The sequence below is a fragment of the Saccostrea cucullata genome, unplaced genomic scaffold (assembly GCF_032062105.1).
Source record: "Saccostrea cucullata isolate Sc308-1 unplaced genomic scaffold, CSIRO_AGI_Scuc_v1 ctg2139, whole genome shotgun sequence".
Lineage (NCBI taxonomy): Eukaryota > Metazoa > Mollusca > Bivalvia > Ostreida > Ostreidae > Saccostrea > Saccostrea cuccullata.
This window is the reverse complement of record NW_026926647.1, coordinates 45,055-117,143: the sequence shown is the minus strand read 5'-3', so window position 1 is coordinate 117,143 and position 72,089 is coordinate 45,055. Positions and strand designations below refer to the sequence as shown.

At 33.2% G+C, this 72,089-nt stretch overlaps 3 protein-coding genes across 3 annotated transcripts; 1 reads left to right on the top strand and 2 right to left on the bottom strand.

Moving 5' to 3' along the window:
- The first annotated feature begins 22,087 nt into the window (after positions 1–22,087).
- On the top strand, positions 22,088–28,272 carry LOC134272299 (uncharacterized). Its single transcript, XM_062754545.1, has 7 exons — positions 22,088–22,109; positions 22,564–22,660; positions 24,121–24,611; positions 24,998–25,216; positions 26,130–26,244; positions 27,353–27,505; positions 27,942–28,272. The coding sequence occupies exons 2-7, from the start codon at positions 22,574–22,576 to the stop codon at positions 28,140–28,142; spliced, it is 1,266 nt and encodes a 421-aa protein (XP_062610529.1). The 5' UTR covers positions 22,088–22,109; positions 22,564–22,573; the 3' UTR covers positions 28,143–28,272.
- A 3,987-nt stretch (positions 28,273–32,259) lies between these two features.
- LOC134272308 (pyruvate kinase PKM-like) lies at positions 32,260–62,923 on the bottom strand. The gene is given in 16 exon segments (XM_062754556.1): positions 32,260–32,651; positions 35,973–36,176; positions 45,763–45,881; positions 46,427–46,593; positions 47,084–47,236; positions 47,631–47,781; positions 48,365–48,411; positions 48,414–48,482; positions 49,455–49,603; positions 50,087–50,273; positions 50,851–50,970; positions 51,303–51,394; positions 51,785–51,941; positions 55,689–55,727; positions 57,949–57,984; positions 62,839–62,923. Coding segments are annotated over 16 exon segments (1,869 nt in total). The 5' UTR covers positions 62,905–62,923; the 3' UTR covers positions 32,260–32,538.
- Positions 62,924–67,528: 4,605 nt separating this feature from the next.
- LOC134272298 (uncharacterized) lies at positions 67,529–70,285 on the bottom strand. The gene is made up of 3 exons (XM_062754543.1): positions 70,270–70,285; positions 69,130–69,243; positions 67,529–67,843 (listed from the first exon to the last, which is right to left on the bottom strand). Exons 2-3 carry the CDS (start codon positions 69,241–69,243, stop codon positions 67,625–67,627), a joined length of 333 nt encoding a protein of 110 aa, XP_062610527.1. The 5' UTR covers positions 70,270–70,285; the 3' UTR covers positions 67,529–67,624.
- Positions 70,286–72,089: the final 1,804 nt, after the last annotated feature.

Sequence of the window (72,089 nt, the reverse complement as noted above, 5' to 3'; positions counted from 1 at the left end):
CCCGGAAAAAATAAAGGAATCGGAATTTCCTGGTAATATGCAAATCTACACATTATTTCCTAAATATCTGCAAAGTTTGACGACTTGTGTGCAGCGGTTTTTGAATTAGAAGTAGCTCTAACAAAAAACCAGGACTGGCGGACTGATTGACTGACAGTCTGACCTACTGACTCACTGACGGACATTAAACCTTGTTGCTTTGGGTATAAATATTAAAATGTAGTAAACAAGTGATGTTTGTAAAACACTTACGCCCCCTCCCCCGAAATTGGAATTTTTCTAAGTCCAAGGGGCATAACTCTGTCAAAAATGGTGCGATCGTACCAAAAAAAGAACTTGACCTAGATATTCATCTGACAAATCTGTATACTATATTTCATTTCAGTATGTGCAACCTCTGTGAAGAAAATGAACGAAAACTGCAAATAATTGGAATTTTTCTAAGTCCAATGGGCATAACTCTGTCAAAATGGTGCGATCTTATCCAGAACAGAACTAAACTTGGATATTCATCTGACAAATCTGTATACTAAATTTCATTACAGTATGTGCAATCTTTGCGAAGAAAATGAACGAAAACTGTAAATAATTGGAATTTTTTCTAAGTCCAAGGGGCATAACTCTGTCAAAAATGGTGCGATCGTACTCAAAACAGAACTTGACCTAGATATTCATCTGACAAATCTGTATACTAAATTTCATTTCAGTATGTACAACCTCTGTGAAGAAAATGAACGAAAACTGAAAAAAATTGGAATTTTTCTGAGTCCATGGAGCTTAACTTTTTCAACAATGGTGCGATCTTATCCAAACCAGAACTAAACTTGGATATTCATCTGACAAATCTGTATATTCAATTTCATTACAGTATGTGCAACCTTTGCGAAGAAAATGAAGGGAAACTGTAAATAATTGGAATTTCTCTAAGTCCAAGGGGCATATCTCTGATATACCTGTACACCAAATTTCATTTCAGTATGTACAACGGTTGTGAAGAAAATGAACTGAAACTAAATGGACCGACTTTGTAATTAATTAATAAGTAAATCGTTTATAATAGTGATATCTGTTATACAGTACATTAGAAATATTTTATACATTAATTAAGGTGACTGTCTAGGAAAATTTGTCAAAAGGAAAATTACATTATCTTGATCCGATATATACTCTACATGGTTGGGTTGCATTTAACAGGTCGAGACCACTACCTTACATGGAAGGCAATTTTCAACACGTGACGATGTCTTCGTCACACCCGTTCTTCAATCAAGTAATTAAGCCCAAAGCTTGACAGTCTACTGCATGTTTACGATTCAATAGCGACACATGTTATTTGTCGGTTTACTGCACAATATTTACTTCGACACCAGAAAAACCGTAGAGCTTCTTTGCCACTTTACAAGTCCGAAATTGAAAGATTATATTCTGAAGATATTGCGACATGCTCACATTTAATATTGGAGTTGTTTTAGATGAATAATAGTTGCTTCGAATACCCTACAAACCCTTTGACGTAAATAAAAAAAATTCTGATAATTTTGAGGGATTAAATATAAACTGCGCATTTTGTACTGCTATGTAATGGATATATGCCGAATACTGTTCTATTTGTAAAATTATCAGACTGTTTGAGGCTCATACATATAGAATAGTATGAGGCATACATCTTACTTAAGGTGGAATGCCACACCATTTTTTTTTATTTTATAGATCTTTGAGACATCCGTTTTTAACAATGGTTTCAGCATTAAAAGCACAGGCACTTGTTTCGGGAATTAATTTTAACCGTAGTATAATATTATTATACAATGGGTCAAAAATTTATTACAGAAACCAGTGCCGGTGATTGAAAGGCCGATATCAGCTCTTAATTATTTTATATTAATTTTTTTGTATTTTTTCAAAGAAAATGAAAAAAAAAAATGTTTATTTCCAAATAAGTTGTTTTTGAGTTAAACTTTTGCTGTAAATGAATGCATCATATGAATATCTGATAAAATATGTAAAGAAAGGCTGGCTAGACTTTTTTATTATTATTTATGAAAATAAAACGCATATTTTGTGAATTTTTTTTAAACCTATGGTTAAAAACACCACAAAAAAACTAGTCACAACTGAGGAGAACATGTTTGTCAATCATATTTTAAAAAGAAATTGAAACGAAATTGAGAAATTTTATAGACATTAATTTTTTAAATATTTGGACCTAACCCGATCAAAATTAAACTGATCCCGATCAAAATTAACACAAAATGAATAAAATACTAATTTATTGCCTCTTCATGTATTTACAATGAAGAAATCTATTTTACATTTGTAATGTCAAGTTCAGACTAGTGTTCTTGGGGAAATGTTATTTATTTCCAATAATTGTACAATTATGATCGGTTTAATTTTGATCAGGATTGGCCAAAATTAAAAAATAATAATTTCTTTAAAATTTGGCTATTTCATTTCAATTTCTTTTATAAGTATGATCAACGAACATGTTCTCCCAAGTGTTGACTGGTTTCAAGAAGATTTTAACCACAACTTTAAAAAATATTCACAAATTATGTGTTTTATTTTCATAAATATTTTTATTTAAAAAAAAATTAATATCTATACGGATTTTCTTTACATATTTTATTAGGTATTCATGTGATGCATTCATTAACAGCAAAATTTTTACAAGAAAGCATATAATTTTGATGTGAATTTTTTTTTTTCATTTTCTTCGAAAAGATATTCATATAAAATAATTAAGAGCTAATGTCGGTTCAATGCTGAAACCATTGCTTAAAAAGGTTGACTCAGAGATCTATAAAATAAAAAGTTGGTCCTTTAAACATTGCCATTTAAATGTCTAAAAGTTACCTGGAGGAGTCTGATAATAACACAATGGGAGTTCAGACATCCGTTGTTTTCTAAACGTCTAATAAAAAGATAAATACTGTGGCTGGTACATGACATGGTATGAGATTTTTTGTATTAATTCGAATTCGTGGCTACGAAATAAAAATTCGTGGGAAGGAAATAAAATGAAATGGACGGTCGGACATAGCAGTTTTAACACTTATTTCATATAAATGCCAATGGCCCCAATTTTTGGTATCATTGCAGTCGCAGTTTGATTCCATCCCCACCGCTAACCCAATTCATCCGGTCGAAATTTAGAAAAACCCAATATCGTAATGTTGAACGACGGACTGAACATATTGTCTGCATGACCAAGGTATGACGATGATCAAACGCCGGCGGTAGACAGATTAATTTACAACGTCAAATAAAGGAATCGGTCATAACTGGGTCCGAAGCACATTAAAAAAATTGATTGACCTGCAAAAAGCGGGTCAAAATTGGACAAGACAATGTCCTATAAACTATCAAATTCAAAGAATCCGGTTTTTAGCCTCAATTTAAGTTGAGCAAATGGTTGTTTATGAAGATGTGACTGCGATATTAGAACAAGTTTTGAATCGAATTCTGTATTGGAAAGTAAATATATTTCACAATACAACATTAAAAAAAAAACGTTTTCTATACCTTTACATGTCAACTTATCATAGATTCAGATTTTTTTCGTAGTATTTTTTTTAAAAATATAAATATGCACCTTTACTTGATCAAGTTGGTGTTTTTATTTGAAGTGTCCCGGTCCGTATTTATAATACAGTGTATTATTGTTAAAGGCGTAGATTTCGTTTATACTGATGTTTCCGATGCGCTGTACCTTAAAATAAGAACAAAATTGTAAAATTAAAACAAGATCGGGTATGTGTAAAACACAAGAAACGCAAAACGAGCAACAATATAATAAAAGTCACCATTAAATAACATGATTTTAAAATGTGAACAAACAGGCCAGCTTGTGCTTTTGACTTAATTTTGTTATGCATAGATGACGTATGCAGAGGGAATAAAAACATCCAACTTAGGTCATATTCATCCGCGACCCGCACAACTATCTCACACACAAAAAAAATCATAAATTGTTGTTAGATTTAATTAATACAATATACTTTTACCTTAAAGCAATGTCAAATCATTTTATGTTTAAAATAATAAATGATAAATTTGCCAAATGGAATTTGTTTACGCTGGGAATAAAAACAAACTTCTATGTCTAGACCCCAAAAATTGATAAGAAATATTTCCTTTATCTTAAAAGTTACATGTAAAAAGGAGGTATGAACAAGATGTGTTTGTGAAACACTATGCGCCCGGCGGCAACAAAGTTCGGAAAAAGCTATTTTTAGCATTAAGGTCACAGTCAAGGTCACGAGGTCATTGATCTTGGTGTCATTTGGAAGAACCTGATAAGTGGAGTTTGCATACCAAATACGAGGCCTCTATCTCTCATGGTTCAAAAGTTATGGCGAAGGTTAAAGTTTGCAGAAAAAAGCTATTTTTAGCTTTGTCATTGACCTTGGTGTCATTTGAAAGAGCTTAATTAGTGGAGTATGCATACCAAATATGAAGTCTCTATCTTTCATGGTTCAAAAGGTATGGTGAAGGTTAAAGTTCGGGACAAACAAACAAACACACATCGATCCGGGCGCATAAGAAATAAACATAATTATGTTGTTTTTCTTAAACAAGTTTATAAGGAAATATTTAATATCGCAGCTAGTACATATGTGATACTCAAGGATGAGTGATTTTCCAAATTTGTATTACGTAAAAAATGAAGGTAACAAACAGTGATAAAATCTATTGGGAATGCAATGTTTTTACAGGGACCCGGAAAATGGGTCATGGGATCGGTGCATCTCGAGTCTACCTGTTACACAGCCCTCTCTAGATAGTTCTTTAATTGTATTAAATTGATTCTGAGGACAGCTTAATGATTCTAGAGAAGGAAAAAGGGAAATTATTCCTGGGTGGATGATGACTTGTTTGCATTTTTATTATTACACTAATACTATAGATTGCAGTTAAGTGTGAAGTTTTACTTTACGTCACGATCTAGCTTGACAGCTGTGCTCAAGGTAAATAGTACACGCCTCCTTCTAATAGCTGACTGGTTGCTCGTACAATAGACTATTTCTGTGTCACTGTTGATAATATGAGTTGACCAGTTGTTTACGCTGGATGCATCTGGCGAAAAAGATCGTGACGTAATGCAAAACTTCACACTGAACTGAAATTGATAGTATTTACATCTGTACATGATTTAGAATAATTGAATAAATAAATTGAAGAAATATCGTTTGTATTCGATTTATTGAAGCGTGTAACTCGATTTCCTTGAATTTAAAACTTTTAGAGACAAATAGTTTGCGTTTGTTTAAGATAATCCTCTGTCCCAGTCTATTTCAATATTTTTCTTTGCTACTTCTTCAAACATTAAACAATAGTTATAAAGAATCAACTATAAGTTCAATGGCTGCAGCTTAAAAAAATATAAAAACAGAGAAAATTTTTCAGCTGTGATTGTAATATTTTTATACCCTCACCCCCGCTTTAATTGCAGGGGGTATATAGTGATAATAATGCCTCTCCTTCCGTTACGCTGCATGGTACCAATCTTCGCAATACCTCTTATAACAAAAATTAAATTTAATGAGACTTTCACAGAAGCTGTGTTACATAATGTCATTGTACACGTTTTTTTTTTTTACTTTTTTATCGTGTACAATTGGCGCATTCAAAAAATTCGAATTTTCGGGGGTATATAGTTTTTGCCCTGTCCGTTTGTCTGTCTAGCTCTTTGTTTGTCCGCAAAAAGTTAAACCTTGCCAATAACTTCTGAGTGAGTGGGGCAAAAAATACCATACTTTTACTTTTTCCGTAACTTTTAAACAGCGGGTGCCATGACTTTTATACTTCTCATATGTATACCTTCTGACAAGACCTTTCATGAGATGTCAAGAATTTTGATCCATTGACCTTGACCTTGGTGGACTGACCTACTTAAAAAATCTTTAACCTTGGCCATAACGTTTTAACGGTAAGGTCTAGGGCTTTCATTTTTCAGGTATGTAATTCTTATGACAAAATCTTTCCTAGAATACCAATAATTTTGACCCTTTGACCTTTTCCCTGGAGTTTGACCTACTTTTAAAAATTTAAATCTTGGCCATAACGTTTGAACAGTTAAAGCTGGGGCTTTTATACTTCAAGTATGTAATCTTCGTTACAAGGCCTTTCTTTAGAAACCAACAACTTAGACCCCTTTACCTTGACTCAGGAGTTTGTCCTACTTTTAAGAAACTTTAAACTCTGGCTTAACCTTTAATTAAACAGGTGGTTCTGGGCCTTTCATAGTTCACAACTGTATTTCTTGTGAAAAGGCCTTACTTTGGGTAAAAACATATATATGTTACATTTTAGAAAGTTTAGCCTTCGCTGTGTTGTTATACGGGGCCTCACTAATTCAAAAACATATCTTGTTAGTTTCAATTATACACTTTGCTATTTTTAAGACTGAAAACTGATTGCTTCAATGAAATAACAAATATATGCATGATATAAATTGTAATATTTACATTCAGTGTAATTTTCTTTATGAAATCCATTAGAAATCCATGACGTTCAAATCTCTATAACACACGCGAAACCTTGTCACCGCGCGTTAGAATACACAGTAGGAACTATATGCATTTTCAATACTTTATGATCACCAAAATGAACAATGTTTGACACAATTTAATAAAAAAAATTAACCCAGTTGAATTAACAAAAAAATACAACAAATGTGCATTTAAAATTAGTTTGTCACTTTTTTTCCTCGCAATATTCGTTTGCGTTATTTAACTTTACGACGTCACAAACGGCTCTTACGTCTATAAAGCACACCAGTTTTGAAGGGCGCTAAATTCACATTAAAGATTACCGAAATAACAATTGTGTAGAGGAAAATTAAAGAATGTAAATATAAGCATTGAATTCATATTTTGGGATGTCTTCGGTCCTATAACACACCTGGCCGTGCCAACAAATTGAATACCGCGCGTTAGCGCGGTATGATAATTTGTCGGCACGGCAAGGTGTGTTATAGGACCGAAGACATCCCAAAACATGAATTCAATGCGCAAATTAATATTTGCATATCCACTGCTTTCTCCCACTATCAATATGCAGACATCAATTGCATTCAAATGACTATAGACGCAACTGCTTCTGCTATGAATGCAATTGCTATTCACACTCGTGTAGCATAAGCTCTACCACAATTATATAGTGTTGAGAAGTACATATATGGAATATTTTGCAAAAAGAATGAATATGTTTTTAATAATATTCTTTGGAAAAAAAATTCTGAATAATTTAAAATTAGTGATTTACATCTTTAAAAATTTTATTTTGATCAATGTTTTTAATTGTATAATAAAACTTATTACAAATTGAAGAGAACTGCCATAGCGTTATTTTTCCTTATCATATTTTCGCATATTTCTACAAAGAACGATAACTCTTCACACTTGGGCATTTAAAAAAGCAACATTTATTTAATAGTATTTCTATTTCAAGAAGGATTTCCGCTCTTAGATTAAATATAAGCATAATAAAATCCTATAAAGCATTCTGGAGTTATAATCTGTATTAAAGCTTTGCCTTTTTTCACCATAGTGTTAAATCATTGATTTTTGTCAGAGAGTTTAAATAACGTTGATCGATGACGTCACAACTGCATGAAAACAAAAATTAAGAGAATGTGACGACAGCGCAGCTTGTATCCAGATAAATGTGTTTAAAAGGCAAATACTTTATAAACTGTTTGTGATTTATAAGAAAAAATGTACAATGATCAGGTATACTGATTTTATAGCTGTGAGTTTTTATTTACTAAAGACAACAAGCCGCAACCTTATGTAAGCCAGGATTTCCTTTGATATTCTTAACAACATCAAAGAATGCAAATATAAGTAAGCGCGCATCATGGAATATGCCAGCAGAGCCATTGCTATTCATAACGCCATGTTCACTGGATAACGTTGTTTATTCCTTAATTATTAAAATAGTAATGCGATATACAATATATTTATAAGGAGCAAGGAAAAACACGAAATACGTATAGTTATAGCTACCTTTTAAGTTTGAACTATGTATCTCAAAAAGAAACTTTGCACCCTGAACTATAGACTATTTTACATAGATTCCTGCTGAATTACAAATTAACATCAACAATTACAGTTTCTTCTTTATGTGGTAGTAGCATGTCTTTTCTTTATTAGGGTCTGTAAAGGGTTGAAAGGCTATATATTTGTAGTGGGCTATAAATAGATTATATAGAGAAGGAAACTTGCAATTTGGTTGCTCGGCGGTTTGCCAAATATCCACCTAGTTACCCATTGTCATGTAGATGTTTATTTTTCAACTAATAAGCTTCCAGAAAGACGGCCAATGAGCGAAAATGATCATAACTCAGAATCTGACGCAGTGCCAAAGAAACATGTACTCTACAGAAATGCATACGTACTAGAGGGAATCAAAATTCTCCACACTACAATTTTAAATTATGCACATTTCTTATAATCCAGTTTATCATTAATTATCCCTTTAGACTAAACTTACAGTGTATAGTTCTCAGGGATGTAAGAACGTAAAATCTAGACCAATTACTGGTATTTGATTATGTTTTCAGGTAAATGATTTTGTATACTAGTATATCTTTGAGGAATGGATTTTAGTAAAATTGATATTTTTTGTACTTGTTAAAGACTAATAATATTCAAAATATAATTTGAGGTTATCCATTTTTCGAAAAACCTTTCCAAAACCACATAGAATTAATTAATCTAAAGTTGTAAGTTGTAAGTTACAACTATCCTTTCAATTTCATTGCTTTGTCTATATGATGTTTATGTCAAAATGTTTCCATCCAATGTACTCTCTTTATGTTAAGGACAGACGATACAAACAAACTTATGTCAAAAAAAATTAAAAATAACAACTTGGGTAATGTTTAAATGATTAAAATGAATAAGTTTCATCGCGTAGTTTTTAAATCTTTATTCAAAATGTCACAAAAATGGGATTTGAAGCGAAAAATATTTGTATAGATTAATAAGGGTGGGTTTAGAAGGGCAGACTTATGAACATCAGAGAAGGTTTAATTAAAAATGTCTTTATATTCTAGAAATTTGTTATTTGTATCATTTGCAATGAAATTAGGCCAAAACTATATACCTATCCAGGCATCCACTTTTTGTTTTTTTGTTTGCATCATCTGTCCTTAATGAGACACAGTTTACATACTTTCAACAATCCAAAAATATAAAGCTTTTACGACGCATTAAGGAGAAAAGATCTAGATCTAACACACGGTCAACCAAAACTCTTTACAAAGAGATACTTTTTACTGGATCCAAAGTTCACTTCCGTTGACTCGAAGATCAAGGAAAATCAATTAAACACCTTTACCTATAATTAAATCGATCGTTCATGGTATCCTAGTAGAATAGAGTTTTTGTAGTGTAAAGAAGTCCGATTTCACTTTTTCTTCGAAAACATATCACCCCATTCAGAAGATTTTTATTTAACAGGAACTAGTAAATGAACACGTGGTCGGATCTATCAGTCAGTTAGAAATGGTAATCAACTTATTTCAAAAAAATATAATCAGAGGAAAATGTTCACACAATTGTCCGAAATATTATGAAATAATTTTGAAAAGTGAAGTCGGACATGGCAGTTTTAAGACTTGTGTCATTTTTATGTCAGTTGCCCAAATTTTTGGTATCATCGCAATCGCATTTTGATTCCACCACTCCTAACCCCACAAACTCCGCCGAAATTTTTAAAACCCAAGGATTATTTAACGATAACGTCAGCTAAAGGAATCGGCCATAACGGGGTCCAAAAAATAAACAACTGGTCGGCCGGCAGAACAGGAGTAAAAATTAGACAGAACAAGGTCCTACATGTATAAACTACCAAATTCAAAGAATCCCATTTTTGTCTCAATTTAAGTTGAGCCAATGGTTTTTTTTAAATGTAACATTTTCTGTACCTTTACATGTCATCATATCATATTTTAGTAATATTATATTAAAATATATTATATAAATAAGCACCTTTACCTGATCAATTCCGTGTTTTTATTAGAAGTTTCCTGGTCCGTATTTATAATACAGTGAATTATTGTTCAAGGCGTATATGTCTTTTTATACTGATTTTTCCGATGTTCTGTACCTTAAATTTAGAACAATATTATAAAATTAAAACAAGACCGGATATGTGTAAAACATGAAACGAGCGAGAAACAAGAAATGCAAAACGAGCAACAATAAAATAAAATTCACCGTTAAATATCATGATTTTAAAATGTGAACAAAGGGGACAGCTTGTTCTTTTGACTTCATTTTGTTGGATGACGTATGAAGAGGGAACAAAAACATCCAACTTAGTTCATATTTATCAGCGAACCACAAAACTATCTCAAGAAAATCATAAATTGTTGACACGTTTAATTAATACAATACTGTTATCTTAAAGCAATATCAACTCATTTAATGTTAAAAATAATAAATGATAAATTTGTCAAATGGAATTTGTTTCCTCTAGTTATAATACCAATTCTATATTGGAACTTTTTTTTATTTAACAGCAACCATTTAATGAATATGTATAGCCGGATTGATCTATTAATGCCTAGGTCACATTTCCCGGCCGGTGGCCGTAGACCGGTTGCAATCGGTGGTAATCAGTGGTGTGAGCGTTGCCTAAACATCGGTCCACATTGGCCTAGTAGTCCTTAAAGTATCAGTCACACTATCCAGCGATGGGGTATACGATGGGCAACCAATGCGATTTTTGATAAAAATGGCGTGGTTTGCCGGCCGGACTTACAACTCGCAGCGATGCATTGCTAATCATAAAAAGATGTTCCAGGATCATCGGCCGATGTATATCAAATCGCTCATACATTGGTGAACATCGTTCGTACATCGGTCGACTACGGGCTAATGTTTGGTCGAACATCGACCGATGATCGGCCGTTGTCTGTTGCCCACCACTAAATTGGCCGATCCTTGAAAGATGTGTTAATGATGGGTTGCCTATGAGGAGCGATGTGAGGCATCGTTGGAGACATCTCTGAATTTTAACTACGAATTATTTCCTACCGATAACCCCACCGATTCGCAAAATGGCCTCAGTCACCGTCCGATCACTAGTGGTGTCCGGCTGGCAACCACGCCATTTTCATCAAAAAACGCATCGGTTTCTCATCGTATACCCCATCGCAGGATAATGTGACTGATACTTAACCAATAACAAATGGCAGTCAACTTTGAAAAAAGAACATAATAAGACAAAAATATTTCGTAATACTATGAAATAATTTTGCACGGTGGAATCCAACACACCACTTTTAACACTTATGTCATATTTATGCCAATGACCCAAATGTTTGGTTTCATTGCAGTCGCATTTTGATTCCACCACTACCCCTAACCAACCCACGCGGTCGAAATTTAGAAAAACCAAATATCGGAATGTTGAACGACCGACGACCGACTCATGCATGTCAAAGGTAGTACGATGAACAAAGGCCACGCGATAGACAGATTATTCAACTTAGGTATCAGTCACATAATCCAGCGATGGGGTATACGATGAGAAACCGATGCGTTTTTTTATGAAAATGGCGTATTTACCGGCACCACTAGTGATCGGACGGTGACTGAGGCCATTTTGCGAATCGGTGGGGTCATCGGTAGGAAATAATTCGTAGTTAAAATTCAGCGATGTCTTCAACGATGCCTCACATCGCTCCTCATCGGCAACCCATCATTAACACATCTTTCAAGGATCGGCCGATTTATGGCCGAGCATCGTCCAATATCGGTTGAATCTGAGGTCATCGGGGGGGTTGAATAGTGTTTCAACAGATAACGTCCGATCATCGGTCGATGTTCGACCAAACATTGACCAAACAGTCGACCCATGTACGAACGATGTTCACCATTGTATAAGCGATGTAATATACATCGGCCGATTATCCTGGAACATCGTTTTTTGATTAGTAATGCATCGCTGGACCTTTGAAAGTCCGACCGGCAACCACGCTATTTCTATCATAAAACACATTGGTTGCCCATCGTATACCCAGCACTGATAATGTAACTTTAAGGACTACTAGACCGATGTGTACCGATGTTAGGGCATCGTTGACACCACGGATTACCACCGATTACCACCGGTCTACGGCTACCGGCCGGGAAATGTAACCTAGGCATAAAGGAATCGGTCCGAAAGACACAAAATTGGTCGGCGGCAAAAAAGGGCAAAAATTGGACAGGACAATGTCCTATAAACTATCAAATTCAAAGAATTCCATTTTTTGACTCAATTTAAGTTGAGCCAATGACCATTTTTGAAAATAAGACTTCGATTTTACAACAAGTTTTGAATCGAATTTTGTATTGGATAGCAGGATTCTTTTACAATAAAATTTAAAAAGAAAAAGAAAAAAAGATATTTTGTGTACCTTTAAATGTCAACATTTCATAATATCATATTTTTAGCAATATTATATTAAAATATAAATAAGCACCTTTACCTATTCAATTCGGTGTTTTTATTTGATATTTCCTGGTCGGTATTTATCATACAGTGTATTATTGTTAAAGGCGTAGATTTCTTTTCATACTGATTTTCCCGATGCTCTGTATCTTAAATTTAGAACAAAATTATAAAACAAGACTAGGTATGTGTAAAACACGAAACGATCAAAAACCAAGAAAAAACAAACGAGGAAAAATACAATAAAATTCACCTTAAAATAACATGATTTTAAAATGTGAACAAAGTCGCAACTTGTGCTTTTGATCATGACTTCATTTTGTTGAATGACGTATGCAGAGTGAAATGAAAATTATTTATAAGCGACCTGCACAACTATTGCCCACAGAAAAATTATAAACTGTTGACATATCTAATTAATACAATATTATTATCTTACAGCAATGTCAACTCAATTTATATGTTTAAAGTAATAAATGTTAAATATGTCAAATGGAACGTGTATCCGATGGGTATAATGCCAATCAGCTAACTGTATCGGTCATGACTGGGTCCGAAGGACAAAAAATTAAATGGCCGGTAAAATAGGGTTAAAACTGGACAAGACAAGATCCTAGAAACTACAAAATTCAAAGAATCCCATTAAGATGAGCCAAAGGTCGTTTCTGAAAAATGTGAATGCGAGTTTAGAACAAGTTTTGAATTGAAATCTGTATTGGAAAGCTGGATTTTTTTTACAATAACATCTTTTTAAAAATATTTTCTGTACTAAAATATATATCTTTACTATAGATATTTCTATTTCTCAACATATCACAATATCAGATTTTTTATTAATATTATATTAAAATACAAAGTTGCATTTTTACATTACCTGATCAAGACGATGTGTGGCAATGCACTTTGAAAAAATCACGCACTTTGAAAATTTTTTTGCAAAGTGCGTTAAAACTGGGACAAAATCAACGCACTTTGAAAATTTTTTTCAAAGTGTGCTAAGTTTGGGACACTCTTAACGCACTTTGAAAATGATTTTCAAAGTTCGTTAAGAGTGTACATCGTCATTTTGACCATGTGGACATTTCACGCACTTTGAAAAAATAAGTATGAAATAAAATATCTTGACTTAGAATTTAATAATTGAGAGAATTAATTTGAATAATTATTTCTTTCGAAAAACGTTTTAATTTACATGTACTGATTAACCCTCGTCGGGAACAAGGAGGCGATAAGTATATAGAAGTTCTCTCAGACACACTCTTTTTTACTTAGGTAGCAAATTGAAAGTGGAACCCCCCACCCCACCCCAAAGTAAACCCCAATTTTTAATTCCTATATCATGTATATCTTTGCGAAACATTTGTGTGACTAACCCCCTCCCCGGTACTGATGCCTATACTACACCCAAATATACTTATTTGCATAACTGGTGTGACGTTGAAAACTTTCAATAAATTTTAGTTTACATTAAATGCATGCAAACTGGAAAAAATTAAGTACAGTGAACATTTAAGATAGAAAGAATTTTCAAAGTATGTGGAAAAATCCAAATTGCTCACATCCTGAAGTGAACTTATCACCGAAAAGTTATCCAAAAGTTTAATTATTTACATCGTATCATACCTAAGATTTTCAAGAATATTGACCAAGCCATACACATTTTTTTCAACGTGCGTTAATATGGTCGATATCAAAGCACTTTGAAAAGAAATTTTATTTTTTCAAAGTGCGTTGATTTGGTCCCAAATTTAACGCACTTTGAAAATTTTTTTCAAAGTGCGTAATTTTTCAAAGTGCGTTGTAACACGGTGTTTTTATTTGAAGTTTCCTGGTCGGTAATTATGATACACTACCTTGTATATGATTTGTTAAAGGCGTAAATATCCTTTAAACTTTATTTTTCCGATGTTCTGTGCCTTATATTTAGAACCTGCTTGTAAAAACAAGACCGGGTATGTGTAAAGCACGAAACGAGAAACAAGAAACTCAAAACGAGCAAGAGTGCAATGAAATTCAGCATGAAATAACATGATTTTAGTAATATTGATCTTCTTAATTGGGCATGAAAAAATTACTTAAAAGTTAATGGTAATCTAACAACCAAGATCTATGATAAACATGATGACTTTAACTTTTTTATAGTAAACTTCCCTTACTTATGCAGCAATATACTTTCATCGCCTGCATACGGAGTTTATATGTCTCAGTTGATTCGATACGCAAGGGAATGCTCTATATATGAAAAAATTTTAAATTGTGGTTAAATTATATTTGACAATCACGCTGATGAAACAAGAATATCATCAGTCTCGTTTAAAGTCATAATTTCGAACGTAAGTTCAATGGTCGATACAATGACCTTGTCAGCAAATGCATTTATCATTAAGTCAAATGCTAACTGAGGTTTTTTTCATATTAATTAATAGTCCATTATTTATACACTGAACTGACGACGGAATTTCCCTATTTTCCGATCATGACAAGGAGCACACGGCGGGTGTGACTTGTCGGCAGGAGATGCTCACTCCTCCATGGCACCTGATCCACCTCTTATGTTTTGGAGGTCTGTGTTTGCTCTGCTCCTGTTTTGTATTGTTTTAGGGACTTGGATATTGAGTACTGTTCGTTATCTCCATATCTTTCATGATATATAGGAATCTCTGAATATATGAATCAATACCGATTTTTTTTTATTATTGATTTTTAATCTGAAGTTGAAAATGTAGAAAATGCCAAATAGCATACTACGAGCAGGATATTTTTTTAATCCTAGGAATGCTACTGACAGACAAGTTGATGTTACAAGGATTTTAACAACCTCATTTAATGTCGACATTTTGTAAACCCTGCGGTCGTTATATAATGATCTTATTAACAAATACATAAACATGTATTACCTGTCATTGGTTCGTATATGGCTGAGTTGTTTATGTTTATTATGCATCAAACGGATTATTACATGAGGATCACGACGGATGTAACTATAGTCAGCAGGGGATGCATACTTCTCTTAGACAAGTGATCCCTCTTTTGGAATTTACAGTGGTGCGTGTTTGTATGCCCAACTCACGGATTTTCTCTTTAGATCAATCACTGTTCAGTGCTTCATTTTTTTTTTTTGATAATAATTCATTATAAATAAGTTCACATACATGATTAATCGAACTGAAGAAAAAAATTAAATGTAATCTATCCTTCTAATGAGTAAGAGTTCGTCTATCCATCTTCAAGAAAATATTAAATTATGTCTGCATTTATGTCCCGTTTCAATGAGGAAAAAAGTATACCCCATTTTCAGAATATGAGAAAGATCTTTTACGTGCTAAGGGGGTTGCTGTTGTTGACACGGGCCGGGGCACCATTTAACGTTCAATCCGACGGACTTTATCAGAATATGAGGGTAGATAAAAAAAAAACCTAAATTAAACACCGATTTCAAATGTATTAATTGCATTTAAAAATGTGCTGGAAGGTAAAGGGGTGAGCAATAAATTTATTTCGGAACATGACTTTTATTATATAATACCTTTTGTTTTGGATTTTTAAAGTTTTGAATTGATATCTGTGTTTAATAGCAGAATTCGTCACGATATAATATTTAATTGATCATTGGTTTTCCCTTTGTATTGTGTGTTGAAACATGATTGAGCAAGCTTATACCTGTTAAAGTCGCTGTTTTTGTTTCCCTTTCTTTTGTTTTTTTTTTTTTAACTTTCCTGTTCTGCATATATATTTACTGTATCATCCCTAAAAACTGCGTTGTATTAGACAGCAGGTCAGTTGATTCTATGTTATATGATACCGGGTAGATCTATTAGTATCGGAAGCAAAAATATAGAGACGGATTAGAATTAATAATTATTACTAGTACTAGTACTAGTTTTACAATTATTGTAAAACAGTACACACACTATGCATCATGATGAACATAATGAACTCACATGCGTTGCATGATTCATGCCACAGGCCTTTAGATCGCTTGCAAAGACTTTGAAAGTTGGATTTAGCGATCCAAAGGCCTGTGATTCATGTAATAAAATGATTCGAGTATTATAAAGGTCGGAGGGAATACTCGAAATAGGGTATTATCCGTGAAATCGCGTATGATACCCAATATTAGGGTATCGTTGAATCCGCGAAATCGGGTATTCCGTGCAACTTTCTATAAAAACAAAAGAATAAAGCAACGGCGCATTATGCCAGTTACTGTTACTTGTACATCAGTATCTTGTGGATTTATTTTTATTAAACCTAATTCATACGGTTGTCAAATAAGTTTAAAATCACACGACAAACACTGCTGGAGTAACAAAGAGGACACAATGCATGGCGTTATTATCTTTCAATGTAATTTCTAAAAACAAATAACTAGAATTGTCTTTATTTCCCATTAAAGTATTCCACACACTTAATTTTCTAATTAGAGCACTATTCACAAAATGTGAAACTTTAAAGAAATCAAACGACTAACGCCGTGTTGTGTATTTTTACTGAAAAATGTATGGCGTCCCTTTCACGTGAAATATAAATTATTCCTAACAGTTAGAGAGTACAGTATAAGCGAGTCATAATTGTATATCTCTGCCATAATAGAATACCAACGTTATTATAAAGAAGAAAATAAAATAAGATTAAATAACTAGAGCAAAGCTCGTTTCAAAGCAACGAATAGGTCTTCCGTCCTGTTTGACCGGAAGTAGCTTTCATTTTTAACAAAAATGAGAAATAACGCCCAAAAATGCTTTGCATTCTAAAGCTTTGTTAATTAATGCAAAAATGAGCCATTTTTTGCTACTTCCGGTTTGACCGGAAGTGACGACGACGCACGGAAAATTAATTTTTAAGCTCCCAGAGACATATGTCACCGCAAAACTTGTCAAAAACGGCAAAAATACGCGTTTTCTGACTACTTCCGGTTTGGCCGAAAGTGACGACACTGGACGCATTTTGACGACTTCATTAGATTAAGCTTGACATTTTCAACAACTTTGCTTCTTTGACGGATAACAAATTTTCAATACTTTTTGAGATATCTGGAAAAAATTTTTGGCCCCTCTAGATCCCTTAATTTAGGGTCAGCCCTTTTTCCGACATATCATTTGAAAGATATTTTAATTCTGCACAAATTGTGTTCTATATATTTTAACAAAATATTTTTAGTTTAGAAGATAAAAAGCAAAATATGAGTAATTTTTGGTTCTTTCAAGCGTTCTAATTTTTTACCCCTATATTGCGCCATTTTGAATAGAGAAATCGAAAAACAAAAACCGATGTGCACAACTTCAATCCTTCCTTTATCTAAAATCAGTAGAATTTTTGCTCCAGCTTTAGCCGTCTCTGAGCCTTTGTCTGGAAACGAAAGCCTATAAATTTTCGTTTAAAGGGAAATAACTCAAAACCGGAAGTGACTTTTTGTGAATTTTTTCGACAACATTCTGATAGAGTTAATGAATGTCTATAACCTCTGAAAATTTGAGCGAAATTCGTTGAGAAATGAGTGAGATATGAGGCCTCAAAGTTGCGGTCTAGGAAGCAGAAGAAAAAAAAGAATAATAATCTTTACCAACAGAATCAGTAGAAGGTCTTCCGTTGGAAACGGAAGACCTTAAATATCCACGGGAAAACAGGTTGAAAATAGCTAATTGAAGGTGAGTATCGTTTTTATGTCAATTTAGCATGGAAATTTTTATTCAAAGACACCGTAAATTTTTTGGTTGCATTTTAATCGATACAAGATATGCTATTTTACTTTTATTTTATGCATTTGTGTGAAAATTGAGAGCGAGAAGTCATATGAACAGGATTTTCTTTTTTTTAATTTTTTTTGGGGGGGGGGGGTATAAATAAAAGTCAAATGTGTACATCTTTTCATGAGCTTATAATACATTGAATTTTTCAATATAGATCGAGATACAGTCATATTGAAATATTACATAGTCAAGTTTTCACATTTCTTATAGTTTTTACGTTGATGAACATGTCAATGAACAAACTGAAAAAATGGAGTGTTCAATTGCCTTGGAAACTCTTGTCTTACTTTTTGTGAATATAATTGCTCATCGGACATTAAAATTTCATAAAAATTGTAGCCACTTCCTTTCTTTATTATACTATTTAATAGACAGGGTAAATTTTTCCTCTTTACCTTCTATATTTTTTTTATATCGCTATCTTATACATCATTATAATATGCTAATACAACGCACTATCTGATTGGTTCTAGACAATATGTCACAGTTTTCTTTTAGTTATTTTCTCTATGATACGTAATACTCATGGCAATAACTTTTCCTAATACTCATCTATAATGAAAAAAATGTTTTAAAGAATAAACATGAATTCTAGTTACTTGTAGTCTCATATTCAAAGAGAGGTCTTTTGGACACATGTAGAACGCAGTTGAGGTTGTTTTGTCAGAGGTGGTCAAGAAGCCTTTAGCCCCCCCCCCCCTTGTCAAGAAAATGGTAAAATATTGATGACGTAGCGAAATTAAACGATCAACAGTTATGTTCTCTCATAAGCTGTATTCCTGAAACTATCACTGTCTCTTCTAAAATGTTGAAAACATATTCTGCAAGTATGTATGAATGATAAAAAAAAATTTCAAAAAAAGAGAGAAAGAGGGATTTTTAGCCAAAATTTAAGACATTTTTATCATTACATTATTTAAACATTCATAAATAAATTTGATTTTATGCACAGGATGAATGTGAAAGTAATTAATGACGCATAATTAGATACGTTAGACAATCCCTTGTTTATACATGGCATCATATCTTGTGTGTGGAATGTGTTTTCGTATAATTTGATTTATTTACAAATTGTTCATGTTCGTCGTGTTGATGTGGAATTATTATAAATTCCCGAATTCTGATACTTTACAATTCTGTTGTGTTGGGAATGAACATTAGGAAGATGTATATACTTTCAACTTTATGAAAAATATAAAGCAAATCGAAAGCCTTTTTGTGTGCAGATCATGAAATGTACTGAGCTCCACGGGTATTTGTTGTCCTCAGCGCATTAATCTTGACGCCCAAATTCTTACTTGGCTAATGATACCTTTAGAAAACATTTGTATCTAGATGAAAGTTAACTCGGCAACATGCGCCATCCCATTGTTTAAGTTTTATTAGGTGATTACACCTCCTATACCTGATTTCGCGGATTCAACGATACCCTAATATCGGGTATTATACGCGATTTCACGGATAATACCCGATTTCGAGTATTCTCTCCGACCTGTTGTACACGGAGAATACTGGGTATCCCACAATGACTGTTTGCGCATTACACACGATAGCCCTGTCTTAGAGCAGACAATATAGTTAATAGATACTGAAACCTTTATTTAAATTTCTCAATTTAATTAAATAAAACATCCTTGAAATTACAAGATTAGAATAAACAAAGAAGCAATATATTTTATCAATCAGTGCTTATCTAGTACTTCATCATATGTGGGGTGCCTTGTATGCAACAATGTGTAACTGTTCTGTATATGAAAAAAAGTTGTTTTTTACAATAATTTTCATCACAGTTTCAAAAGCGAATTTTTTTTTATTTATTGTTTTGGAATTTGAACATTAAAAATTAAAATAGTTAATTGTAGATGAACAATATTATTGCACTTTAGTGTTAGTTTTGTATGTTCTCTTATTTTGAATAGACATATTTTGTCTTTTGGATCGAGTTTATGATGTTCCGATTGCACCATTTGCAAAACTTCTATTTTATGAGTGGGGATTGGGGGAGGGTTGGCAAACTTATAAATATATATATATGTTGAGACGTTATATTTCATATTATTTTTATCATTTGTGCAATAACATGATAAATAAAAATAGGAAACAAATATTCTATAACAAGATGTGTTTGTGAAATACTATGCGCCCGGCGGCAACAAAGTTTGGAAAAAAAAGCTATTTAAAGCATATAGGTCATAGTCAAGGTCATAGAACTTGATGTCATTTGAAAGATTTTGATTAGTGGAGTATGCATAACAGATATGAAGTGTCTATCTCTCATGGTTCAAAAGATGTGATGAAGGTTCAAAAAGCCATTTAAGCATATAGGTCACAGTCAAGGTCAAAAGGTCATTGACCTTAGTATTATTGGAAAGAGCTTAATTAGTAGAGTATGCATGCCAAAATGAAGTTTCTATCTTTAATGGTTCAAAAGTTACGGCGAAGGTTAAAGTTCGCAGAAAAAAAACCCCATATTTTTAGCATATAGGTCACAGTCAAGGTCACAAGGTCATTGAACTTGGTGTCATTTGAAAGGACTTTATTAGTGGATTATGCATATATCAAATATGAAATCTTTATCTTTTATGGTTCAAAAGTTATGGCGAAGGTTAGAGTTTGCAGGCAAACTGACAAACAGCTGGACAGACAGACAGACAGGACAAAAACAATATCTATCGATCCTATTGCATAAAAATGTTTTTGAACAGGAATCGATATTGTGAAAGAATTAAGGTAGGATTCTTCTCTGGTTTCTGACAAGATGAAACATTCAAAGTATATTTGCTTATATGTCTTATATATTGAGATGTAAGGAATTTAAAACACCATATTTTTCTTTCCTCATTACAATTGTACAACTTTAAATAGAAATGGTAAATTGTGTTTGAAAACTAACAGGGACTATATTTTTGGCGGAATGGTGGCGTATGAAAATATCTTCTTTTCTGCCTCTCAAAATTATAAAAGAACAATGAATTTACTTATAATTTTTACACAATCGAAGACTTGGAGAAATTTTCAAATGTAAGTTTAATTAATAATGAGGGACTAAACTTTCAAAATATATCAAATAAAAATGTTTTTTCAACAAACTAGAACTTTGTTAGCTTTTAAACGCTTCCTATCAAAGTGCAGATTTGAGTCAAAAATGCATAAAAAGTATTTTTTTCTCTCTTAGTAAACGATCAAAACTTTTTGTTTTTGTATCATTTTGTACATTTATAAGACTACTTTATTATATGTGAAAATAAGAAAAAGTTAAATATAGGAAGCATATGAAAATATCTAATATATTATAAAAAATAAAGAAAAACAGAGAAAATTCGGATTAGCCAATATTCAGTCAAGTTAAATTATTTATGTAAATTTGGTAATATCATGCTATAGACCCGATATAGTAATATGTCTTTATGCAAAAAGAACAATCATTAAACTTTTTGAAATAGAAGTAGGTATCTCATGATTGGCAACAGAAGATAATGACCTTGACCTGACCTTGCCTCTAATATAAAACGGTCAAATTCAATTTCACTGATACTATCACTTACTGATATTGTCTTCTTGATTCTGTGAAAATTTCATTAATTTTTAAATATTAGAAATATGAGAAGAATCCTACCTTAAACTGAAGGCATACTTTTATTGATTTTTTAAACACACATGTGATTAATTCCTTTTATTAACATTGTTATAACTTGTGAATTATAAATGTTATTCACGTACATGATGTATGCACGGTTCCATTCTGGGTTATGTGCAATATTTTCCCCCAACCCACGTAACCCACCCCCTTTGGATCCGCCAATGAAATAAATTGCATTATTGGAAATCTTCATTACGAGGAGATAAAAAAATCGTTACTGTTGGTGGAACTTTTCCCGAAGTCAGAAGTGTTTATGACTTATGTAGGTAAATAAATGACTTACAATAATAATATTATGATGCTAATGCACTTGTCTTAAATTATCTTAGTTGATGAGTGATATTGTTTTGAAACATGCTAATGGATTCAGGGGGTTATTTTTAGTAGGCCTAGATTAACACTTCAAAAAAAAAAAAAAAAAAAAAAGCTCCCCTTTTGAAAAAAAAACACCACCTTTTGTCATGTGCTTGTTAGTGAAAATGAAATAACATATAGGCTTATAGAACACTTAAGGTTTATATGAGTTTGTTATAGAAGTAACTCCAAGGTATGCTTTCAGAATTTCTTGCAACATATCTGGATATGCTCTATATTGAACAGCCTCTAGAGCACTGATGCCGAGATTTTATTCTTTTATGTAAAGACTGAAAAGGGTGGTCCATTTTCTAAAGGTAAATCCCTACAGTGAGTAATACATGTATGTCTTTGTTTATTTTGTAGATAAACAGATATGTCGTCTAATGAACATGAGCCGTTGAAAAAGAAATCTCGGATAGGGAAAGCAAAGGATCCTACAGAGGTTAACAATCCAAGCTTGGTAAATTTTTAATCTACCCTTGTATTCAAAAAGATTTCCCATGTAAGTGTGTAAATGACAAAATGGTAAGTCTGCAAGTTCAGTTTTATTCTACATGTAAAGAGGGGTATAGACTTATATTGAATTTTCGTCATTTACAAACTAAACTTGGGGAGTGACTTAGCTGCAGATCTGTAGCTCTCCGAAAATATATATATTAATTGACCGGAGAGCTACAGAGCCACCCATTGAAAAAAATGTATATTTATTGCGCACAAAAAAGTGCGCTCGGTTCTCGATTTATTTCTCCATGTTATTAAAACTGTAATCTCAAAATATTACTAACCAAGCGTTCCTAACATAATCTTTGACTCTTTCCGCAACAAAACATTCCTCATAATTGTTGTTAATGGTCCTCCTGGTCCTGATATTGCAATCATTGAGCATTTCGCTTGTTTATACTGCCATTTTGGTTTCAAAGATAATTCGGTCCAATATGCTTCGTTCAGATGTCAACTACGAGAGTACTTGACTGAGGAGATAGGAAATTTTTTGAATTTACCATTTTTTGCAATTGAGGTAAGAATTTGGAGGAATTAATCAAGATCGAGCACACTTTTTTGTGCGCAATAAATATACAGTTTTTTTCAATGGGTGGCACTGTAGCTCTCCGGTCTATCAATATATATATATTTTCGGAGAGCTACAGATCTGCAGCTAGGAGTGACTATGACCAAAACAAGAATTTGGAAGTCAATTACTTGTCTCAGAGGTTGTTTTTAGTAACGTTGAGGGTCACATCAGAGGACAAATTCAATCAACCAATCAAATTGTTGCCTGCAAAACAATCGTACACTGTTGATGCGAATAAGTCTTAATTAAGAGCTGTTCTGAAGTTGGCTGGGAGTATGCGAGCGGATCTAACGTCTAATTTTAATTAGATTACAGTCAGGTGCTCTTCCATCTGAGCTATCCAGGTGGATATCTACAACCCAAACCATTACAGTTATAAATAACAGCTGCAAATACTATGATAAGATTTTTAAAAAAAGTAGAAATGGTGACTTAACTAAAATACCGTATCAGTAGAATTTTTAGCGAGGATTTAATTTTGGCATAATTAGCGAGGGTGCTGACATCGCTGAAATTGAATATCGCTAAAAATTAATTGCATATTATATGTAATAGCTTTTTAGTTAGCATTTTAAAATCGCAAAAATTATTTCTCGCTAAAAATAAAATACCAGATTTTACATGTTTTAGGTAGAAATCACTAAATTTGTGTCTCGCTAAAATTTCCTCCTATACGGTATCTAATCTTCTGATTAATTCCAAACTTATCTTTATATGAATCATTAACTTTCCGTTGTCTAATAATGCCTTGATTTATAGAATTGCTCCTTTGCAAGGGGATCCTCTGCATCTTAGCACTGCAGAGTCTTTGTTTTTCTTTTAATCTGCATTTTTCTGTTTTCTGGAAGAAATTGGAAACTGAAGCCATAACCTCACCGGACTCATCCCGGAGAAAGAAACACACATCATCTTCTTCATCAACTAATTCTTCATCATGCTCATTGTCTGAACCTGGAGAGGACGTAGAATCAAGTGTCTTCAATAGTCCGACTTCAAGTGAAAGTGAAAGAAACTATCCAGCAAATTGTTGGTGTTACAAAGACCTGGCATACTTAAATATCTACTATGAAAAGGAACCAGAGACTTTAGACAAATTTGTCAAAGATGTTAAAGAAGCTTTTGTGAAAGAAAAAGGTTTTTGTCCCGACATCAGCAAAATAAGTGACATTTTGAAGAAAGAAGTTGAAGAAGTGTTGACATTTTCTTATGACTTGACTGAAATTAAAAATGTTCGCAAACTGGATCATAAAGAAAAGACTGCAAAGAAAGTAAAGCAAGAAATGAAAGAAATAGCAGACAAAGCTAACTCCAGGGAAATGCCAGTAATATCTGATGAAAAGTAAGTTAACAATTTGTGCATTTGTTTGTCCGTCAATCTATTTTCAATTGATTTCTGATGAAGAAAAACTTGGCTGAATTCTACCAAATTTGTCACATATAACATCCTTGGGTAAAAAAGGGATTGTAATTTGTTAAAATTGAGAGCCAGTTCACCTTCCAAGAGGAAATAATCAAGAAAAGACAAAGTGACATTAAAATAACAATGGGGCCAGAAGATATGAAATCTATATATGGAAGCATCCGTGACAATTTTTACATCTCTGGCAGTCGGGCTCAAGCTTATTTCAAACACTGATTACACAGACAAAGCATCAGTATCATCGCTAATGAATCATAATAATTTATGGAGAAAAAGTAATATTTATTTTCATATTTAATTTTCAGAGCATTTGGACCAGCTCTTGAGAAGTTTGTACAAAAGTCAGTAGTAATGATGAATTCAGCTATAATTGATTTTGCAAAAGAGACAAGTTGTCTGATTAGAAGGCTATTATTCGGAGTTTCTTCAGGTGGAAAGGAGGCAAGGGAAGGAAAAAGTCAGGATGGAACAGGCTTCCGACACTACTGTGAATTATTTGGAAGGATATTCTTTTTACTAAAAGGGTTAATATCTTTAATTTATAAACATGATAAACACTAGAAATTAATTTTCTTCTTTTGAGGGGAGATAAATGTGGCCTAGAAAAAAAATATGTTAACTTTGTTTCCGCTTTCAGGCTGATGAAATATAGGGTAGGTAGGTAGGCAAATTTTTTTTTTTTGGAAATTTTTTTTTTACTTCTTTAATCAAAACGTGTATGGAAGTAACATTAATGACAAAAGAAATGGTTTTTCAAGCATTTCTGTGACTTAAACTCATAATAGAAAGGTGACTTAAACTTCTTTCTGTCTTGAAAAGCTTGCAAAGTTGGAGACTATAATTCCCTGGGTGAAATCTTGCACTTCATGGGACAAAAGCATTAAAAAATAATTTAGGGTCGGCACTATAAATTAGGGTCGGTCGGGAAAGCGGAAACAAATATATTTTTTTTCTAGGCCTGTTCGATCATGTTTGCTCTAGTTAGAAGGCCAAAATAAACCCTCTGCTCACTGATATGAAATGTACAGTTGCTTTAAATTTGATGTTTTTTCCTAAAGAAATATACTTTGTAAGTAAAATACAGACAGTTAAATCAAAGCTGGTTTGGGCAAACTTACTCAAAAATAACATATCAATTTGACGAATTTATGTCACTAAGAGTTATCTATCTTATCACAGCATTGATGAATCTTTTAATGTTTTACCATAAAACACGCTTATAACATCAACACCTATAACATGATAAATAATTTATGCTTATAGCGAAGTAATTCTCATTCCTCTTGGCGTTAAAATGTAATGTACACCCAACAGATGTAAGGAAGTACATTTACAAAGAAGCAAAGTTTTTATGTTCCCTGGCATTTCTTTACAAGAATGTTTAACTGTACTTTGATCTACTAATATTTTATCAATTTAATGTTTTTCCTTCTTCAGGCCCATCCCAGAGAGAATCTTTAGGTTCCACGGTAAGAAAGTGAGAAGCACCCCTGATCTGGTCTACCATTTTGATTCAGGAATGTCCTCTGAAGAACTTCTGCTTGTAGTAGAGGTAATTTTTCACCCTATTGTAAACAGCAAAAGTTTTGGGACTTACTTTATCTCTGTTCATAGAGAACCATTTAATTTTCTTTGTAGTTGTAGAGAATGTTTCCTCATCAGTCCAGGGTTCGAAATTAGCGAGAAATACTCGCAAAATGCGAGTTGATTTTTAAAACAGCGAGTAAAAATTGAAGATACTCGAAATTTTTAGCGAGTGGTGATTTTTGACCCAAGTAGTCTTGTATCCATATTTTTCTGGTAACTCGTCTTGCTTTTATGAAATTTGAAAAGAGTCACAATGCATTCGGTAAACCTCGGTTGATTCTGTCACCATTTCCCAATTAGCTGATGCAATTTATACAAAAATATTTCATTGTAGTTTTATTTGACCTAAAAAATGTGTCAACCTTGTCAAAATTTACCTTAGATAAAAAGAGTAATCATTATTTTTACACCAAATAATTTCTCCCATAACTTTTTGAAGATCGTTTTCTGCAGATAGACAGCCATGTTAGGTGCCCGCTGTAAATATCACACCTGTTTAATTATGTCCGGGATGTTTGACCCCATTATTCAGTAGCAGAAATCCAAAACTACCAACCCTTGATCATATTGATTTTCTTTTTTGGAATGTTACAGGAAATAAATATATTTTAATGGTTTTTTTTTGTTTGTTTGTTTTTTTAATCCAGATCACCTTTTTTTAAATGTAAAAACATTGATGTTCTTAATTCTGTACTGACCTACCATAGAAGGACCTGTATTATTATTGATTTAAATGAGCATGAAATCAGAAAAAGACATTTAATCCTTTTTTTAATTTTAGCTTGTTGATCTTCATTTTAGCCTGTAGATTTTATGTGTACAGGCTAAAATTAGCCTGTGGTTAAAAAAGTTAATTTCGATCCCTGCAGTCATAGAGTGATTTCAAACTGACAAATCACAAATTATAATTGCTTTACAGTTCTTGGGATGGCAGAAAACATTGATTTATTTAAGGACACTTGCCTTGATAATTTTTTCCTTAGGAAAGATTCCGATATTAAAGCATTATTTCAGATGCACACTTTGTTTAAATTATGTGTTTGTATTTAAATATTTTTATCCTTACATTGTAGGCAAAGCAAGCCCCATTAAGAGAGAATGTGACTGATATAGAGGAGCTAGTTGGAAAGAGTGTGTTAGGACAGTTTGGTGCAGAGCTTCTAGGACAGTCACAGAACTCTGTGTTTTTTCCCAATGCCCTTGGAGTCCTCTGTATCAGAACTAAAGTAAGAATTTTTAGATATACAAATATAAGATAATAGTAACCTATTAATAAAAGTGTTTTTCTAGATGAATCACCATTAAAGAACCTGTAAATTTTTATAAACTATAGTGTAGAGAGTTTGAACTTCTCATTCATGAAACAATAAAAGAAAAGAAGATTACATAAAGTGATTTATCTAGAAAAAAAATACAGGATATTCCAAAGGTGGGATCGGGTGCTTAAGAGGAAAAAGCATTCCCTGAAGTTAACGGTGAAACATGCTTATACCAGAGTGCAAAGGGATGGACAAATTTGCTTCATCCATCAAGTTAACAACACGTAATAAAGTCTGGGGGAATGAAAATCACTTCGCTGAAATTCGTTATAGAGGTGTTTGCATTAACTCGGTTTTACTGAACAAGAAAAGAATACACACAGGCATCTTCTTTCTTTTGTAGTTAATTTTTGCCTTCCTGAAAATATCGCGGAAGCATTCAGATGGAATACACAATGGAGACAGGGGTACAGCAGAGGATCCTGGGAAGATTACTTTTACTGAACCGTTTGATGTGTTGAAAGCTGAGGACAGACTAAAATTAGCAGAGTTTATGTTATGGTTAGGAATCGCTCAGGATTCAGTCAAGTTTCAGCTTTTTTGATAACAAGACTTAGATTTTTTTTTGGGGGGGGTCTAATATTTGTATGAAGATAACATGTTTGTATTTGTATAAAATAATTTAAAATGTATGTTGATTGTGTGTTATTGTGTGACATTTGTCTAAAGAGAGATAAATTATATTCAGGGTGTGAAAAGAGTTTCAAGTCTGAATTTATAAAATAATATTATTTTGAGTTACATGTTCAAAAATTATTTTCCATCATCTTTAGTTAATTGAAATTCTGGATGAAGTACAGTCAAGAAAGACCAGTACAAGTACTTGCCAAGATTTTGAAGGAGGAACAGTTTATTTTTTTTTTAACAAGTCCAATTGGACTTACCTTGACCAAACTACTAAGGGTGAAACGTTTACTGAATTTTGTAAACGTTTAAACGGATAGCAATAAACGAAACGTTGCCGTTTAAACGGGAGATATTCTATGTTAGATTTTTATGGCTACTTACTCGTGAAACTCGAATTTAATAATCAATTCTTTCACTTTAATATAAGTACGAGTTGTTATTACAATTTCATTGTTGGTCATTATGACTTAAACTTAAGAATTTGAGGTGCATTAAACTCATTCACTTTCTACCTCGTCACCCAACTGCTTGGTTTGTTTGGCTACATACCGGACGTAGAAAAAAAGAATTGTAAAGATAGATCTTTTAATCTCGAAAAAAGTAAAACAAGACCTGCTGACTGTATCGAAACACTTTTCAAAGACTTGTGAAAAATGTATTATCTTTATTTAATCAAAATATATCAAGTTTTATATTTCAAGTGTCGTAAAACATCGCTTGTATTGGCAACTCGGAAATCGGAATTAAATATGTTATACCGTATCAGGCTGTATATAAGATGTTTTTTTTCAATATATTTCCGGTTTAGATTGTTGCTTGTCAAATGGTCAAAGACGCTGTTTCTCTTGTAAATTATAAAATAAAACAATTGTTTGTGTTAAACTTTATTTCTGATAGACATTGATAATGACCTTCGTGTAAACGTTTACTCAAACTGTAAACGTTTAGAGCATATAATCGAAACGTCGCCGTTTACACGTGTAATCGTTTCGCCCTTACAAACTACTGTAGTATTGTAGATGCTGAATCTAGGGATGTGCACTTTTGGAACATTTATTTGGAATGCAACTTTGCTTTTCATATTGATAATTTGGTTGAGATGATAGTTTGCATGAATATAGTTTGCAACTAGCCATGTATAAAACCTGTTTGTTTGCTTTAATGTATCAGATGCAGACTTGAGTTTAAGCAGTAGAGCTACAGTCTCATCAAATGCCTCTGGGTACATATGACGTGTAATAAGTACTTTAAAAATTGTGGAAAAGGAAGTCATCAAAGTTTTTATTCATATGGAACTGTCATCTGTGTTGCCCAGTGGTTAGAGCATCAGTTCCAAGACTCGCAATGACTGGAGCTGATCCTTATGTTGCACGTTCCAATCCACTGCAGTATGTCGAGACTAGTCCTTCTGATCCAACCACATAAACAGAAGTCACCAATAGGAGTTGGTGCTGGCACGCAAAACAAATTAATTCATTAACTTCAAGTCAATAAGTGACAGGAAAAAAGGTACAGATTCACAAATAATTTTTAAAACAAGAGGCCCAAGGGCCTTGAATCGCTCTTCTGATAAATTATACAATCTATCCTAAGACCCAAGATGCATCAACTGACAAAGTTTAATGATTCTTAGCCAGTTAGGGCTGAAGATATATAATGTAATTATAAAATACTATAAGTAGGTTATGGTGACCTACATTTTGATGGAAATTTTCAGAGGACACAAGATGCCTTAATTGACAAAGATTGATGATTCTAAGCCATTAAGTACTTGAGATATTCAAAAGTGGGTCACAGTGACCTACTTATTGGTCAACATTCTCCGAAAACCCAAGGTGCATAAGCTGACAAAGTTTCACAATTCTAAGCCAATAAGTACCCTAGAATGCTTAAATTTAGCCATAAATTTCACAAGTAGGTCACCATGACCTATATTTTGATCATCATTCTCCGAGAACCCAAGATGCATCAAATAACAAAGTTTAATGATTTTAAACCAATAAGTACCCAAAATACCTAAATATAGCCATAAAATGACAAAAGTAGGTCACTGTGACCTACTTTTTGACCTACTTTTTAGTCAACATTCTCCGAAAACCCAAGATGCATCTACTGACAAAGTTTGATGATTCTAAGCCAATCAGTACCTGAAATATTCAAAAGTGGGTCACCGTGACCTACTTTTTGGTCAACATGCTCCGAAAATCTAAGATGCATCAAATGACAAAATTTGATGATTCTAAACTAATTAGTACCTGAGATACATAAAACTAGCCATAAAATGTCAAAAATAGGTCACTGTGACCTACTTTTTGACATACTTCGAAAACCCAAGATGCATCGAATGACTAAGTTTGATGATTCTAACCCAATAAGTACCTGATACTAAAATATAGCCATAAAATGTCAAAAGTAGGTCACTGTGACCTACTTTTTGGTCAACATGCTCTGAAAACACAGGATGCATCAACTGACAAATTTTAATGATTCTAAGCCATTAGTACCCAAGATATTTAAATCTAGCCATAAAATGTCGAAAGTAGGTCACAGTGACCTACTTTTTGGTTGAAATTTTCTGAAAACCAAAGATGCATCAACTGACAAAATTTGATGATCACAGGATACACGGTCTCATCCAAAGGACCGGTCTCTACAAATCCCACATTGGGATTCCAACCCGCGACACAAGGATAAACTTCTTACTCTAAACAGATGCTCTAAGCACTGTGCCATACAAGCAACAAAGAATCAAATGAAATATCCAGTAAGTTGTAAAAAATAAAAGTAATACTATGACAAAGAAATTTTCAGTGTTGTAGACATTTTATTTTACAACCAGGGTGATAAATAAAACACTGTTGCTGTCTTCATCAACAAAAGAAATAAAACAAACAAAGAACTTGAATTGTGTCAGATATTAATGCAAAAAGAAGATGTATTAAATAGAATAACAAATCAGTACTTTATGACTATATAAAAGAAAACATTGTATTTTCCACAAAAATTTTTTTGCATTTATATGGACAATGCTTAACATACCCAAAAAACTAAACATTGGTTCAGTTTGACATTTTTGTAAGACTACATTTGCTTTAGGCGCCTAATAATGTGTTCTAATTCAGTCGAGTTAAAATGAAAAAAAAATAAAAACACAGCACCAACAAATCAAAGCAAGTTATATTACATTTTTATTTTTTAAAAAATAAACAATTAATGTTTGTTATTTCATACTGCCTTTACTTTAAATTCACATGTACAAGTAAAACAAAAAAATGTGATAAAAATCTTTAATATTTGAATTTCAAAAAAAAAAGGCTTTAGCCTTTGGGTAGAATGGGATTTCCAAACAAATTAACTAATAGTATTTTTCTTATTATATAATATTGCAGAGGTAAAACAACACCCAGTTTTACATGTAACATTAAAATTTTCACATCAGCTTCTCTTTGTCCATGCAGCAATGCATACCCAGGAAATTATGTTAAAACATGATTTTAGCTATATTTCAACGATACCAAACTTTTTATTTGAATTTAAATTCGTTGCTTTATGAAATGGACAGTCATGGATACACTGTACATTGTTCCTTCAAGCAGTTTGCCATTCAATGCCAAATCAACAGCAGATATATTTTAATTTTTACTTAAATGGTTGCTAAAACCTGCACCATTTTATTTTCACAATTAGGTACTAAAACCTGCACTAATTGAGATTCACATCCTGGATGTAACTTGTTTCATATCAGTATGTATATTAGTACATATCTGTATGTTTCCTTTCTACAGTGAAATAAATAGTCCCTGATGTACATGTATATTAACGTTATCACACGAAATATTCATTAAATGTTCTTTGCTGCATGTAGCATACACCAGGAATTTCTATGCAACTGCTTGGGCATCTACTGCATCAGTTACATGCATCGTCATATTTTGCAGGAAATTTTTTGTACACTGTAACTATTAAATCTAACATATACAAACAGTACAAGGGTAAAAGCATTATTTTTAAAATAAAAATCTCTTGATCTAGCACTTTTTAACATAAACAAATTGAAACAGTTCTAAAAATCAACAATACAAGTATACATACATATAATATCTTCTCCTCTTAAACATTCACACATACCATCGCAAGGAAATAAAAATCTAATAAAAACACACAATTAGCAGTTGTTCAAAGCTCCCTATAACTGCGTCACTGAGTAAAACCCAACTTCTCTTAGTGGTTAGATACATGTATCTGCCCCTTGCACTATTGTTAATTTTCAGTGTCTGTTGGGGCGCGAAAAATTAATTTTATTGTAGAAGTTTTTAGAAGAATTTTACATCGTCTTTGGATCCTTTCGACTCCGAGACAGATGAAGCAGAAGTATTCGTAGATAAATCACTTTCAATTTTGTTGAAACTTGGCACACTGGTTATGCCTGAAAAAAATATGAACAATTTATTAAAAATTTGCTGTTTGTTCAATATGCATGTCTAAGTTAACCTATATTAGCGTTATAACAAACCTGTAATGGGAGCCAGTAGATCAGATTTAGCTACATCTATAGCGTTATATCATATACCTAGTAGTGTATCAGCCCTGATACAGGTGTTTTGGACTAGGCGAGACAGCGCCTTGGAAGTAGGGCTGTCTCACCCTCGGGGCTGAGATATCTCTGTCTCGGCCCGTCGTCAAGGGGCTGTCTCGCCCTCAAATTTCAAATCATTAGTTCTGTTTTATTTGGTTGAATTAAGAGTAAAATTCATATTTTAGTAATCAAGAGAAACATTATATATCGAAAAATTTAACCAGAATCTTTAAAAAAATTATTTATATTAGAATTTTGAGAAAATTGTTTTTAAAAAGTGCGCCAAATGATAGCACTTGTGACGTAAGCGAGGTAACTCTTGTTTACTTCTAGGACAGCAACAAATCACGTTTTGAAAAAATGGACGTTTATTTGCTCTGACAGTAAGACAATACAAAGTTTTCATGTAAATGTGCCATTTTTAATTTAATATATATCGTTAACAAAACAAACAGTTACTATAAATTTCATATTTTCAACTTGTAACGATTCGTTATAGAAGTTGTAACCCCGATTCGATCAAAAGTGAAAGTAGAATATTTGTTAAAGTTTTTTTTTTTACCTTTTTGAATCTTTGTTATATATAATGTGCTTCGAAATGAAATGTTTCAAAACACCAGGGCTAACACGTTATTCTTTTTAATGACTAGACCAAGTGAATCTTTCTCTGTATATGAATATTCGCCATCAAGCAACATCTCAAAGTACATCGAAATAAAGAAAGATAACTCTAATTTTGTTTATATAAACTTTTTGATTAAAAAAATATCTAAATGTTTGTTCTTTTCTTTGGTTTTAGATATATGATATAAACAACATCACACCACTGTTTTGATCTCGTCCCTGGTATCAGCCCTCGGATGGTCTCAGCCCGCACCCTCCGGGCTTGGGCCGATACCAACCGCTCGGGCTGATACCAGGGCTGAGATCAAAACAGCAGTGTGATATTCTATATATAACAAACCTGTAATGGGGGCCAGTAGGTCAGATTTAGCTACATCTATAGCGTTATAACAAACCTGTAATGGGGGCCAGTAGGTCAGATTTAGCTACATCTATAGCGTTATAACAAACCTGTAATGGGGGCCAGTAGGTCAGATTTAGCTACATCTATAGCGTTATATTTACATTCAGTGTAGTTTTCCTTATGATATCCATTAGAAATCCAGGACGTTCAAATTTCTATAACACACTCGAAACCTTGTCACTGCGCGTTAGAATACACAGTAAGAACTACATGTGTATTTGCATTTTCAAAACTCTAGGAACACCAAAATGTAAAATGTTTTATTTCAAAATAATGAAAAACTATAACCCTGAAAAATTAACGTAAAAATAAACATAATGTGCGTTAAGAATTAATTTGGTACTTTTTTCCTCGCAATGTTTGTTTGCGTTATTTAACTTTGCAACGTCATTTAACGTCATTTGACGTCACAAACGGCTCTTACATCTTTTAACCACGGAGTTTTGAAGGGCACTAAATTCACATTTAAGATTAACGAAATAAGCAATTATGAAGAGGGAAAATTAAAGAATGTAAATATAAGCATTGAATTCATGTTTGTGGATATCTTCGGTCCTATAACACACCGGGCCGTGCCGACAAATTATCATACCGCGCTAACGCGCGGTATTCAATTTGTCGGCACAGCCAGGTGTGTTATAGGACCGAAGATATCCACAAACATGAATTCAATGCTTAAATAACAAATCTGTAATGGGGGCCAGTAGGTCAGATTTAGCTACAACCTATAGCTTTATAAAAACCTGTAAGGGGAGCCAGTAGGTCAGATTTAGCTACATCTATAGCGTTATAACAAACCTGTAATGGGGGCCAGTAGGTCAGATTTAGCTACATCTATAGCGTTATAACAAACCTGTAAGGGGGGCCAGTAGGTCAGATTTAGCTACAGCGATTTTTTTCCACCCGTTGGGAAAGGGTCCGGTACCGGTTCAATTGGGAAAGATAACACCGAAGAAAAACAAAGGAGAGTTTTCTCTCATATATGCAAATGCAACGTATTTTGTGTTTATTCCAACTTAACTACCTATCACTGCTTTTTTTTAAAGATTAAACAACAAGTACTTATTGTTTTTTATATCAACGTCCCTTGTTTTCACATTGTCATGCTTTCAATTTGTCTGACACTACGCTGTCTAACCCACTGGTCCCGCCAAATTATGACTTTCTCTACTTTCGATTTAAGCGGAAGTGAAACAATTAATCAAGAAGAAATACGATGTCGTCATAATCTTTTGCTTCACAGTTGAATTGGGAATTTTTAATCACAAAATTGGGAAAAATTAACGTTTTTTGGCATTGGGAATGGTGCCGTTTACCGGTATCAGTTATATAAGGAAAAAAAAAGCTGAGCTACATCTATAGAGTTATAACAAACCTTAACGGGATTCAGTAGGTCAGATTTAGCTACATCTATAGCATTATAACAAATCTGTAATGGGGGCCAATAGGTCAGATTTAGCTACATCTAAAGCGTTATAACAAACCTGTAATGGGAGTCAGTAGGTCAGATTTAGCTACATCTATAGCATTTTAACATACCTGTAATGGGGGCCAATAGGTCAGATTTAGTTACATCTATAGCATTATAACAAACCTGTAATGGGATTCAGTAGGTCAGATTTAGCTACATCTATAGCATTATAACAAACCTGTAATGGGGGCCAGTAGGTCAGATTTAGCTACATCTATAGAATTATAACAAACCTGTAATGGGGGCCAGTAGGTCAGATTTAGCTACATCTATAGCATTATAACAAACCTGTAAGGGGGGCCAGTAGGTCAGATTTAGCTACATCTATAGCATTATAACAAACCTGTAAGGGGGGCCAGTAGGTCAGATTTAGCTACATCTATAGCATTATAACAAACCTGTAATGGGGGCCAGTAGGTCAGATTTAGCTACATCTATAGAATTATAACAAACCTGTAATGGGGGCCAGTAGGTCAGATTTAGCTACATCTATAGCATTATAACAAACCTGTAAGGGGGGCCAGTAGGTCAGATTTAGCTACATCTATAGCATTATAACAAACCTGTAAGGGGGGCCAGTAGGTCAGATTTAGCTACATCTATAGCATTATAACAAACCTGTAATGGGGGCCAGTAGGTCAGATTTAGCTACATCTATAGCATTATAACAAACCTGTAATGGGGGCCAGTAGGTCAGATTTAGCTACATCTACAGCGTTTATGATCCTCATCGTGTTGGTTGATCCAGATCCAGGCTTCCAGCCCGTGATGATGATAACCGGATCGCCTTTCTGGATAAATCCTCGATCCGTTCCAATCTGAATTCCCTTGTAAATCCGACGGTCGACGTCCACCGTCCACTCACTCATGACGGGATCTGGAACATTAATACACAACATAATTAAGATGTTATCGATAAAATATTAAAAAACAAAACAAATCAGTCACAGTTTTAAAAAGCACTTGTGTTTTAACCCTTTGTGTGCTGACTTGTTTTACGTGCACAGTAACCTCAGGACTGAGTTGTTTTGTAATATCAACAAAATTATCACAATGGTGTACTAAAATGCAAATATCTAAAATTGATGACAACCAATTTGCTTGAAATTTGGCAAATATATAACAAATATTGTGTTTTTTAATTCAAAATATTTTTTTTTTAAAAATCTAATGTTTTATGTTGCCATGGAAACCAAATTTTCAAAAAATATATTTTAAAATGACTTTTTTGCTTTTTTCAGAGAAAACATTGCACTTCGATGAAAAAAATAAACCAACTGCTCTAGAAATTCAATTTTAGATTTAATATTATGTAAAAGAAAAATTAATTTAAACAATAACTCAATGATTAAGTCAATGTTATATATACTGTTATGTTGTGAAAAGTCATTTTATACTTATCTGAGTAAGGGATATATTCATGTAGGTTTAAATGAATTCTGATTCTAATAATGGATTTTTTTCCTTCAGATTTTAACTTAAAAGAGTATAAATTGAAGATTCAGTTACGCTGTAAATATAAAACCAGTGATTATTTTAAGAAATATTGGAATCAAAGAAAGTATGAAAGTATGATCCTCAGAAAATATGCAGATTTTGAGGTTGGGAAATCTGGAGCAAATTGGCACAACAATGAACTAATTGCTGTTACTAGTATTTATTTTTAAGCAGTCAATGTGTTAAATAAATAAATTATAAAAATAAAATAACTTTTACACTAAGTTATAGAGGTCTTATTTTCTAATGACTGGAATTTAACAGCCCTAAATACATTTCTATAGTAATTCTCAAATCTCTTTAATATTTTTTTATTTTGCTTTTATTGAAGAAAATGCATTTCTCCATGTTATTTGTAAAGTTAACATATTCATCCACTTTCCTCCCACAATACTTCTCATTCTGTAAGAAATGTTGCATTTATTTTAGTTTTATTCCTAGCTGGCAACAGTGCAATAAACGCCAGCAGGAAAACTAGAATTTTAAATTTTAGAAATTTAAGCACCTTTAACAGTCATTTAATTATAACGTTTTCATAAATTACTTTGTTCATTGTGGTCACTGGTGAATAACAGTTTTGATTTTTTTCAATTGATTTAGTTTAAGTATATGCAAGTGTAATGGTATGGGTCATGGATATAGGCTGAGTAAGCTCAGTCAGTAGAGCATCTGATCAGTGATGCAGGGGTCCCTTCTTTGATTCAAGGTCCAGCCATGCATTTTCTCCTTCCTTGTTACAGATATGATGCTATTGACCCCTCTGGATTTGCAAGTGAAAGTCCTGTCAGGGGCTAATAAGAATTTGGGTAGTATCTGCAAGGATGAAGATAATTTTAAAGAGGCATATATAATGGTTGTGCTATGGGTATCACCTGACTAGTGAAGCAGGGTTCCTGGGTTCAATTCCTGGTCCAACCACACATTTTCTCCTCTCCTGTTACACAAGTTTTTAATGTGCCTGAATTTTTACTTCAACATAAAATATTATTCCTAATGATAAAATATATTTTATTTCCACAATGGGATTTCCTTGTACTCTTAGTAACTATTCACATTTTCATATTTAAAAATAAACATATCTTTGCAGACCAAAATGTAATCTTTGTTGATTAGTAATTGTATAGGAATTTGCAATTTTGAAAAATTTTCCTGACCATCATTAAAAAAAAATCTCATTGTAAATCTTAACTTTTTTACTGTATTCATTCAGGCATATATGACTATCTCTAACATCAAATACACCTATCTTACATATCTAGAAATGGTGGAATGTAGAAGCTTCTTGGGCCTTATAAACTTGTAAATTAGAGGACATTTTACATATCAATAGGTGACAACATATACAGAGTGTACTTTTGAGTTTGAGAAGTATAATTCCTATTACCCAGTCTTGATTGTAATTTATTGAGCAGATTTACATGCAAGTCCATACAATTTATTTACAAATTACTCATTCTAAAGACTCTGATCTCCTTCTTATGCCTACAAAAATGACAATTCATCTTAATTTTAAACTGTAGAGTTACCATTTATTTAACCAGTGAATTTTATAATTTTGTGTGTGCATGTATAGGTTGGGGCAGTCTCACAGTTTTTAGCCGGGCTCATTGCTCGTAGAGCAATGCCCGGCTTTTGCGACGGTGTTCAACCGGAAATGCTGCTTCATCACCGCCAAATTAAATTTACGAGTAAAAATATAGTACGTTTGCGCAATCAACTTTGAGGCAATTCAAACACTGAATTTGACTTTCAAAGTTATCTGAAATTGTCAAAAAATAATTATAATAAAATACTTTCTATCGTCTTCGACGATTAATTATTTGCTTAAAATATGCGAAAGGTATTCATCAGGTATCCCTGTCTGCGTCATATTCTATAAATAAAGGTTGTACTATCAGGTTATCACAAATGCAAGGAACATCATTAATGATTTGATGTACGCTTTGATGCAAAACTCCCCGCTGGGGACACATCTGTGCATAATAGTTTGACCTTAAATAATCTTGCTGCATCAGTGTTAATCGTTTGACCTTAAATAATCTTGCTGCATCAGTGTTTATTTACTTCTGTTGGTATATAAAACCCCGAAACGATATATGTGACAAATATTTTACGCTGTTAAATTCTAGCTACATTTTAATTAATTTTTAAAACTTTTTAATGCTGTATATGACGTTGAGATATATAATTATCTTTTCAATGTCTGAATCGGCATGTTTTTAAACTGTCATCGCGGTATTACTGTATACAGGGTTATTTTTGCCCTTGGCACTGGCAAACAATTTTGCCCCGTTTGAAATTCGCCCTGTCGTAGTTCTGTTTAAGAAATAATACTGTGTAATTTGAATTCGCCCCGTTTTAAATTCGCCCAATCAAGAGGGCAAAAGGGGCGAAAATAAAACGGGGCGAAAATTAGAAACTAGTAGTTCATTTACCCTGTAAATGAGCCCGGCTTTCAGTACTTCTGAGTACTTTGATTGGTTTTAATAAAATAGAAAAAAAAAGTGGGGAAAATGTGCAATATAATCCACATGCTTTATTCTGGCAAAAGTCTATTTTAAAAAAAAAGAAAAAGTCTCCCTGATACATGTTCTTAAACTTGGTTTAGAAAAAAAAAATTCTGATACATCTACCACTTATTTTCACTTACTAATAAGGTTCCATGCAAACTAGAGTATGTAAATGCCTTGAAGAAATCTAACTCTAAGATACCCAAGATCCCGGAACATATTTTGGTTTTGAAATTATTGAGAGCTATATAAAAATATTTTAAAGAAAAAGAAAATATCTCCCCGATTCATGTACTTAAACTTGGTTTAGAAAAAAAAATTCAGATACATGTTCTTCTAATACTGAGTATCAAGTACTGTAAATGTATTACATTTGGCATGTAGGATATTTGCCGAAAATTCAATTTTCAACAAGTTAGCGTAGATTTGATTTAGCGCTGTCTGAATTTGCTAGTTATAAAAGTTAACATAACAGACATTTAGCGATGTACTTGAATTAGCGGAGTCTGCTCTCCGCCAAAATCGCTAAATAGAATACACCGCTAAATGTAATACATTTACAGTATTTTCACTTACTAATTAGGTTCCATGCAAACTAGAGTATGTAAATGCCTTAAACGCCTTGCCTAACTCTAAGATACCAAAGATCAGGGAACATATTTTGGTTTTGAAATTATTGAGAGTCTATATAATCCTCAGCAAGGAAATAAAAATGGTATTTTTATTACTTACTGAAATAAAACAAATACCAAGTTTACACAAATGACAGTCATTTCAGGGAAAATCAGCACTTCAAAATTTTTTCATCACTCTTTACCATTTTCATGTATATGCACATATGTCATATGATCAAATGAATCAATGCATCTTTTCTGATATGTTAATGTTTTTTTTTTTCCTTTTCAGTACTATTTGGATTTTTTTAAAAGTAAACTTCAGTTTCAGTGTGGTGAACTAGCTTACATTTGAAAATATCAAGTTTATTTTTAATTTTTAATTGTGCTAAAAATTTTACAATATATCATATACTGTTATAAAAAAAATATTTGAAGGTTTTCCCAAATAGATGGAACATTAAGCAGCTTTAAACCAGAAATTTTAGGTGTAATTAGGGCCACTTAATTGACTCCATGATTGCATGTATTTCGAATACCTGTATCATGAATTAATTTTGCTTGATCACAAAAATATGCTGATGGATATCAGGGACCTATATACTATAGTATATAGGTCCCTGTGGATATATATTCTCTATATATCTCTTTTGCACTTACTTATTAATGCAATAACTCATTAGAAAATTTTCCACAGTGTTCAAGGTCCTCCACATTTATTACTTTTATCAGGTGAAACCTTTTTTATCTTTCAACATTTTAGCTTTAGAGATTTAAAAAAAAATGTTTACTTATTTATTTGTTAATTTATTGTTAAAAAAAAAAACAAATGCCTCTAATTAATAAGAAGCTTCAAATTATTTTTTGCAAACTTTTATTTCAAAGCAAAGCTTGATTTACGAATGTAAACAACGTGCACAGCCACTGAGGAAAATAAAAAACGTCTCTGGCTTGCCAGGTTCAATCTCGTGCATTATTGTTTTCATTTAGACGATGTAATGTACATGTCTACTTACAAAACGCCAAATAAACAAATAATAACCACCATATGTCCAAAATATAAAACTTTGCCGACCATATAAGCTCTCGATTTGCTTCAGACTGAAGTTCAGTAGCATGTGCACCCTACTTTCGTTTTAACAGGAAGAACTTCGCAAGGTTAAGGTCAAGTCAAGTTAACCAGAGTTTTTCTGCTAAAATATCGGCAATTTCTAAGCCTATTAAAAGTGTTATGTCTACTAACACAAATTTATTAGAATTATTGATATTTAACTATTTTTTGGATCTATTTCTTTATTTTCTCTTATATTAGAGCAAGTTATTAGATATTTATTACATGCGCGTTTTTTCCCTGTTTCCAAAAATAGCGGACTGACTTTCATCGTAACAAACGCCAATGGGAATCTTCACTTTAAATCACAATTTCACAAATAATTCGCATATTTTCACATCTTAATTACCTATTTTCAAATGTATTGTAGTTTTTTAATACACATTGATAGATTCTTAATAATTCACAAGTCATTTATACGTTTTATACTACGTTTTATGTGACGAAGCGCTAATTCCAGACTCAGACCCAACATATTGGGTTCCCGCACGGTAGCGTTTGTGACGTCAGACCCAATATATTGGGTTCCCGCACACAAAGGGTTAAAAACAAATTTGCTAAAGCTTACTATTTATAACATTAGAACTGTGGAACAATTCTGTATATTACTTGAAAATTTGAAATAATTTGAAACAAAAAAACATTTTTTTATCAAGTAAATCACTGTAAATGGAAAACTTGAACATGAATGCTTTACTTCATTTCTTTGTAAACAATTAAACAATTCAAGATAAGGCCATGTTTAAAATATTGTTTACTTGCCCTTTCTTGACTCAGGGTAAAAAAAGTTGGGTTGGTAGGTAGGTGGGGAAAAATTTTGCAGAAAATTTTAAGAAGCATGTTAAGAGAACAGAATATACAGGAATAAAACGAAAGAAAAAAAATTGTTTCCTGAGGGTTTTGAGCAATTTTAGGCAGACGGTTGGGAGAGGGCAAACAAAAATTTTTTAAGGATGGCCTTATCAGTTAGAATCTGAAAGTGAACTGTGACAGTAATTAAAACAAATTCCCTTCCTCATACAAACCATAATGAATATTAAAGTGTCATAAATAGTAAACAATGTAACAATGAGTTTGGTGACTAAAGAACAATCAATACAGTGGATAGTATCAACAATGTACCTGTAATAAAAATATAACAAAAGAGGGGGGGATTACATTTAAATTCACGTGTAATGTACATTATTTTTCATATCAAGGTGACCTTAAACAGTAAAGCAGGGTTATAACAAATGCACTTATAATGAATTCACATGGATGCTCGACTTTCAGTAGTGTGAACTTAACAGATATGACAAATTTCATTTATAACAAATCAAAATTGCACTTGGCTGCAAGAGTGCTTTACTGTACTCTAAATACCCATAAATTGTTGATTTTGTCAGACATTTTACAATACATCTGTTTACTAATACAATGATGGAATTTGATAGTTTAGTAAAGAAAATCCTTGGTAGATAAACCTTTCACTTTATGTTTACATCATGAAATATCAGAATCATGCAAAAAGAAAAGTGAGCAACAATCACAAACATGGTTAGATGTGATGATGCAAGCAACATTCCCAGGAAAACTACAGAAAAATAAAATGGTGTTGTTAGTGTAAACATCTTTAAATAAAATGGAATATTTATCATTTGTAAGTTTTATATTTCAGATAATCTTTAAAAAAAAAATAATTTTTACATCATTCATCATGTTCAAAGACAGGAATAATTTTTGGATAAGTAAACAACAGTATTTATTGGGTATTTTTTCATCATTTATTATGACGTATATACTTTTGGGTAAACATGAAAATCACAGACAAAATGCAATAAATTATATTTTAACAGATAACATATAGGGTGATCCTAAATAACAAATTAAAGTGGAGTTTGAAATTCATTGAACTGTTTCTGCATGAAACTCAAAGTGCTTAATTTTTCTAACAATCCTTTCCTGAATTCTATATCTTATCTCTTTATTCTCCTACTCACAATTTTCAAAATCAACTTTACAATACCCCTTTTAAGGGACATGGGGCCACAATATAAGTACAGAATTCTATAGTTAGTCATTATAGTCTTTAATGACGGGAACCCCTAGTATGGGCCCCTCATCTGTCTCGGGGGCATTAATGATCCTCAGGGTATTAGTGTACCCTGACCCTGATTTCCATCCTGTCACTATAATGATGAAATCCCCCTTTTTGATGAAGTTTCGTTTCCGGCCGAGTGCCATAGCTTTGTAGATTCTCTTGTCCATGTCATCCGTCCAAAGCTCCACGCGGGGCTCTATATACAGCACAAAAGCATGATGGGGTACATATAAAGCAGGCAAGGGAGAAAAGCATAGGTTAAGCATACAGGAGCAAGCATAAGATATGTATAAAGCATATCATGGTATAAGCATACACTATGAACATAGCATTATATATCTATAGAGCAAAAGGTGAAGACAAATAGCGATTCATGATCATGTTAAAATATAGCGGGAAAAAATGCATGCATGCAGACTGCACTAAAGAACACAGATGTACTACTACAGGAATGTATAAATACAACATCTACACTACAAACATAGACTACGTGCATACTTTAAAATCACAAATTTTCATGGGTTCAAATTATCGTGGTTTGAGAAAACAAGAGGCCCACAGGCCTTATAGATCACCTGAGTATCTTGTAAATAAGAATAAATGCATTTTCACCATATAATCAATAGAGCCCCGCCCTAACACCAGAACCCCTGACCCTGGGGCCATAAAATTCACAATTTTAGAAGAGGCACTCTTGCTCATCATAACTATGTACTTAGTTAGTTTATTCAATACCCAGAGAAGAAGATTTTCAAAAAATAATGTATTTTCACTATATAATCCATAGAGCCCCGCCCTAATACCAGAACCCCTGACCCTGGGGCCATAAATATCACAATTTTGAAAGAGGCTCTCTTGCTCATCATAACTATGTGCTTAGTTAGTTTATTTGATACCCTGAAGCAGAGAAGAAGATTTTCAAAGAATAAATGCATTTTCACTATATAATCAATAGAGCCCCACCCTAACACCAGAACCCCTGACCCTGGGGCCATAAAATTCACAATTTTGAAAGAGGCACTCTTGCTCAACATAAGTATGTACTTACTTAGTTTACTTAATACCCAAGAGCAGAGAAGAAGATTTTCAAAGAAATAATGTATTTTCACTATATAATCTATATAGCCCCGCCCTAGCACAAGAACCCCTTACCCTGGGGCCATGAATTTCACAATTTTGGTAGAGGACTCAATGCTCATTACATTCATGCCAACAGTTTGCCTGCTTGATGTCCAGGAGTAAAGAAGAAGATTTTTAAAGATTGCACTAATTTTAGTGGTTTTGGCACCACCCCTCAGGCCCCAGGGGGGCAGGGAACATGAAATTCACAATTTTTGTTCCCCTTCACCCGTAGATGCTATGTGCCAAAATTGGTTGAAATTGGTTGAGTGGTTGCAGAGAAGAAGCTGAAAATGTTCAAATGTTAACGCACGGCGCATGGCGCAGGAACGCACGACGACGGACAACAACAGATAGCAATAGGTCACCTGAGTTTACTCAGGTGACCTAAAAATATGGGTTCATGGGGATTTGATGTTGTGGATAAAGAATTGTTGAGTTGAATTATCTGTTAACATTATATTTCATGGTGGACATAAATTCTAGGTCTCTCCAAACCTAGAAAACCACAAAAACTAAACCACCATGAAAATTAGTTATTTCAGAGTATATATATATACTGTATAACGGGTAATTTTTACTGCTGTGAATTTTAACGGATTTCTGTTGAAATAGGGTGATTTTATTTTTTACGCATTAAATTTTTACGAATTGAGCATGTCTGTAAAAATTAAAATCGTCAGAGGTGAAGTTCCAGATCAATGTTTAAGCGTTTTGAATGCGTTGACATACATATACGTGTTTTAAATGTGTGGACAACCCGATGTAAAATAAAAACAAAATTGTTCCTGTGATAACGAGTGTCAATTCCTTCAGTGATATGTTTATTCATTTAAATACCTTTATATATCACATGCCCTGAATTTATTCCTTTGTCAATTAATACACATGTTCACGCATCATTATTGTTGCGTACCACGTGCCCGTCTTCATTTTAATGAAAACAAAGAGAGACAACTCAAGCAACAATGATTAAGTTAACAGAATTACAGGGGACACGGATTACGATGCATTAAAATGTCGAAGCTTTTACTGGAAGCAAATAAAAAGAAAAAAAGGTAAAACTCTTGAATAACAGGTATAATTTGAAGACTCCAGTCTGTAATATTTAAGCCATTATCAGAAATTATGCGTTCTGTTAGAGGAACCAGGTAATTGACGATGTTTGTATAATTTGTGCATTAATTAAGATTCACTTGTTTGATCCTAATCGATAATCAATTAAAAAGTTCCCCAAAATACCAACGAGTGTCAGTACTAATTCTATAGCCTCCAGGTACTTAACTAAATGGCAATGATAGCATTAAAATTCTCTCATAATACGATGTTCAAAATTTAGGCGTTTTTTACTTCTGTGAAATTTTACGCATTTAGATTTTATGGATTTGTAAAACTCGTAAAAATTAGTAAAAATTAGCAGCACGTAAAAAATACCTGTTATACGGTATATATTACGTAACCAACCCCCACCCCCTTCAGTACTTACCCACATAACAGACCCCCCCTTCTCCCTGACTCTATCGAGTACTTACCCACATAATGGATGGGGAAGATCCCCCTGAAAAGATGACACTGTCTGGCTGTCTGTTCTATCCGTGTGATGGCCAGAATGGGACACCGGGGTCTGTAGGCAGAGATCAGGTGAGCGGATCTAAAAGAATAAAGAGGTGTGTCAATACATGTAACAATTAGACAATAAAGAACTGAGATCACGTGGGCGGATCTAACAGAATAAAGAGGTGGGTCAATACATTTAACACTCTGAAAATATAAAACTTAGATTAGGTTTATAGGCTATCAGTGAAGAGCATAAAGAGGTGTGTCAATACAATTAACATTCACACAATAAAGAAACAGAGATCACGTGGGCGGATTAATTTTCATAACAGGATACAGAGGTGTGTCAATACATTCAACTTTTCAGACGATATAAATCTTAGAATAAAGATAAGCCCAATTTCTTTTGACATGACACAGAATACAGGAGGATGCAAATATTTCAAAATGGATACAGACACTGTTTGTTCTATATGTCCAAGAAGAGAGCTCAAAGCATGCCATATTTCATACTTATGCCACAGATGATACAGACTTTAGAACCGTACTGTGATTTCATCTGATCATTTCTACTTTTTACCTTCCTGATAATTTCATACTTATACCAAAGATGATACAGTCTTTAGAACTGTACTGTACCTTCCTGATGTTGTGATCACAATAATAGCAGCTGCCATACATTTGAAGGAGGCCTCTACTGCTGCTATGGCAACAGTGTGGGTGGCGTCTGTGGGGGTGGGGGTCTCCTTACGTAACTCCTCAAACAGCTGATGATGGAAAACAGCTGACTCCGCCTCCCTACAGATCTGAAACAGTAAAATTACTCAGTAATACAACACAAAGAAATACTGGAGACAAAATAAATTTACTACTGTATTCTCATGAAGTGTTGGTGATCTGTTTTATATCTGTAAGTTTATTCAGTAACACACAAGTCTGGAGACAAGTTTTTGAAATAAATTCATTTCATTACATTGTGATTTCATAATTTTTTTTCTTTTTAAAACTACAAGGAATGAAAGTTTTTTCCTTTTTATGCATGAATTTATATACTTCATTATTATTTCAACAAGCGGAAATATCTGTATTTTTTTCACAATTAAAAAAATATATATTTTAGATCAATTTTGGATATTTTTGTTTATTTTCACAAAAATGTTTGCATTAAACAATTACCAGATTTCATAATATTTTGTCTGCTTATGCCTTATGACTTTCTTGTGAAAAAGCATGTCATAGAAAGTAACTGGATAATGATCATTCAATACTTAACAAAATTTTAAAAAAGGCACACACCTTCTGCATCATTTTGACAGCTTCTAGTGGGTAGTCTCCTTTAGCTGTCTCCCCTGACAACATGACACAGTCCGCTCCGTCTAACACGGCATTGGCTACATCACTAGACTCCGCCCTAGTGGGACGGGGCTTCTTCACCATCGACTCCAACATCTACACAGTAAAAAATTGACATAACTTCATTTACAAGTACATGTATAGGACATTCTAAATTTCACATAAGGGAAAAGTTTTAAACTGAAAACCTAAAAACCATGACTTTTTCTTTTACACAAAAAAACTTCTTATTTCAACTTTTTCTCTACAGATACATATCTACATGGGCCAGATGTTATGTTTATTTCAACAAATCATAACTTCCATAAAAACAACTTTTTTAGGTCAAATAACAGAGAAAATACACATGTGGGAAATTTGATTATTGTATTGCTATATAGTTTGTGTACAAAGAAAGACAACTCACTGGAAATCAGTGATCATTATCGTGAGCTCTCTAATTTTAATTTGACAATGTTGACTCAATTTTCTCTCCGCAGAATCCACAAACCTGTGTAGCACAAATGACGGGTTTTCCTGCCCTGTTACATCGACCAATCATCATCTTCTGAGCCAGGAAGACTTTCTCGGGAGGGATTTCTATCCCAAGGTCTCCTCTGGCCACCATTATACCATTGGATTCCTGGAGAATTTCATCAAATCTGAAATAAAATCAAAATATATATATATAATAGGGAAACCGAGCTCTAGACATAGGCTTCGGTCATCTAAAATGTGTGATTTATGGTTCATGTATAATATGTGTTTTCAATGCGCTGAGGAAAGCAGTGTACTGTACTTTCTCTAAAATCATATTACAACATAATCCCATGCAAGAACCTAGGACCCCAAAAAATTAATGTACTTTGTTTCTATATTTTTTTTGAGTTTGATTATAATGCTAATGGGGAATGAAAAGCACTTCACCTGAATTTTGAATTTGTTGTAGCATGTTTTACGATATTTGCCGGAAATTGATTTTTGCAAACAGTAATTAGCACAGATTTGAGTTAATTATCACATTTCTTAATGTTCTTATTCATGTATATAGGTGCAAAACATTTATGTCGATGTACTTCTGAATTAGTAAGCAAGCTTCTCTCAATAGACAGCAAGGCAAAAGAAAACGCCAAAAAATAATGCACAGCCAAACATACGTTTTAAGTCAGTGATCTGCTGCATGCAGCAACCTGTAATTCATCTTAATTAACACAGTAATTAAGCCTCAATGACTGACCTTTTGACCCCTTTTCATGGTTCTCGATCTTGGCGATGATTCTTATATTTTCATTTCCTTCTCTCCCATCACCTTCCTGATGTCCTTGATGTGTTGTCCACTTCTGATGAAGGAAGCAAACACAATGTCTATTTACCTACAACATATACCAAGCCTGTGTATTGGGATTAACAGTGATGTTACAGTTCAACTATTATACCCAGTGACTTGATATCTTCTTGAACTGTGTTAAAGTATTATCCTATGTTTCCCCTATACATACCATCAATATGTTCCCAAGTAAAGACTTACCCCTTCATGCCATATATTTCTCTGTAAATTTTAACCTCTACATTCCAAACTCCCAAATATCCCTCTGTCCATATCCAGCTCAAGATAATGAGGTTTGACTTTCTTCCCTGTGATTTGATTACCCCCCCCCCTCCCCTTGCAACATCATAATCTAACTACTGCAGCTGAAACTATACAATTCTCAATTAAAATATTTTGTTATGACTCCAACCGTTTAACCTCTCTCTGTTTTTCACCTTCTTAAGTATTCCTGTTAATTCTCACTTGTCCCCTCAAAATATCCCCCTGCCACCCCTTGTCACCAGCCTTTTCCTGTCTTTGAGAAGTTTTCCAACAATTCCCTCCCCCTGCTGCATATGTGCCCCATTCATTTACCCCTATACTTCTTTGTTCACTTCTGTTTCCTCTTAAACATATGCTAATTAAAAGTATTAACCTACAGCTTTCCCCTCAAAATACTCCCCTCAAGATCCCCTCCATCCCCCACATCCCCTTGCATTATTCCCCAGGACTTACCCTCCCCCTGTTCTACTTCAAACAGTACTTGTTCCTCCTTGTCTTTCTCTGACACTGCATTATTACCCTATGGCTTCCCCCTCAAAATACTCCTACAATCCCTCACCCAACCCACAACAGTCAATGTTCCCCAGTGACTTGTCCCCTCAGGACTTACCCCTTGTTCAACTTGTCCCCTTACCCCCCCCTGCTGCATATTCCCCCACCCCCTCACCCCCTTGCCACATATTCCTCCTTTAAATAAATGTACTCCTAAGAAACCTCCCCCCCCAACATGACTTGTCCTCGGATATTTACCCCCTGTTCCACCCCAAACAGTAGATCCTCCTTGTCTTTGTCTGACACCGCAGGCAGGTCCACCGCGACCCCGGGGAGGTTACAGCCCTTCTTACTCCCCAGGTCTCCCCCATTCTCCACCAGACAGTTCAGGTAGTCAGCACCTACAGGTTAATCACATGTATACAGGTATGGTGAAAATAATCTTCAACTCATTGTCAAAGCTTTTTTCCAATCATTATTTTGTTAAATTTATATTATTGAATTTATTTAGATTTTTCTTTTGTAGTGAGAAAAAAATTGACCATATATCTTGAAGATATAGATGATTGTTCATAATCTTGACATCAATGTGAAAATACTGCATGTTAATTACGTAAAGAAATCTCGGCTGATATCTATGCTATTTAAATAAATTTCATTTTTTTTATGCATGCATATGTAAACATAAAAAAAATTCCTGATATTAACACTTTCTTGTTGAGAGGTGTATGTTTCACTTTTAGATTTACAGCTTTACATAATCTTACCAATAACCTTGACAATGACAGAACCAGTCCATCGTCTATGTACATTCTGTCTGCAATAGACAATTTCATTACAGGCCTAAGTAATTCTGTGATATCCAGCTTTTTACGTAAACTTACCCATCTCCTTGACTATGACTGAGATGAGACCGTCGTCTATGTACATTCTGTCGCCTACAGACATGACCTTGGTGATATTTTTATAGTCCACCCACAACACGTCCTTACTGCACTTCTCTTTGTATTTGTCGTCTGTCGTGATCTTTATTTTGTCTCCAGCATTCAGAGTGATCTCAGCAGAGGCCCCCTACATCATATAAAAAAAAAATTACAGTAACTGTAAATATCTGCATCTGGAACACTGACATCTTGAATTCCATAAATATTATGAAGTGATTTGGAAGTCCCAACCACCCATCCTCAAAACTGGTTTACTCTTTGTATCTTAAATACTTGGATAACTCAAAGATTTCCTCGGTCCCACAGAGTTTGACACAAAGAGATTTGACTGTAAATGATATCCAGTTTTTTTTTCTTCTTATAGTTTGGTAAGAGCAGGATCTTTAGAAACATCTAATACTAATACACAAAAAAGATACACTATAAAAATACACTATATTTTTACACAGTAAAACTTATAGAGAAAATGCTAATAATGAAGTAATATTTACTGCAAGTGATTTTAATTTTTCTTAGCTTTAAAATATGTTTGGAACTTGATTCATTTTAAGTATTTTCAGTAAAAGCATGCTTCACTGTACACGTTTTCATCTTGAATATACAGTCCTGTTAAGATCGGGAGTCAGGTTATCACAATTTGACTGTAACATACTAAAGTCAAGGCGACAGTTACACATTTTGGACTAGGAATTCTAACAACCTACCCCCTCTAACAGTCCGGTTCTGATCTCTGGCCCCTTGGTATCCAGGGCGATGGCCACAGGTCGGGGAGAACTAAAGCCGTTTTTTGCCTCTCGGATGTTCTTTATTGTGCCAGCATGATACTGAAAGATTTCACATGAAAAATAAACATTTAATGGTTACAAAAGATATAAAGTGTATAGTCAAAACTGAATAAAATTTAAGCCCATGTGAAAATCTTACTATCTGGGATAAACTTATTGTATAATAGCAAAGATACAAATATGATCAAAAATAATGCTTTACAACTAAAACAAAACCAAATATGACAGATTTCATCAACAATTTTCATGATTGATAGGACCTAAAAAAGTTTTTTTAAGACAAATTTCTGAAATCTTTCAATTTTAAAACATCTTCTGGTATATGAAGGCTGCCCTCTGATCAATGGAAGCTAAAATGCTAAGAACAGTACCTCATGAGTGCCATGGGAGAAGTTGAGTCGTGCAATGTTCATGCCCTCGATGATCATTTTCTGCAGCATACTGACTTCACGACAAGCAGGCCCTGTCACAGAAATAACCACTCAGAACCAGTTTATAAAACATAGAAATGTTAAGAGAAAAAATTTAAGTCTTGCACAACTCATTCCCATAAAAAATTCTCTATCTAATGTAAATTGTACGGTAGATGACACCCAGAGCTTGAAAAGAAAATTGAGGCACTTTCACGCTGCATTAACAATTTGCTAAATAAGGTCCAAGAAGATTTTCCTTATATAAACTACACACAAAATTTTACACACGTACTAAAAACAACAAGACAAGCACTGAAAAATAATCTAACTTGAGAATAAGTACATGTACTGATTCAGAAATGTATGTCACTATATCCTTGTCAATGACTTTAGTTACAAAACTGTAGTTGTACTGATCATCACCCTCAGTGAAGACTCACCAATGGTACAAATGATGCCGGTCATTCTGACCTCGTGGGGCTCCGAGTCGATGTCCAGTTTACACATGTGCTCCAGGTGAGACATGGCGTCGGCGGCCTCCAGCTGCTGACACTGCCGGTAATACCCTCCCTCCATCTCCATCTCCTTCAGGTTAAACTACAACAGAGGAAATTCAGGTTCCTAATAAACTACAACAGAGCAAATTCAGGTTAAACTACAACAAAGGAAATTCGGGATCAGTGGATATGTAGATACACATGGTACATACGGTTGTTAAAGTTTTATGTAAATTTGAAATAAATTTAAGATCAAAATACCACACAATTAATATATTATAATTTTATTGATAAAGGAGTTAAATTTCAATTGCTTGGTGAGTAATGAAAGTGCTTAAAAAAAAAAAAATGGCTCGATCCCCAACCAAAATTCTATTAATTATAAAGTTAACTTTATCAAATTATCAAATACTATTGAATATGTTCAAAATTAAAAATAACTGAATTTTTCATTCTCCCAAATGATTAAAAACAATTTAACCAAGCTAACTGTTATAACTGACATACCATTTTATATATAGGTATGGTAATTAAGTAAAGATTCTATCTATACCTTGTACATGCTGCAAATATAACGTGATTGTATTATTTTTTAAAAAATAAAATGATGACTTACAGTGCAGTGCAGACAGTTCAACGAATTTAAAAGTTCTGTCTTGACTATTTTTGTACAGTTTACATATATTTATATAGATGCATAATGTAGACTTTTTCTAATACATGTATCATATACATGTACATAATGAAAATGAAAACATGCCTCAATATTAGTATATGAAAAGGCTATGAATGATGAAACAAAAAAATTTCAGAGAGAGAGAGAGAGCATTAGTTCATGCATGCACTAGCTGTTTGACAGTGTTACCCTGAAACCAAATACATGAAATTTTGCTGCTGAATAGATTTAGAAATCTGTCAAAACTTTTCAATGACATGTCGAGCAAATTGACAGGATTGTGACATTTCAAAAATATTTAACAAATTTAAACAATGCCCTTTGAATGTAGTTAAAGTCTTTTAGCTGTAAATTTACTCACATTATACAGAGAACCATGGAGTTTATCATAGTCTAAGACTTCCACTCTGGGGCAATTCATTTCCATCCAGACACAAAACTGCAATTAGTTCTAATGCTGGAAATTTCTGAAAGCCAAGTGCTCTAATGCGAGTTTTTTTCTCCCTCCTCTAATGCAGTCTTATGGACCTTCTCCATTCTATTGACATTTCATGTTTTATAGAGTCTAAGGCTTGCTTTAAAACACTTTACCGGATATTTTGCCAATATGCCATTCCTGACATTAAAAAGATTGAAAATTGTGTACAGAACACATAAGATCAATCAAATGGGCTGGCTGATCTCTAATGAGTCTACTCGTTAGAATTAGACCAAAAAACCGCTTAACAGATTCCAGCCTTTAGTTTTTGAAGTCTTAATTACACAGTAAAAGATTGAGAAAAGTATTACCTTCTGAAACAATAAAAAGAATTAATTTCAGATAACGTACTCCAGAGAAAACCAATAATTTAGACTCAGGTGGCTAATTCAAAAGTTCATATTTTCTCAAACAGCTAGCTCAAAAAAAAAAAAAAAAAAATCCACTGCATTCAGCAGCAATACTCTTCATTTTATCACACAAACATTATAAATTCACTTGGAAATAAATCTCAACAATAAATTTTGCTTAACATGAAATCAGTGCACATTATTTCAACAGGACCAATGTCCTTCGAAAAGGACAAAACCTGCAGCGGAGCACCTTTTTTAATTGACTCACCTGTGATTTATTTTATTCCCTCCCAATAAAGTTTGACAGGTGCAATGCCAAAGGTAAACATCAAACACCACTTATAGTGCAATGATTTGTCATTCTACGGTCCCCAATACACTACAGTGTACTGGATGGGGGCCACACACAAGGTTAAATTGATATATCATTTATCTCTTCCATATATAAAATCGGTTATCTAAACTATGTGGCTCAGTAATGTGTAACTGGCCATACAGTACATCCAGTTCAAGGTCAAAACTGGACGATGGTCAAAACTTACCTGGTTTTAAATTTTAGATATTTCCAGATTGAAATGTTTCATTAAATGGTCCATTAAACACTGCTTGCATGTATGCCCTGGGAAAGCATGATCTATGGTGTACTGAAGAGGTGAAAAGGTCAATAAACATTTTTAGTTGGTCACATGGCTTTTCTTGCTTGTTTACAAACACTGGAAGAATTGCAGTCAGTTCAAGCATGCAGAGAATGCATTCATATGGATAAAGATCTTACCTTGCTTGCATCAACAGAATTTAATAATTTGACTTTTTTTCACTTTGACCATATGGAAAATGCAGTTAAACAATAAAGCTGTCTAAAGCATGTTTCACTCAAAACTTACTTTGATTCAATAAATTTTCTTTGACAACCAGACTCTTCATAAAATTGATTCCAGGCACCACAGAGAAAAAGAACTTGCCTCTCTTAACCCACTTTTAGCCTTGGGTACCCCTGCACTTATTAGATTCTACCACCTTAATGGAACGCCTGCATGTACTGTAATACACACAGTGTGTTCTGATAGCCATACATCAGATAGGCACAGACAACAGATAGAAACACAGAGATTGACCTCCATCTGTTCTGACAGTTAATATAACAACAATTACTCCAGGACTCTATAATTACCCACAGCTGATTGGATGATGGCCTGACAACCATGTCAAACTCAATTGCTGGGATTTACTGGGAGAGAGAGGGGAAGTTAATATATAACCCCTGTAAATGATTATCGGGAAAATCGGTCTCTTGATCTAGGGTCTACACTGTGGAAATTTATTTTGTGTTAGAGATGGACCAGGTACTTAAAATGGACAACATTTACTATCGAAAAAAAAACAAACAAAAAAACATGGATTTCCCTTATCAAGTAAGTACTATTACATTAAAATAAACATGTTTATCAAAAAGATAATCTTGGTTTTACCTATTTTGCAAAATGCATATTGCCAATTATTACCAGCTTTATTTTCCAAAATATAATTGAAAGTCAATCATTAATACTTTTTGCGTGAATATTTTTTTTATCTGTCATGGATTTGACATTGATGAAAGCTTGATTGAATTTAAGGGATAATAATTAAAAGCCAATGATGAATAACTAAATAGGTGATATGCATTGAAAAATTTAATATTTTAATACTGATCAAGTGTTAATAATGATGTTAGTCAATCTTTATATTTTTTTTTTACTAAACAATTATTCACCATTACTAAAGTATACCCTCATTTAGATGAAATATAGTTCTAGGCATGCAATTAAGATCCCTAAATACAGAAACCTATAACCAAGATGGGAAAAATAGTAGGTTGAAATATTAACATTATAATAGCAAAAATATCAGGGATGGATCCAAGCTTAAATGGACTTAAAAATCAATGAATCATGTTCCCTTTGTACTTTTAACAGATCTGTTAAAATGATTTTTATTAAGAGATCTGTCTTATTTATGTAACTAATTCATATCATGATTAAATGCTAATTATTAATTAATTTAAATACTATTAACCAAATACATGTATTATTAATCCAAAATTTATGAATTAATATCAGTTTAAAATCCATCTGCTACTCTCCAATTTAAACAAGTTCTTTATGATTGCAGATCCCCCCCCCAAAAAAAAAATTGAATATATAAAGTATTTGCAAATGGCCACCCTTCTGGATCCACCTCCGATAAGCCCAGCTTCCCACTTTAGTAAGCTAGATATGTGCCAGCTGCTGGGTAAATGTGAAAACTAATTAAACAGGGAGTTAAAAATAGAAATATGCCTGGGTGCAGTCAGTAAAGACAAACCTGGGGGTCAGGGGTCATCAGGGTGGGGACAGGAGGGGTCTGAAATGAGAGGCACATTAACATGAAGTGATATGAAAACTTTAAATATTAATATGAAAATGACCCATGAGTCACTATGTCACTTAATATATGCATTAATACACACATTTATGATTTAATATGAATCATAATAATATCATATGACCATTGACCAGTTAAAACAGGGATGATAGCATTCGAGTCAAAAGCTATTCCTCAATGATCAGTGTATGATATTATTTATTTCTGTAATTGGTGAAAAATTGATAAAGATGTTTACTTTGTGAATAAGCATGTTCAGTAAGCCCATCTTAAAAAAAATAATTTTTTTGCCCTCTCCTGACTGACTGGTTAAAAATGACCCCACTCAAATTTTGTTCAACCTTCAGAAAGCAATTACCGGGTAATTTTTTTTTTTGTATTCTTGAAAATATATTTTAGAAATTTAGCATTGAAATTGAAATTTTCTGAGAATTTATATTTAAAAAATGTTCTCACCTACATGAACCTAGCGACCCAAATAGGAAGAGGGCAAACAAACATTATTTAAAGCTGGCCTATATTAGAGTACAATTGTACCTTACTTGAGGATAACATGTACAAGTACTGAGTACTCATACTTTTCTTAATTTTTACCTTGTTTACAATATTCAATACATAAAGTTTACATTAATTTTGTGAGAAAATAAGAAAAACCTCTTTGTCTGGAACACTGATATAGATGTTAAAATGCCAAGGAAAGATGATGACGAAACTAGCACAATACTATGCTATTGACATAATTTATAACTAATAACTCAAGTAAAATGGGAAACTTTCAATAATATTGATTGGAAGTACATATGACAGGGCATAACATGATTCAAAGTTTAAGATTGATTGAATAAAGAATAAAGTCAATGAGCAAAGGTTCATTTTCAATTTTCATTCGATTATAAACATAATATTATATATTTATGATGGTCCTAGAACAATAGAATAATTTTCATTCAGCTTTATAAGAAATGGAATGTGTGTATAGTTCATACACACATACTTTATTGCTGCAAGCAGAAAGACCAAGAGAATCTAGAAATTATATTTAAATTTTATATTCAAAGTTGCTTATTCAAAAAAAAAAAAAAATTAAGCCATTTGATAGTCCAGAGACAATCTTCTTGTATTTACTCTGCAGTACCTATTTTTAAAATCAGTTCCCAGCACTGGAATTTTGATTTTGCTTATATCCAATCTGCATTCAATAATTTTAATTCAAAATTAAAAAAAAAAAATCTTAAACTGATAAGAGCAAAGACTGTAATCTGATAATAAAATGATATCTCTTAAAAAATCATTATATACATGTATGTATAAACAGAACATCTATATTGCACAAGTCAAGACTACATATGACTTGTATAAAACACAAAAGAAGATTGTCTCCTTTAATTTTAAATATGCACAAGTTATAAAGCTATTTAACATAATGTTCAAACCTCTGGCTCTATGATAACAGGGATTTCCTGAAATGTACATTTATTTAATTAATTATTTTAAAAATTTTACGAATTCATATGATTTGCACTGACCATGCTGACTGTGTCAAAAGCATGTGACTGTACACACATTTTGACTGGTTTATTGCTAAAAATAAGAATGTTTTCATCATATTCATGTACCTCTAACTATGCTACATTGTAATATAAAAAAAAAAAAAAAAAACTCTGGATATACATACATGTATATAATATGTCAATTAAACATATATATTTTAAAAAAATTAGTTCCAGTTCTTTTACTTTAATTTTTAATTATGTATATTATAAATCAAATTAAAAAAAGTTTCAATTCATTATCATTATATTATATTAAAAATTTAAAAAAAAAATTAATATATTGTAAGTTAACTTAAAAAAATCAGAGGAAAGGCAGGGAAATGTTTTTTTTTCCCTAGCAAACAAGTCTTTGTCATATCCTGTGACTCGATCCTACTTTAGGTGTTGTGTATTTCCATGTTGACATCATGTAAACTTCTCTTATTTGAGCTAGCACAACACATTTTCTTTCAACGAAAAAGTCCCATTTAATTTTAATGACAATAATTGTTAGAGGCACCAAATTTTAACCATTTGCAAAAATCTCAAAATTAACACACGATTTAGAACAAGAATCGAGCTAACACAAACTGTATGAGCTCAAACACAAAAGCATCAAATACAGAACTTAGACAATCACGAATTAATCAATACTGCAGAACACTCACCCCACTTCCCTGGGTCTTTGCAAGGTGTTGTGCCATCTGTAACAGGAAAAAAGAAATTATTATTTTTTTTATATTTTACTGTCACTGATTTTAGATGTCCTTTCTTCCCAATTGGATTTACATGCAGGGTCACAGCTTTTACACTGAAATATGTTTTACTGTAATGGCATACTTAATGTGGATTTGGGATATAATGTCTAACACGTATCCATGAAAACCAGATATTTTTTCAACAGGTGCTGACGCAAAAAAAAGTCCCTCCTTAAATACAGTGGACTGGTCTTAATTTGCAGCTCTCCACCTTTAAATGGTGGCATCTCCATACCAGTTTTTAAAAAAAAAAAGGAAAGGAAAAAAAAACTAAGTAAATAAGATACATAGAATAGATGAGAATATTTCTGTTTATATTAAGTGGTTTACCTTCAAGGTTTGTTTGTATAGCATGTATGAACAAACTCCAAAAGAGAGAAACTACTTCCTGTACAAGTGTATTTTTTCAACAAACATGTAAACTTATATTAATATCTTAATATGATCTATTCAATACTCTGACTCATGTGAACAGTACTTTTAGATAATATCTTTGAAGACAACATCTACCTTAACCTACCACACATCCTATTTGTCCTAAAATTTATTTATATTTATGGAAAATCCTTTTGCACACCTAAAATTATCATACATATGTATAATCCTGATAATAGTGTTATGTCACATTTTAACTGTCATAAACAATTGAAGGGATTAATTTAGGTTTTGGGGGAAACCACCCTTTCTGGAGAAATTGGGAAAATCAGCTGGGGTCCTGGGGGCCACTCAAGACCCCTCAGTCGTGCAGGGCAGGCACAATTTGGGGTCCCAACTGAAGTTCCTCATTTTAGGCCATAATAAATAAATTGCTAGATTCTCATCCGAATTTTTTTAAAAATCAAGGCGGGCGGGCGCCTTTTATTTTATATTTTTTATTTTTTCAATTTTGCAGATTTTTTATTGACCTGGTCAATACGTGTAATTTTACCCATAATACCCGAATAAAAGTCATAGTAAAGGTTCAATTATCTCTTACTTCACATCATCACCAACCTTTTTCAACCAATGACCCTTGTTTAATTAAAATATATACGCATGTATTACAGCAATTACCATCTTTCCAGTTATCAAAATCATGTCTACTTTCGCAGGATTTAAATCGAAAGTAGAATGTTAGATGAATACCGATTCCGATCAGAATTAAGGTGAAGAAAAACAGAAATAAAAATCAAAGGCCTGAAGGGCCTGCGAGTTGACTCGCTCGAGTCAATTGAGCTTTTTCACATCTGGGCACCATACCTTAATATATTCAGTTTATTTTGCATCTTAAGAGATTGAATATTATATGTCTGATCCATGTTCGGTTCATAAATAAAGTGTATATTGCTTTACATTTATATAAACAGGTTGGCACTAATGGGCTTCCGTATTATAGTGACTGGATTCTATAATGAATTTCAGCACATTAGCTGAAGTGGTCAGTGTTACAGCAAATCTGGATTCTAAAAATAGATTTTCAACAACAACTAGCTGCAGCTAATGAGAGCAGCAGGTGTTTGTGTTAGGGAGTATTCTAGGTCAATTATAAATAAACTTCAGATGGAAAGATTAGATCCGCCTAACATGCTTGAACATATATTCATACGCAGTAATTGTACATCATACAGATATTTAATAAAAAATTTCTTTAAAAGCATGAAGGCATAAATAATGTTACAGTAGGAAATTTTATACAGTTTTTACCTTTTATAAATTTTATTATTTTATACAAAGTTTATACAATCACTCAAATCAATTTTAAGCATTTTTTGCTAGAACTATAATATTTGGCGTATGGATCACCTTGATGAATGCGTGATAAATTTTACAGCTCTGAAACGGCTATGTTGACAGGGAGTAGCTCGCTACGCGAGCCAACTCAAAAAATCGAGGCGGGGGTATAAAATCGGGGTGGGCGGGGATGAGAATCTAGGAATATTTTTATTATGGCCTTAATGACCATTTAGAGTGCATAAAATAGCAAAGTAAAACCATATTTCACATCTTCTGAACCTTTTTACTTTAAATTTCCACCTTTTACAAAGGAAAACAAATATTTGTCAATGAGCTTCTTATCATTGCCTTGGGAATTTTTTACTCATCAGAATGGAAAAATGGATTATTTAGGGGAAATATTCCCTTGGGGAAAAATACTGAATATTGGTAGTAAATTAAAAACAAGAGGCCCATGGGCCACCTTGCTCACCTGAGCACTGTGGCTAGGAAAAAGCAAAATTGGTTTATACTTGAAAAGCTTAAATCCAAAAGTAGTCCCATGACCAATCATGGCTTTGCTGATTTTTAAAGAATTTTCCTATACATTTCTATGTAAAACTTTGGTCGGCAATTTTGGCCCCACCCAAGCCCTGGGGGTCATGATTTGAACAAACTTGAATCTACACTACCTGAGGATGCTTCCATATAAATATGATCAATTATGGCTTTGTTGTTCTTAAGGAGAAGATTTTTAAAGAATTTTCCTATATATTTCTATGTAAAACTTTGGTCGGCCATTTTGGCCCCGCCCTACCCCTGGGGGTCATGATTTGAACAAACTTGAATCTACACTACCTGAGGATGGTTCCATATAAATATGATTAATTATGGCTTTGCTATTCTTGAGAAGATGATTTTTAAAGAATTTTCCTATATATTTCTATGTAAAACTTTGAGTTGGCCATTTTTGCCCCACCCTACCCCTGGGGGTCATGATTTGAACAAATTTAAATTTACCCTACCTGAGGATGCTTCCATATAAATATGATCAATTATGGCTTTGCTATTCTTGAGAAGATGATTTTTAAAGAATTTTCCTATATATTTCTATGTAAAACTTTGGTCGGCCATTTTGGCCCCGCCCAACCCCTTTGGGTCATGATTTGAACAAACTTGAATCTACCCTACCTGAGGATGCTTCCATATAAATATGATCAATTATGGCTTTGCTATTCTTGAGGAGAAGATTTTTTAAAGAATTTTCCTATATATTTCTATGTAAAACTTTGGTCGGCTATTTTGGCCCCGCCCTACCCCTGGGGGTCATGATTTGAACAAACTTGAATCTACCCTACCTGAGGATGCTTCCATATAAATATGATCAATTATGGCTTTGCTATTCTTGAGGAGAAGATTTTTTAAAGAATTTTCCTATATATTTCTATGTAAAACTTTGGTCGGCCATTTTGGCCCCGCCCTACCCCTGGGGGTCATGATTTGAACAAACTTGAATCTACACTACCTGAAGATGTTTCCCCATAAGTTTCATCTTTCCTGGCACAGTGGTTCTTGAGAAGAAGATTTTTAAAACATGCCACCAAATTTTCGTTAATTCCCAATTATCTCCCCTTGAATGAGGGCGTGGCCCTTCATTTGAACAAACTTGAATCCCCTTTACCCAAGGATACTTTGTGGCAAGTTTGGTTGAAATTGGCCCAGCGGTTCTTGAGAAGAAGTCGAATGTGAAAAGTTTACAGACAGACAGACAGACGGACAGACAGACGGACAGACGGACGCCGGACAAAATGTGATCAGAAAAGCTCACTTGAGCCTTTGGCTCAGGTGAGCTAAAAATATATGCCAAAGATTAATCCCTGTAATTGCATGTAGTTTTGTAACCTTGCAATGATAAAGTCAACACATTGAAGCTCTAAAGCTGCTACAATTTACAGTTGAAATGCCCACATAAATTGTAATCTTGACATAGGACCAAATGACATCACGGTATGTAGATGTCCCTGACAATTTTCCAGCTATTTAGCAAATCAGAACCTCTGTAGGTTAATAATAAGGTATTAATAATTAATACAGCTTTAGCTTTATAATTTAACTGTATGCTTTCTGTATTTGTGTCAGCAGATCAGAGTCAACTCAGAGATTAGAGAAAAGACATCCATAGGCTGGGAGACCATTGGTAGCTCCTACCCCTGGAATGTTGCTTAAATGGAACAAAATTATAATCCCCAGGAGCAGTACCCTGGACCTGCTGGGGATTTTGGTGGTACACAAATCCCTCTTCCCCCAGTGACCCCACCATAATCTTTTCTTGGTCGTAAAATCACAGGCACTTGTTTCGGTAATAAACTGGAGTATACACATAGTACAATAATAACCCAAGGTTTCTTACTAGCATTACACGGAGTACCCCCTCCCCAAGAATATGCACTCATTTATACTTTCAGAGGAAAGACACATTTCAGCGTGTTCACTGTTGTTCAAACTTAACCAAAAACAAAATAAAAATTGTTCTATGTCGCGCCCTATATTATACCTCAGCTTAGGATCCAAACTTAAGAATAGCAGCCTGATTCAATTGTAATTTTTGCACTTTCTTTCAAGTTGTTTCAAATGAATTAAAATATGCAGAACCATGCATTCATTTAGTGATCAATGGTTTAACTGGTTTAGGCTAGTTCCCATATCTTTTTAACATAAAGCGGTCTAATGCAAGGGTTTCCCGTTTGGAATCTGAATATTTGAGTAAAGTTCTTAAAGTATTTTACCTTGACAAGCTGCAATACTCGTCAAAACACTGCAGAAATTAGAATGCTACCGCTTTCGATCACCTTCAGACAACTTGACCTTCACCTTTTTTTCTTTTCTTTTTAATTTCCGGGAAGACTATTTTTAAACTCTGGGCAGGAATATCTTTCTCCGGAATAAAGAGGGATAATTATTTTCATTTGAAAAAAAAGGTTAATAAGAAAGTAATATGGAAAACTCTTTCGGTAGAGTTATCGTAAATGAAGAGAGTGAAAAAGGAAAGCTCATGTAATTATAATAGAAATCATCAAAAAAATATTCAAGAACGCTATTTTTACCCACCTGAACAATGCTGACTTGTCTCTGGCAAGTACAAAGAAATTGTGCTACTTTTTGCAATTTACTCATTGATTTATCTCGAACACAGATCTATTAGATTATTACGTCATAATTATATCAAATGACGTCAGTGCACCAAGGGTGTGTTACAAGCGTTTGACGAATATCATTTTCCTAATAATTATGAGGCCAAACAAAAAGACCCCCTTCATTCAGTGAGATTCTGAACTATTCTCTCTTTTTTGGTACTTTTTTCTGGAAACCCTTTACCCGGCCTCTTTTTATTAGTTGAAATACCAAATACATTACAATAGGATGTAGCCTAGTTTTGTAAGGGATTTGAAAACAGCGCCGTCCAATACAAGCGATGCCATATCTGCCCAAATGCTACTCTTGTTCTCAGCATTGATTATCTATATAATTAGAAGTCTAAAATTAGGGTACATTGTAATGAATCCAACTCTTTCTCGACAATCTGACTTTTCAGTCGAGCCCACATGCACGTTCCCTTCAAAAGAGGAATATAGCATTGTAGGGATTATAGCTTATAACATCAGTGATTTTCCTATGAATAAATTGTAAAACTTGAAAAAGAAATATTTATAACTACATGTACAAGCATTTAGTGTTCTGTGGTTCTTTGATTTCACACTCTCCCCTCTTTCAAATAGCTTTGAAATGATGGTTTGCGATTGTTTATACATGTATACATGTAGCTGCAGATAGAAACAATTTGAAAATGAATAGCAAATTAAAAAAAAGTTATCGTATTGGTCGTACATGTATATCCTATTATAAATCTGAGACTTATTAATAACTAATTATACATTTTTTTCTTTGATGATAGCGTTGAAAGAGGCACTGGCAGTGGTAAAGGAAGTTTTCTCCCCTCTACAGTCAAACAATGGAATACCTTGCCAAATTATATTAAAAATGCTCCAGGAATATGTTCATTCAAAAGTCTTTTAAAATCTCATTTCTGTAGGAAAAGTATTGAACTTTTTAATTTTGGAAAAAGAAAGTATAATATAATACATTGCCAGATAAGGAATAATGCTAGTAATCTGAAAGCAGATTTATATAATCAACATTTAGCTGAAACTCCAATGTGTGAACATTGTACTGATTGTATTGAAAATGCCTATCATTACTTTATTGTTTGTCCTAAATATACAATTCCAAGAGATGTACTCTTTCAATCAACACATAATATTATAAGCTGTGATAATATCCCCGAATGTGATTTATTTTTAAATGGTAGTTCTAACCATGGACTTGACATTAATATACAAATATTTGAAGCTGTACATACATTTATAGCAGCAACAAAACGTTTTATATAAACACTGTCATATCTATATATAGATATAATTTTTATTTGTTAGAAGTACTCCCAAACCGGTACTACTTTGTATTTTGTCTCCCCCTGTAATTTTCCCTTTTTGTTATTTTGTTCATTCTATTTTTCTCTTTTGTTTAATTTTCTACATATGACTTTTTCTGTTTTTTTTTCTCTGTTACTTTGTTCAATTTTGTTTGTGTTTTTTTTCTTCTTTTGTACATTCTTTTAATATCACTATTTGTTCTGTACCTTGACCTAAATGTAGGGAGAGGGCTAAAATAGGCTGCGCCTGCTGCCCAATCCTATTCACGACAACATCTGTGAATAAAATATTGTTTAAATTAAAGGAAGAGACTGAGGAAATGCGACGGGTCACCAGGCCGGGGTTACTTCTAACATTCAAAACCTTGTCAGAAACTCTACCATCCGAATATTATTTGGCCACCACGTCGATCGAACCTGTCTGATTTTAACATTAATCCTTCTGCAGAAGTGTTCCTCGTTAAAGACACACAGTTAAATTAATAAATGAGTTGCTACATGACAGGTTTAGAAAAAAGAGATGACAGAACTAGAGCTATGGATTCAGAGAACAGACAATTAATTTTATTGAAATGCAACGTCGATTGGTCTACTCATGGTCGGTCACATCAGTATTCCTTAAAAGAGAAAGTGTTTGGATGAAGTGTAATTTTCAGGTGACAAATGTGTTTCGGAGAATGTCATGCCAAGAAGACCTTAGCATTCTCTCCGTATAGCAAACTCAATAAAAGCCGAATTAACATTAATCTGTGATTCTTCCCCTGGGAGACGTGCGGAAGCAATTAATGTCTGCAGTTTTGAGGGAGGGATCTTAAAATTTACTGGGTTAGAATTATAGGTAGAATATTAGTTATTTAGAAGCCTTTGACCCCCCCCCCCCCCATTGTCCGGTACAGAAAAAAAGATGAATCCATAAACCGATATCTATTGCAAGAGTGAGAATTAGTTACATGCATACGTGCTCGAAACACCCCCCAAAAATGGAAGGTGATTTTCAAGAATTCAGACTGACAGAGGACATTAGCCTGGATATAGTCCACTGATAAGAACACTGACTAATATAGTTAGAATAATCTCAACATAAGCCCTCACCACATATTGTTAAACCGGGTTCGTAGGACAAAACCATTCTGTCTACATGTAGTAGTACAGTAATGCAAGGGTACCGGGTTCGATTTCCAGTCCATGCAGGCATATGTTTTTTTTAATTGTATACAACAGTACAACATGTGATCTACCAGTATCTGCATCTATGAATTTCTAATTTTATATCAAGTCATTCCTTCTTTCAATCTAAGTCCTGCTGTATACAGGGTTATTTTCGCCCTTTTACACTTGCAAACAATTTTGCCCCGTTTTAAATTCGCCCAATCATAGTTTTATTAAAAAAATATACTGTATTATTTCATTTCGCCCCGTTTTAAATTCGCTCCAATGATGGTAGGGCGAATGGGGCGAAAATAAAACGGGGGCGAAAATTTCCCTGTATACAGTATATATATAAAGGGAAACTGTATACATTGTACTAGCTTAATTCCGTTTCGACTCTCTTACATTCACCAAGCTCTGTACAAGTTCATTACATTATATATATGTAAATAAACAAAAGTTTACATTGATTTCAATCTTATCCATTGCCTGTACGTGCTAATTTTGTTTAAGGTATATACATGTATTTATCAAGAAGATTGATAGCAGTTGGTTTCATTCGAAATGATCGATTATTGGAATAACACTCTTTATTACACAGTGTCAAGAATATTAATTGCAGAGGTTTTGAGAGATTATTACGAAGAACAACTCTGCAAGGTGGTTGCCGTATAGGTGGTGTTTGATGATTTTAAAGCAAGACTACAGGAAGCCCTTTAGCATCAACTTCTTTGTAAGTAGCATTGTAATCAATGCCCTTGATCCACTTGAGATGGTTTTGTTAGAGGATGCTTTCATGGACGTAGCATCCTTTTTGAATAAAACAAGAGAGGCAGGAAAAAAAATCAACTTTCCCGAAAAACTTGACAAGCAAAAAGAAACGTGGCAGAGTCAGAGGTGGCTTTTATTTTGTGTTCAAAATATTAAATACTGAATCAAACTAGGATTGATAAATACATGAATATAACAGATAAAACATAGTCGATACAACCACTGGTATACGTCGAAGTAAAATGTCACAACAGGATACTTATTTCCAATCATGTCGTAGTTTAATTTTTTAAATATATTCTGCTTTATAAGTTTGCTAATAACAGGACACAAACAATATCCATTGGAATGCAAAGATATCATTGGAAGCACATCTATAAAAATTTCGTAGATATTGCCAATCAAAACTTCAAAGATTCTTTTAAGCATCATTTTCGATTGGGGGACTTGTGTGTACAATACGAATTTAAAAAGATCTTTTTGTGAAACACTGATGCGGCAGTGATGCCCCCGTATGGCAATATAGCGAAGGGTTAAATTTTCTCAAATGCAAATCAAATATTTTGGTAACCAAATTAAGACCTTCTCACAAGAACTACGACTGTGAAATATGAAAGCCCTAGCACCACCTGCTCAAAACTTATGGCCAAGGTAAGTAAGGTAGGTCAAAGTCCAAGGTCAAGGTCAAAGTTGTTTATATTCTATGGAAGGTCTTGCCACAAAGACTACACATATGAAGTACGCAATTCCTAGAACCAACCGCTCAAAAAGTATGGGCAAAGTAAAATTTTGAAATTTTTGTGTAAAATATGCCAAACTCCAAGGTCAATGTCAAAAGGTCGAATTTGGTGATACCCAAAGAAAGGTCTTGTCACAAGAAATACACTCGTAAAATATATAAACCATAGGCCCATCTAGTCAAAAGTTATGGGCAAGGTTAAAGGTTGCGGACAAACGGACAGCTATAGATAGACGGACGGACAGGGCGAATTCTCTTTACCCCCGAATCTTCGATTACGGGGGCATGAAAACAATATAATCTTGCAAATGGTATCAATCATGCAAGATAAAAACGAACAACTTGCATGATGCTGTTCAATTTTTTACGAATAAGGTCATTATATATATAATGACCATAATTTTTGCAAAATGCTGACTTTAAACAGAGTTGTTAAAAACATATTGTAACATCAACTTTGTCAGTAGCCTTTGGAAACATTTCTAAATCTGCAATATACCGCAATCTGATTAAAATCAGGTCTTTTGATCAGCTCACATAGATCGCTACGAGCGGATAAAATTAAAGGATCTGATTTTAATCAGATTGCAATATACCGGTAAGCAAATAATGCTCTTAATTAATGCAGAAAACATGTTTGACACGTTAAAAAAAATCCATTCAATTGATTTATTCTTTAAATAATTGATACACAAGCGCACACCATTTTCCTCGTCTTCAAACATCGAATGATTCCAAACTATCTATCACCAGTCCCAATCTCTTCTGCCGCGACGACCGCGCCATCCCCCGCGCCCTCTACGTCCGCCCCATCCACCTCGCCCACGTCGGCCTCGGCCCCATCCGCCTCCGCCCCACCTGTCTCGGTCCCATCCGCCTCTCCATCGACCTCTTCCCCGCCTACCGAAAAACTGGGAACCTAGGACTCCGCCCACAACAGCTCCTAATGGATGGCCGCCCGTTAGCTGCAAAAAATACATAGAATTAGAGTCTGACTAAAAAAATATTTATATAGCTTCAAATAAGTATACACTGACATCAAAACATTACTAGTATTCAAACAGAGTAGAAGCCTTATAAAACTGCAAGAAATAAATAGAATTAAGGTAGGATTCTTCTTGTATTTAAAAATTTATGAAATTTTCACAGAATCAAGAAGACAATACCACTAAGTGATGGTATCAGTGAGATTAAATTTGACCGTTTAATGTAAGAAGCAAGGTCAGGTCAAGGTGATTACCTTTTTCCTGGACATTAAGAATAAAAAAAATTACTGTTTCCAATCATGCGATCCCTACCTGTAATTCAAAAGGCTGAATGTTTTTCTTTTTACATAAAAAGATACCACCATTTAGGGCCTATAAGATCAGAGATGTGCAATTAACAAAAATTAAAATTATAACTACGCATGTAATACATAAAGTACAACCGATATTACCAAATTGACATGGATGATTTAAATAAAATGGATATTTGCTATTCCGAATTTCCTCTACTTTTCTTAAATTTTTACGATTTATTAGTTATTTTTATATGCTTCCTATATTTAACCTTTTCTAATTTTCACATATAGTAAAGTTGTTACATAAATGTACAAGATGATACAAAAACTAAAAGTTTGATCGTTTACTAAGAGAGAAATAACACTTTTTACGGATTTTTGGCTCAATTCTGTACTTAGATTTGAAGCATTTAAAAGCCAACATAGTTCCACTACGTGTGAAAAATCTTATTTATTCTATATATATTTTGAAACTTTAGTCCCTTATTATTAATTTAACTTACATTTGAAAATTTCGTCTAGTCTTTGATTGCGTAAAAATTATAACTAAATTCAATGTTCTATAATAATTTTGAGAGGCAGAAAAGAAAATATTTTCATACGCCACCATTCCGCCAAAAATATAGTCCCTGATAATTTTCAAACGAAGTTAACCATTTCTATTTAAAGTTGTATAATTGTGATAAGGAAAGAAAAATATGGTCTTTTGAATCTCTTACATCTAAATATATAAGACATATCAACAAATGTACTTTGAATATTCCATCTAGTCAGAAACCAGAGAAGAATCCTACCTTAAAGTCTGACTAAAAAGATATTTATATAGCTTCAAATAAGAATACTCTGACCTCAAAAACATTATTCAAATAGAGTAGAATTCTAATAAAATGTGAATCAAGGTTATTTTCGCTCCGTTTCCTTGGCAGAGAACTACAATTGCTTCGTTTGAAGAAAAAAATTCAAATTTACCTGATGTCCTAGTGCTCCTCCAACTAGACCTCCCAAAAGCTGCCCTCCTTGTGACGTCACAGGGGTCACCAGTAGGAGACAGAGAACGAGGCAGGCTATTGGTTGGGTCCTCATCTATCGAAAAAAAAGAAAAAAAAGGAGAAATTAGAAAGGACACGCATAAATACAGATCAATTTCCTTATCTCGAATTCTACGGAAATGACGTCATAGACAGAGAGGAAAGGCATGCAGACGATTGGTTGTGTTCTCAACTATATATGGAAGAAGAAAAAGTTATAATATACACAGTTTAAGTTTCTGGTGCATGTATATAAGTAGAACACCATGGATTTCCCCCAATATCTCGAAATCTCAGACATTTTTTTTTCTGCCTGTAATTCAGGAAAACAATTTGAGTAAGAGAAAGGAACAAAACTTAACAGAAAATCTTGACAAGCAAAACAAAACCAAAAAAAAAAAAAAAAAAAAAAAAAAAAAAAAAAAAAAAAAAAAAAAAAAAAAAAAAAAAAAAAAAAAAAAAAAAAAAAAAAAAATAAAAAAAAAACCCAGAAAAAACGAGGGTCCACTGTCAGTTATTATTTACAAGAAAGAAAATAATGAAGATCAGACGATGTTATCTTTACGGCGGTCACATCCGTATTATGATATTGAACTACACCAAAATGACATGCAAGGTTTGACTGTAAATCACAGTTTTTACTTGGTACTCCGTTTACATGTTTTTTTATTAATTAAATTAGTTCAAAGTATACATTTGTAAGAATGTCAGGTAATTTTCAATTTTAGATTGAAAATTGATAAAAGACACTTGTAAGTGAACATCATATTAATGCTGAATGCGCGATAATGTAAGTATGTTGTTTTTCAAAAGTTTATTATATTGCAGTTACTCTTTAAAAAAAAAATCTTAGTTGAAATTAATGCTTCCTATGTGTCTTTTTTGTTGGAGCAAGTAAAGCATAATAAAATGAATCTTGTTAATCCGGGAAATCAATATTTATCAAACTCCTTTATATTTTTATAATTTTAATAGCTTTTACATTCACAGTAAACATTATATGTACAAAGAAAGAGTAAAAATGCAACACTTCAAAGAAGAAACAATACGATAAATGTATATATGAAATACATAAACTTACTGTGTATATTTTGGACACCTCACACCAAGTGAAGTTATATAAAATAATTGGGTTGATTTTATAACAATATGTAGATTTAATTTCACGCAAAAGTGATTAATCATTGCAATATATTAAAAGTTTTGTTACGTATACACAAGTACGATCCGCGCCTTTGCGCATTTCATAAGGAATAAACTGTCAAAGAAAATTGATGAGAGTGATTAATAGTGACAAGTTATAATCAACATTAAAATTTTGTGGTTATTAAAACAATTATAACATAAAACAAATGGACTTGAGGAAATACGTACATATAAATAATGAAAAGTAGATCTAGTTTATTTGGCAACGAATAGAGAGGATCGATGAAATTTTTTGACGTTGTATTTAGAACAAACAAAATTTAAATAGACCCTACTGATATACTTAAAGAGTTTTTGTTGTTTCACGAAAAGACAGGGAGAAAGGGGGGGGGGATGGGGGGGTATATAACTTAAACGAATAAAGAGTACGTTTTTTTTATCCATTTCAAATGATACTTCAGCTATCAACTTTAAATGAAAAAAATTATCGTATATGAGTTTTTTACATAATTCGACACAACACATCTATCAATGGTTGAGCCATCAAAAAATCTTCGATATATGGCAGGGAATCAGTTGTACATATATTGAAAGGTTAAATAGGTACATGTATTTATGCTGACACATTGTAAATCTGTAAAGTACAATTAATTTTTAAATAACATTTAAAAAAAAACTGCATGAACTCTATATACCTGTTAACAAAAAATGTTTCCATAAATAGAATGAATTTATTAACTGACTATATGAAACATATACACTGAAAAAAAAATACTAATTTTCTTATAAAAATAATATTCACTTTATTTTCGCGACATATATTAGTTTCCCGAGATAGTTATTTAGTATTTACATATTACACGAAACAATTTTTTCGTGAGTTGTGCTTTTTGTTGCATAGAATCCTTGACAGTGCCAGTATTCGCGAGAATTAAATTTTCGCGCGCAGACGACTCTAGTTATACCGCGAAAATAAAGTTCTCGAGCGCGCATGAAAAAGTGATTTACAGTAATATACGTACGCTAGGCGTATTATTAGGTATGGTGGTTTATTTAAAAGAAAAAAGAAAATAAGTTTCGTCAAGTACGTGCGAGATGACCCTAAACAATTAATAAGAAATAAAATTCAAAACGTAGGCAATTATACTAAAACATTTTAACAGTTCCTCGTATACAAGGAACTAAAATGATAATCAATCATTCAATGAAGTAAACAAAATATAGGTCACTTACAAATTTGGAATATTTATAAACAATGTCATAGTATTGATCTATAGTTTGATCTTTAAGAAATCCAGTTCGTCCTAGAGTTCATACGTGAATTTTATATGTCGTGTAATGTAATACATTGTCACAAGTCATTATCTATTTTGATAAGTAAAAATATGCAAAAAGATTGATCGATCATCTTCTTCGGGGAAAAAATAAATGATTTATAAATTGTAAGTTCAGCATTTTGGAAAAAAATGCTGATAGGAATTTATGGTTTTCTACTGTTATAATGTATGCACAGGCACTTGACGTTACTTCTTTTTCTTTTAATAAAAAGAATATACCCATATCTAATAATAATTTAATTTCAATTGTAACACGTCATTTGATTTGTTAAACGTTTTTTTCATTTCGTATAACATAACTTGCCTACGTCACAATGAGTTACGTCAAAAACGTATCACTCCGCTTAACGTTACTTTTAAAATATTGCTCAATTTGAAGCCTTTTTCCGGAGGAAATATTGTCTCATTGTCTACACTA

Coding starts and splice junctions, on each gene's coding strand:
- LOC134272299 (XM_062754545.1), top strand. CDS start 22,574: ATGTCGTCTAATGAACATGAGCCGTTGAAAAAGAAATCTCGGATAGGG. Junction 24,612..24,997: donor CCAGTAATATCTGATGAAAA/GTAAGTTAACAA, acceptor TTTAATTTTCAG/AGCATTTGGACCAGCTCTTG. Junction 26,245..27,352: donor AACTTCTGCTTGTAGTAGAG/GTAATTTTTCAC, acceptor CTTACATTGTAG/GCAAAGCAAGCCCCATTAAG.
- LOC134272298 (XM_062754543.1), bottom strand. CDS start 69,243: ATGAGGACCCAACCAATAGCCTGCCTCGTTCTCTGTCTCCTACTGGTG. Junction 67,844..69,129: donor GAGGAGCACTAGGACATCAG/GTAAATTTGAAT, acceptor TATTTTTTGCAG/CTAACGGGCGGCCATCCATT.